We start from the raw sequence: 71,399 nt of genomic DNA, 5'->3' as shown, positions 1-71,399 counted from the left end.
TGTGTCAGCTCTCCGTGTGGGCGGTGCCATTCCTGGGCAGGCTGCACTTTCTTTCGCGCTGGGCGGCTTTCCTCACGGGCGCACTCCTTGCGCGTGGGGCTCCCCTATGCGGGGGACACCCCTGCGTGGCCCGGCACTCCTTGCACGCATCAGCACTGCGCATGGGCCAGCTCCACATGGGTCAGGGAGGCCCGGGGTTTGAACTGCGGACCTCCCATGTGGTAGATGGACGGCCTAACCACCGGGCCACGTCCGCCGCCTCACCCATCTTATAATAGTACTTTTTTTGGCTGAATAACATTCCATTTTATACATGTAACACCCTTAGTTATCCATTCATCATTTGGTGAACATTTGAGTGGTTTCCATTTTTTTACCCATTTTGAATAATGCTGCCGTGAACAGTCACAAGGATTTTGTGAATATATGTATATATATATGTGTATATATACACACACACACATTTATTTCTCTTGGCTACATGCCTTAGGAGTGGAATTATTGGGACATATGTTTAATTGTTTGAGGAACTCCCAGCCTGTTTTCCAAAGCAGCTGCACCATTTTATATTTCCATTTTACAGCAACGGTTTATGAGGGTTCCCATTTCTTCACATTCTTGCCAACACTTGCTACTATTTGTCTTTAAAGCTATCCCAACACATGAGAGGAAGTGTCTCATTGTGGTTTTGATTTTCATTGTCCCACTGCGTAAGGATGTTGAGCATCTTTCCATGTGCTTATTGGCCATTTGTACATCACCTTTGGAGAAATATCTATTTGTTCCTTTGTCCATTTTTATTTAGGTTGTTTGTTTTTTTGTTATTGAGCTGTTAGAGTTCTTTGTGTAGTCTAAAATCTCCTTTTAAATTTAATTTTATTGTTACTTTATTTTATATATAATGGATAAAGTATTTAAAGTGTCTATAATATAAATAAATGTAGTATTTTATTTTTTAAAAGATTCATGCTAAAAGTAGGTAGGTAGTAGTTGTTGTTTTTTTGAGGAGGTACTGGGGATTGAACCCAGGACGTCATACATGGGAAGCAGGCGCTCAATCACTGAGCTAAAGCCACACTCCAATGAACTGGTTTTTTTGTTTTGTTAGTTTTTAGAAGGTACCAGGATCTAACCTGGGACCTCATAGCAGGCACGCGACCACTTGATCTACATCCACTCCCTGGTAGGTAGTATTTTAAAATGTGGTAACTTAGGCTCAGAGAAGTTGTAGATTTATCAGAGGTAAGACAACTAGCTTTAAAGCTCCTTTTTAAAACTATCTATCCTCAGGGCCCAATATATGCTTTACTCTTTTTTGGACTATAGAGAAATTGTAAAAATGTTCTCCCCAAGAAGGAGAAATCAATTGCTGGCACCTTGCACTGGGGTGAGCTACATCCCACTCATGACTGTATGGCAGCCACATGTGGGTGGGAGACTCCCCATCACGGAGAGCGGGGGTGGCTCTCCTCAGTGCCACTATACTCTCCACCAGGCAAATCAAGGTGCAGTGCCAGTCTGGGAGGTGCCAACTTGGGCGAGGCCCACAAAGCCCTGATCCTGCAACTCAACCCCAGTGAGAACTGCACCTGGACTATAGACAGACCAGAAAACAAAAGCATCAGAATCATCTTTTCCCACTTCCAGTAAGTAGAGACTTTCATCCCGTAATGACGGTGGGTGAACTCTGGGGCTTCTTTGTGGACAGAATGCAGCTGTTCCTGCAGGGCACATCCACCATGGCGCTGATGATGCTCACGGCTGGTGTTTCCTGATTGATGTCTGCAGGCCAGGCACTGGTAGGATCAGCTCCCAGCTGGTCTATTTCCAGATTCCAGGCGAAAAACACTAAACTCGGGGCTCCGAATTTTGGGGTGCATTAGAATCATCAGGGATAAATTCCAAAACCACAGATTCCTGGGCTGTACCCCATACACTTAGCTCACAGTCATCTGAGGGGGACCCAGGCATCAGGATATTTTAGTGCCCAGGTGGTCCCAGTGTGAGAACTTGGCAAAGCACTATAAGGACTCTCTTACGCCTTCATGAGAACTGTCCCAGTTAATCCTCTCAATAACCCTCTGGGGAAGATACTATCTGACCCACAATCAGTAGATCCAGAAGCCCTTTCAGCTGTCCCAGGTCACATCCTGATAAAGTGGGAGAGGGATTGACTCAGGCAACCTGGTTCCATATGCCCTGGTGGTTCCCACACTTTAGGGGCACCAACAGCGCCTGGAAGACCCGTTAAAGCACAATCACTGGGCTCCACCCCCAGAGTCCTGGTTCTCTAAGTGCAGCCTGGGGCCAATGAACCTGCATTGGCAACATATTCCCAGGTGATGCTGCTGCTGGCCCAGCCTCCACACTGTATACTGCAGGTGTATACCATCAGAGCTGGACTTGACTTCCCTTTGTTACTCAAAGAAACGAGGAGGAAACTTTCCAATTTCCTGGAATGGTAGCGCTAGTAAGAAACATATACTCTATTTTGCTACATAGAAAGAGGAAGAGAGAACAGAGTGTGGGAAGTTTGGGAAAAATGACCATTCAGCGTATACTGGACTTCTCTGATATGCCAGGCCTGCGAGTGCTGCTTTATTTTCAGAATATTACAAATCTCACACAAGAGAAGGAATATGTTGTGATGCCCCATTTTATAGACCAGTAAACTGAGGTCAAGAAGGGAAAATCACTTGTCCCAAGTTACTCAGCAGCTGTAAATGACAAGCTGGAAGGAGAAGTCAGATTTGACTGTCCTTGTATATTTTCCTCTAAGCCATCTTGGAAATGTGTCCTCTGCAGGTACTTGGAAAGACCTTTCAAAATGGGTAGAAAAGTAAAATCCTGGACTGCCCTGTCTACTGCACAGCATGGGACTATCATTAAGAAGGAAACAGTGAAGATGTAGGGATGGGAGGGGCAGCCGGGGCGATGAAAGTTTGGCTTTAAGAGCTGTGCCATGGAAAAGAGTTCCTTGCACTTTAAACAACCTTGGACTTCAAATGTCAAAGGGGGTCACTTTTCATTTAGAAGGTCCTACAAAGGTCTACACCAAAGGGCCCCACGACATGGGGAAAGGAGAGAAGAACAGAGGTCCTAGGTCTGTCTTCCCCATTTCTTTTTCACATGAGGCTGGCAAAGCAGTTTGCTCCCCTGATGCAGCTACTGGCTGAGTTCTTTGACCTTGAGGGCAGTGGTGGTAGTGACAGTAGATCTTGGAGAGGTTCCAGTGAGGGCTCATGTCATCACTTTGTAAACTACGATGCCAATGAGTACAATGAGTAATGGAAGGCCCCGAGAAACCTCCTTTGCCAGGGTCTCCTCTCCAGCCACCGTGTTCTTTCTTACAGGCTCGATCCAGATGCAAGCTGTGAAACGGAGCACATTGCCGTTTTTGATGGAGCCTCCACCAGAGGGCCTCTGCTAGGGACAGTCTGCAGTAAAAATGACTACGTTCCGGTGTTTGAATCATCATCCAACACCCTGATGTTTCAAATCATCACTGACTCTGCAAGTGTTCAAAGGACTGTCTTTATCTTCTACTACTTCTCTCCTGAAATCCATAAGTCCTCGTTTATACATCGTTTACGTACAGCTCCTGTAAGCAGAGATTACAAGCGTGCCTGCCTGGGCTTTTCAAATCCTGAGTCTGAGGTTTTTCCTTCTGAGATTTCCCTATTTATTAGAGCAATGATTCCCTAACTTAAAGGTGTGTAAGTACCACCTGTAGAGCTGAAGTCCCAGATTCCTGGGATATAGGAGTTCTGGGGTGGAGTCCTTGAATTTGCCTTTCTAACATGCTACCAGGGGGGGCTGTTGAGATGACCCCATGCTGAGGTGCCCTGTGATAGGGCCCAAAGCAGACTCTCCAGTTTCAGCCTATCTAGTAAGAACTCTATGAGCTCTGAGATGCCCATTGAGAGATCACTCCTTTCTCTCATCTGATTCATTCGATCTGGGTTCAGGCTCTAGAACCTTCATGTTGAGCAGTTTCGCCAGGTGATTCTGACAGAGAAGATGGTCTGGGGAGCACCTCTTGAGAACTGCTGAGCTCACATCTGAAACCTGAGACTGTCAGGCAGCCAGAGGCTTCACTTACATGGCTCCACATTCTCAGCACCTAAATCCCATTACCGGCAAAGAAGAATTCATGAGGAAAGTGTCACTCTGGTTTTCTTGCCAAGATACCCACCTGCTCGTGTCCCTCTCCTGCTTAAACCTGAGATGGTTCTCCACTGATTCCTTGGTGCCAGAAAATCTGCAGAGTAGAGCAGTCCAGGTTTCCCCGGCCAGCCCAGGCCAGCTTTTCAAGGCTCATCCCTAGCCCCTATCTGACATGTATCCTGTGATGTAGCCAATCGAAGCTACTTTTCATCTCTCTGAAAAGAGCCCTCGGTATTGTTTCAGCATTTTTCCTATGTCAGGTGCTTCTGGCTCCAGCTGGGGAGAGGAGGGGCCAAGGAGGGCTTCGGGAAGGCTGCCTCTGAGCTGAGCTTTGAGCAGGAGTGTCTTGGATGGGGAGGACTAGAGTCAGCAGAGGAAGATTCACTGCTGCTGGATCTAACAGCCCGAGGAGATGCAGGGGTAGGAAGGACAGGCTGGGCCAGCAGGTCCCGTGGAAGCGGCTGATGCAATTGGAAAGTGAGGCTGCAGCTAAGAGGGGGTTTCCAATGCCAGTTCTGACAGTGTTTCTCAGAGCTTCAGTGGCTCAGCCTTGGTGACAGAGGGTCTCTACAGAAGGGGCAGCTGTCTTATCAGAGTCACATTTTAAGAGATGTGATGTGGGGGCATTTTCTGGACTTGGAGTTTTCCTGGGTGGTGCTGCGGGGACAGTTACTTGACACTGTATGTCCTCCCATGGCCCACTGGGTGGACTGTGGGAGAGTGTGGGCTATGGTGTGGACCATTGAGCATGAGGTGCAGCGGTGCTCAGAGATGTATTCACCAAGTGCAATGAATGTCTCATGATGATGGAGGAGGTGGTTGTTATGGGCGGAGGGATGGGGTGAGGGGAGTGGGGAGTATATGGGGACCTCAAATTTTTAAAATGTAACATTAAAAAAATAAAGAGAGTGAGAGAGAAAAATAAATGAGTCCCTCTCTGCCTGGCACTAGATGGGTATGAAATCAGCGATGAAGAGGGATCAAAACCTCACGCTCTCTCCCGTGTGAAAGTGGGAGCTGGAATAGCCCTTAAAGAGTCGGCAGGGTCATCTGGATGCGCAACACAGAAATGAAAATAAGTCTCTGTCTCGTTCTGCCTTGTTGTCCCCCTCCCGTCTGTCCCATTCAGGTATTCCGGACTGGGGGGGCTACCTGGGTGCTCTGCAAGGCTCCTTTACCAGCCCCAACTACCCAAAGGCGCACCCCACTTGGCCTACTGTGTGTGGCACATCCAAGTGGAGAAAGGTTACAAGATAAAATTAGACTTCAAAGAGATTTTGTAAGTACTGGGGCCCACCTGTCCTGTTTGAGCAAACTGGCAAGTGGGGTGGGGGGACAAGGGAAGAAAAAGAACCCATGCGCCCCCTAGAGAGGGGCACTTTTCAAAGACTCTGTATATAAAGGACATGCCAATATTACCACATTGAACTAAGTTGGTGATTTCTCTGACGATTCTAAAGCCTTGGCAGGGACTGGCAAAGCTCTGGGTTGAGCATCATAAAGCTAAGCTGTCACTGTAAGGAAAATTCCTTAGTCACTCAAACGTTGGGATTGTTGGGATTATAGAAAATACAGGTTAACTGGCCCTCATTCTGTAGCCTAGAAATAGACGATCACTGCCGATTTGACTTTGTTGCTGTTTATGATGGCCCCTCCACGCGTTCTGGCCTGCTGGGACAAGTCTGTGGCCGCGTGACGCCCACCTTCGAATCTTCCTCAGACTCTATGACTGTTGTGTTATCTACAGATTATGCCAACTCCTACCGGGGCTTTTCCGCTTCTTACACCTCAATATATGCAGAAAATGTCAACACTAGTAAGTTTTGGTTTATGTTCCTGAGCTCTTTTGAGCTCCCTGAAGATTGGTACCTAGGAACTGTGCCTTAATTCTTAGCCTGCCTGTGGCTAGTCGTATTTGCAAGCCTATCAAATACTTTGGAAACTATTTGCATACCGAAGCTTAAGAATCAGTTCTTTGCATTACTTCATCAAATAGGAAATTCATGATTTTATTACCTGCAAAAATATCTGCAAAAGTGATAACTATTTTCCTTAATCCCTTCTGCAAAGGTACAATTAAAAAGATTACATTTACGGAGTCTAGCCACAAACAAGGTCTCAATGAACAAGTCATCTTGTAAAATGTGGATCAGCAGCTCTGCTAGATCAGGCTTCTGATTATAGTTTAGAGCAGACTGGGTTTTGAGTTTTTATATATTTTCCTACATGCTTAGCTTTTCAACACCCGGACTTCCTAGCTGACATAAACATGATGATTTTTTTTTTTTTTGATAGCATCTTTAACTTGCTCTTCTGACAAGATGAGAGTTATCATAAGCAAATCCTACCTGGAATCATTTAAATATAATGAGAATAACCTACAACTAAATGATCCAACTTGCCGACCAATAGTATCAAATGTTGTGGAATTTTCTATTCCTCTAGATGGATGTGGTACAATCAAAAAGGTAAACTGAAACACTGTGGGTTTTGTCAAGCGCCAAATACATGTTGTATTAGTTGGGGTATGTTTGCTGCTGCTTTAACAAACAGCCCCAATCTCAGTGGCAAGGCATACATGGTAAGTATATGCAGATGCACATGTGCACTTGCTCATTCACACATAAATGCCAAATTACTACATTCATTTCTCAGGGATTATCTTTCTCTGAATTAAAAAATCCTGAAACCTTACTGGAGAGGGTTTGAACACCTGAGTACTATGGGTTTAATAGCGTACGAGTAACACTGGAGCAGAAAATGTTAGTCTCATATTTGGTAGAAATATAACTGTATTTTTATTAATCTTCTTCTTTTCCCCTGTAAAAGCAGAAGGTAAAAGCATTATCCCTATTTAATGTTTATTTATCCTTATTTTAAATGTGAAGAACATTACTTCAAGTTTGTTGTTTGTTCTATATTGTCTGTTCCTGATATTTGTAGATATCCAATTCAATCTCTCAAACACTTTTAGTCTGTGGGTCCCTTTAGGATGTGTACCCTAAACTTTTTCACTCAGAACTTTCTAAAACAATGGTATTGAAAAGAATGAAATCTGCTCCAGAGGAATCAGTAAGAATAGAAATAAATTATCAATTTTTCTTTTTTGCCAAAAAATGAATACACAGGCTTCATGAGGGAGGGCAATGTACATAGAGTCTATTGCAGTTAGCCACGCTAACTTGGTGCTATTTATGGGGGTAGAGTAATGCATTCTAGGGTTTAGAGTCTTTAAATGTTTGGAAAATTGCAATCGAAACAGATTTTTATCTAACAACAAAAAAAAAATCTGTTGAATTCTATCTTCAAGTCTTTCTAATCCAAGCAGACCCTCTCATTTTACTTTCAATTCTTTCTACCTCCCCTGAATTTTTCTTAAAGAAAACAAATTTAAGAGTATTCTGGCATGGAAGCTTTTAATGCATGATTTAAGAAAATTCTGTCCTTACCTGCAAATATTATTCACCTCTATGCTGTATGATATTAATGGACTCAAAATAGAAAATTTGAATCCTCTCTTGTTCTGCAGGCAGAAGGTCATTCAATTACCTACACCAATGTAATCACCCTGACTGCATCCCCAACTTCAGAGGTGATCACCCGTCAGAAACATCTCCAGATTATTGTGAAGTGTGAAATGGAACATAATTCCACTGTGGAGTTGATGTACATAACAGAAGATGACATAATACAAAATCAGAATGCATTGGGAAAATATAACACAAGCATGGCTCTTTTTGAATCCAATTTGTTTGAAAAGCCTATACATGAGGCACCATATTATGTGGATTTGAACCAAACTCTTTTTGTTCAAGTCAGTCTACACACCTCAGATCCAAATTTGGTGGTATTTCTCGAGACCTGTAGAGCTTCTGCCACATCAGACTTTGCATCTCCAATCTATGACCTAATCAGGAGTGGGTATGTATTGTGTATAGTATTCATTTTTGCAGGACAAATGATGATTTTAATGAAGTAATACTCATATATGTATTCATTTATCTTATTAAATTTATTTTAATCATTTAATAAAACACAGTTCCTTTGTACTAGTTACAGATAATTTAAGATAAAACCTTTCTTTAGCTACAGCCCATTCATTTATGCACTAATTGCTGCTGGAAACAAATTTTTGTTTTTGTCAAGAAAGCTCTGTATTTAGTGTTTATTTTTTCCATCCTTATGTCATTTTCAACAGAAACCCAGAACATTAATTCATTTGTGCCATCTTTTGAACATATACAAAATATCATTAAAATATATGTGGTGTTCTTATGAAAAAAGTATAAGCTTTTTTCCTAAAGCTGGTGGATTTTAACTACCTCAACCATACTGACACATAACAGCAAGCATGTAAAGAAAGTTGTTTGAGTCTAATTCATAGTTATAGATTTTCCAATTAATCTGTGAGGGCTAGAAATTATACAGCTTGAAGGGCACTTTCTATTTTTCATAGAGCTCAAATCAATTGTGTTAGCTTCTGTATTCTGAACTAAAACATATCTTTTAGAGAGATTTTTGGATTCACAATTCAGAGAGAACTTTGTATGATCTTCTTTCAATGTTGAAAATACTGATTGTTCATCCTCTAAACATGTTCATAAATTCTGTTTCAGATGTACCAAAGATGAGACGTGTAAGGTATATCCCTTAGCTGGACACTATGGAAGATTCCAATTTAATGCCTTTAAATTCTTGAGAAGTCTGGGCTCTGTTTATCTCCAGTGTAAGGTTTTGATATGTGATAGTAGTGACCATCAGTCTCGCTGCAATCAAGGCTGTGTCTCTAGAAGAAAACGAGACATTTCTTCATACAAATGGAAGGCTGATTCAGTCATTGGACCCATTCGTCTGAAAAGGGATCGGAGTGCAAGCGGAGAGTCAGGTAAGGAAAAAATGCTATTTCATGATTTCATGGCTCCAAAAATGCTGCTGAAATAACATTTCTAAGTAAATATATTTTAAATTTAGGGGCTTGTAATAGACGTTTGAGCAAAACCCTAAGTAAATTATCAATTTTAAGTGTGAGGATCAAGTTTTTCTTCATCAGTTGATAGAATGCAAAACCTGTACAGCTTGAACATTTTATTCACTAATAACTCATTGCCTTTATGGCTATTGATGGAATGGCCTCCTTTCTAAAGAGAAGGAAGTTTCCTTTAACTTCCTTGTACCTTATTATAGACACCATAGCAGATAACAGACTCAAAAAGTAGCATACTCTTAATGAATAAGTAATAAAATGAAATGGCATCTCACACAAGCACCTGTTGGAATAAAAAAATTATGATTATTATTTTTTGAGGTACCAGGGCTGGGAATTGACCCTGGGACCTTATATGTGGGAAGCCAGCACGCAACCACTGAGCTACATTGGCTCCCCTGAGTTGGTTTTTTCATTTGTTTGCTTGTTGTTTGTTTTTGTTTATTTGGGAGGCACTGGAGACCCAACCCACGACCTCCCATGTGGGAAGCAGGCTTGAGCAACATCTGCTTCCAAAAGTTATTTTTGACAAAGGAAAAATAGTATATTGACATAAGACAATCCTGCTTATTTGAAAAGGACAGGACCTGAGTTCTGCTACGTTGCATGGGGCAGAAGTGAGGCAAACTTCTCAGAGTGACTAGATGGCTAGTTTCTGAGTCATTTTCCCCATATGACCCAACTATCTGGTATTAAATGTATTGAGTTTAATATGATTTTTTAGGATAAACCACAATTGAATAAGAACTGTCTATAAGAATTTATCTTAGGAAAAAAATGATGCTGGCATAAAAAGAAATCCCATGACCCCTTCTTTATTTATTATTATTTGCATGGACTGTGAAGAATTATAATTTCTGGCTTGTTGCAAATTATTTCTATGGCAAACAAGACAAAACATAATTAAATTCAGTAACCTTATAAACACATTCATTAAGTCTTGCATGACAGCTCTTTAGATAGATATTAGCTTGAAATTATTTGCAAATTAGTGAATGAAAGACTATATATATTTCTTACATAATAGCAAAGTATCCTTTTCCTATTTCAAGGGAATAAACTAATGAATATATTTAATAAATATATTTTGTTAATAAATATATTTTGATAACTCTGGGAAATGACCATTAATACATGACCCTGCATTGCTGCTTGCTTGAATTTCACAACTTTTTCACCTCAGATCAGGGACCCAAACTAAGTCAATTGTCTGAAACAAATACATTGAAAGCCATTTTGTCTTTGCAATGAAACATAAAATGAGCCAATTCAAATACTTGATAATGGTTCTCAATGTTATGTGGGCATTGCTATACATACAATCATTCATGCATAAGATTCATAGGGTGTGCAGAGAAATGATAAATTTACCAACATTTTGTATTGGTAAGAAATATTTTCTTTTAAGGCCTTTTTGATCTTTTTCCCCAATTACAGGATTTCAGCATCAAGTACATCCAGAAGGAACTCAGCATCAGCCTTTCAACGGCCTGCATCTATTTTCATTCATGGTCCTTGCTCTGAATGTAGTGATTGTGGCTACAATTACAAGGAGGCATTTTGTAAATGCAAGAGCAGAGTACAGGTACCAGAAGCTGCAGGGCTATTAACCAAAGGCTTCAGCCTTAAGTGAGACACAGTTCTCAGAATGCCCAAGAAAATGGTACCTTATGGTTATTATGCTATGAATAAATTAGGAAGGGCTTGATAAAAGCCATATACAGGTGGTCATGTCATGGAGGACAGAGTGTGTTTCATAGAGTATAATACCTCTGCAGAAAGATGGACATGAACAGACACTATGTAAAGCAGCTCTCATTCTAATGAACTAAAGCCACTGAATAGAAAATGAATTTAAAACATCCCCTTTTATAAACATAAAACATTTTAAGCAGATATTAGGTGAAAAGGAAAAGGTTATTTTTCTTTCCACTTTTTTTCATTATTGAAGTATATCACTCATACATAAACATACATAAATAATAAGTGAATAGTAATGGTTGTAAACTTAAACATGGATAACCTCATACAGGGCTTTCATACTTCACGCTACCACCAATACCTTGCATTGTTGTGAAACATTTTTAACTAATGATTAAAGAACATCCTCAAAATATTACTACTAACCAAAGTATCTTACATTTGGTGTACTTTCCCCCCAACCCACCCTATTATTATTAGTATTAGTATATGTCATTTATACATGAACATACCTAAACAGTAAGTGTATGGTAAAAGTTGTGAACTTAACAAAGCAAACATGCATAACATCATACAGAGGTCCCATACTTCAATCCACCACCAACACCTCGCATTGTTGTGAGACATTTATTACAAATTATGAAAGAATATCCTCAAAATCTTACTACTAATGATAGTCCTTATCTTAACATTGGGTGTATTTTTCCCACAACCTACCCAATTATTATTTTTTACATATATTTTTATGACAGAAGTTGTAAACTTACAAAACAATCATGCACATCTGCAGAATTCATATACAGAACCCCTCTATCAGCACACCATACTATGGTGGAATACTCGTTACAGATTATGAGATAATATCATTAGACTATTACTAGGTCCATAGCGTACATTTGACACACTTTTTCCATGCTCCCCCATTATCAACACAGTACATCTTTCACATAGATGCATGAATATTCTATTATTACTGCTTTTTTAAAAAAGATTTTAAAATTTATTTCTGCCCCCCCTGCCCCGTTGTCTGTTCTCTATGTCCATTTGCTGTGAGTTCTTCTGTGTCCACTTGCATTCTTGCCAGTGGTACCGAGAATCTGTGTCTCTTTTTGTTGCGTCACCTTGCTGTGTCAGCTCTCCATGTGTGTGGCACCACTCCTGGGGCTGCTCTCCTTGTGGGGTACACTCCTTGCACGTGGGGCTTTCTGATGCAGGGGACACCTCTGCATGGCACAGCACTTCTTGTGTGCATCAGCACTCCGCATCGCCCAGCTCACTACATGGGCCAGGAGGCCCTGGATTTGCGCCCTGGAACTCCCATATGATAGGCAGATGCTCTATTAGTTGAGCCAAATCCACTTCCCTATTATTACTGTTAACCACAATCCATAGGTCACTGCAGTTATATTTTTCCCATGCTTCTCCATATTCTCACCACCCTGCAATAGTGAAATACATGTGCTCTAGCTCACAAAGGACACTCCTGCATCTATACCATCAAACACATTCTCATCAACAGCTGGGTTTACTGTGTTATTCAGTCCCTAAATTATTCTCTTTCTTTCAATTGACATGTACATCCCTAGACTACCTTTTTCAGTCACATTCCCATTTATAAACCAGCTGTTATTTATGATAATGTGTTAACTCTATACATTTATACACTTTTTCAGTAAAGTTAATTAAAACTTCTACATACATTAAACTTCAGTAGTCCATCTCAGTCCTCTTCTTATCTCCTTTAAGAACCCACCACCTACCACCAGGCCTTGAAGATAATTTCCTACATTTTCTTCTAGAAGCTTTATGGTTCTTGCTTTTATATTTAGGTTTTTGATTCATTTTGAGTTAAGTGTTTTTAATAACGTGTGAGATTGGGGTCCTCTTTCGGTTATGGATATCCAGTTCTCTCAGCACCATTTGTTGAATGGACTGTTCTGCCTGAGGTGGGTGGGTATGACAGGCTTGTCAAAAATCACTTGACCACAGATATAAGAGTCTGTTTTTGAAAAATCACTTTGGTTCCATGGTCTGTGTTTCTGTCTTTATGTCAGTACCTTGCTGGTTTTACCACTGTAGTTAGGTAATATGATTTAAAGTCCAGAAATAAGAGGCTTCCAACTTTGCTTTTCCTTTTCAAGATGTTTCTGGCTATTCAGGACCACTTACCTTTCCAAATAAGTTTGATAATCATGTTTTCCATTTGTTTAAAACATGCTGGTAGAATTTTTATCAGGATTGCTTTGAATCTGTGTATCAATTTGAGTAATATTGACATCTTAATGATATTTAATCTTCCAATCCATGAGTATTATTTAGGCCTTTTTTGATTTCTTTTAACAATGAGTTGTTTTCTGAATACAAGTGCTTTACATTGTTGGTTAAGGTTATAACAGAATATTTCAGTTTCGTCAGTCATATTTTATTTTCACCACTCTTTTGACACTTTTAGTTAATTTTATTGAAATAATCTTCATTTGTAGACTCTCTTTCAGGCCTTTCTCTCCTGTGTTTTCTTTTCAGGCTGTAGCACAGCCTTTAGTATTTCTTGCAAAGCCAGTCTCTTGATTTCAAACTTTCTCAGTTTCTGTTTATCTGTGAATATTCTAAACTTGCCCTCCTTTTTGAAAGACAACCTTGCTGGATATAAGATTCTTGGCTGGAAGTTTTTCTTTTGTAGTATCTTAAATATATCATGCCACTGTCTTCTTGTCTCCACAGTTTTTGATGAGAAATTGGCACTTAATCTTATTGGGTATCTTTATATGGTATGCTTGCTTTTCTGTTGCTGCTCTCAGAATTCTCTCTTTGTCTTTGGCGTTTGACATTCTCATTAGTAGGTGTCTTGGAGTTGGTCTATTCAGATTTATTCAGATCAGAGTGCTTTGTGCTTCTTGGACATGGATATCCATGTCCTTCAGTAGGGTTGGGAAATTTTCTACCATTATTTCTTCATATATTCCTTCTCCCCCTTTTCCTTTCTTTTCTCCTTCTGGACACCAATGGCATGGATGTTTGCACATCTCTTGCTGTTGTTTAGTTCCCTGAGACCTTGTTCAATTTTTTCCATTCTTTTCTCCATCTGTTCTTTTGTATGTTTGCTTTCAGAGGCCATTTCTTCAAGCTCACCAATCCTTTCTTCTGCTTCCTCAAATCTGCTACTGTATGGTTCCAAGGTATTTTAAATTTCATTTATTGCACCTTTCATTCCCATAAGATCTGCTATTTTTCTATGTATGGTTTCAAAGTCTTCTCTTATTCAGTTTCTTCTTAATATCCTTAATCTCTTTAGCCATCTCATTGAATTTATTAAGATTTGTTTGACCATCTATAATTAGTTGTCTCAACTCCTTTATGTCATCTGGAGGCTCACCTTTCTCCTTTAACTGGGCCATATCTTCCCGTTTCTTGGTGTGAATTGTAATTTTTTGTTGGTATCTTGGCATCTGACTTACTAGATGTATTTTTTCTGGGTGCAATTTTTCTCTTTAATTGAGGGCTTCCTGCCCTTTTCCCCTTGCTAGTTGTGTGCTAGAAACCAAGGATGTAGTTGCTGCTGTAAGCTGTGGAGGCTCAAGCTGTCCTCATTTTCCCAGGGACCAATGAAGCTTCTCCCAACTTTCTCCTTTGCCAGGAATAGAGACAGAGCCACAGCTGTGTGGAATTATCCAAGTCTTATAGGCCTAGACTGTAGCTGCCCAGAGAGACTGATGATGCTTCAACCCCTTTCTCCCCTGCCTGAGGCAGGGATGGAGCTGCAGGTGTGGCAGCAATCTATGCAGTGCGGGTCCAAGATGACTTCTTTTGTCCCAGTAGACTTCTTACTGTTCAGTCTGTGCTAGTTGCATGTACCTGCAGTTACCTGGAGAGGCTGGGGCAAGGCCTGACAGCTTCCTCCCTGCCAGAGGTGGGGCTGAAGCCTAGGCTAGGGCTGCATGCCGATCTGGGTGAAAGAAAGCCAGTTCTTTTTTTTTTTTTTAAGATTTATTTATTTATTTATTTCTCTCCCCTCCCCCCCCCCCCCCCCATTGTCTGTTCTCTGTGTCTATTTGTGTGTCTTCTTTGTCCACTTCTGTTGTTGTCAGCGGCACGGGAATCTGTGTTTCTTTTTCTTGCATCATCTTGTTGTGTCAGCTCTCCGTGTGTGTGGCACCATTCCTGGGCAGGCTGCACTGTCTTTCGTGCTGGGTGGCTTTCCTTACAGGGTGCACTCCTTGCGTGTGGGGCTCCCCTATGTGGGAGACACCCCTGCGTGGCACCTGCGTGGCATGGCACTCCTTGCGCGCATCAGCACTGCGCATGGGCCAGCTCCCCATGGGTCAAGGAGGCCCGGGGTTTGAACTGCAGACCTCCCATGTGGTAAACGAACACCCTAACCACTGGGCCAAGTCCGCCGGCCGAAAGCCAGTTCTTACCATCACTGTGATTTTTCAGTCAGCCTGGCTTCCCCTCATGCTGGGGGCAGAATCAATGGCAACTACTGGTCTCTTTCTGACTTGGACAGGTTCAAACTTCAGCTCTTCTTAGGGTTATACTTTAGCCAGCTGAATTTACTAATCAGTAGCTGAAATTGGTGGCCACCTGTCTCTTCCTCCCCTGTTTTTGGGAAATGGAGCTTCCAATTCCACCCAAAGACTAGCTCCTGAGGCAACTCACACCACCATATTAGGATGATCACGGTCCTCCATGGCATGACCTGTATTTTCCCAGAGAGGTTGGCACAGGTTCCCTTAGCTTCTTCCCTATCGGCAGTGGAGCTGGGGCTTGTGCTTGTGCTAGAGCTGCAATCTGATTTGGGTGCTAAGAAGCCAGTCCCTACTAGCACTATGATTTTCAGTCCATTCCACTTCCCCTTGTGCCAGAGGCAGAGTTAAAATGGTGGCTACCAGCCTCTTTCTGACTTGGACATGTTCAAACTTTAGTTGTTCTTAGGATTATACTTCAGCCTGCTGAATTTACTAGTCAGTAGCTGAAATTCGTGCCTTCCCTGTTTTTGAGAAGTGGAGCTTCCAATTTCAGCTGTGGAATAGCTCCCAAGGTGCCTTGTCCTTCCAGTGGAGGATGGCCTCTGGATTCTGGGGCATGGAGTGGTCTACTTATGATCTTCTCTGCAGATGGGTAGTCTTCTCCTTCCATTCTTTCAAGGATATAGCAGGATGCTCTTCTGGTCTCCTGGAGCCCACAAACAGGTGCTTTAGATAGCTCTGGGTGATTCCTAATTGCCCTGTAGCATGAGCTGATTCTAGGAGCTCATTACTCTGCTGTCATCTTGTTAGTTGTCCCAGAAAAGGTTATTTTTGATTAAAAAAAAGAAGTCTGCAGAATTAGATGAATTTATTTTCTCAGAGGCAAACATACTACCTTTTGAAACATATACAATAGTTGTAATTTCTTAAAGTTAGGTCTGAGAGATTTGTAATCTCCTTGATCCACCTACCATAATGCTGTAATGCAGATTCCCAGCATTTCACACTTAAGCATCTCAGAAAAGAAGAACCTGATTGTTAATAGACTTACAAATAGTTTTTAGATTAAAGAGCTAAAACACCATTTCTCCTCCATTTACTCCATCAAATACCAAAACCCAAAGTAATAGGTGCAACAAGGAGTGGCCAGTCCTCATTTACACTTTCCTATCTACCGTGGTTGAATCAAAATTTTTAAAGACCCCAATATGAACTAAATTTACGCAAGCCAAACTGCACATCTCCTTGTTTATCTTGGATGAACAACAGAACTCTGCTTCCTCTCCTAACCACACACAGTTTCATGTGATATGTACATCCACAACAGACAAGCACATCTCTGAATGCCCAAAGGCATTTTCATTTCCTTAGTTCTAGAAACATGTCATGAGCATGCAGGTTGCTGGAGGAAATACACAATGAATATGGTGAAATCTCTACCCCCACAGAAAGAGTATATCCTTAGGGGTCTGATTGATCTTCCAGATCTAAGTCAAAGCAGATCTTCCCCATCTTTTTTTTTTTTTAAGATTTATTTATTTATTTAATCCCCCCCCCTTCCCGGTTGTCTGTTCTCTGTGTCTATTTGCTGCGTCTTGTTTCTTTGTCTGCTTCTGTTGTTGTCAGCGCCACGGGAAGTGTGGGCGGCGCCATTCCAGGGCAGGCTGCACTTTCTTTGGCGCTGGGCGGCTCTCCTTACAGGGAGCACTCCTTGCGCGTGGGGCTCCCCTAAGCGGGGGACACCCCTGCGTGGCACGGCACTCCTTGTGCGCATTAGCACTGTGCATGGGCCAGCTCCACACCGGTCAAGGAGGCCCGGGGTTTGAACCGTGGACCTCCCATGTGGTAGACGGACGCCCTAACCACTGGGCCAAGTCCATTTCCCTTCCCCATCTTCTTTTGAATATCACCACATAGATCTTCTGAGGATCTCCCCAAGCAGCCGTGCTGCTGTGTCTCCTCTTTGTTCATCCATATACCATAAATTGAAGTACAGCAAAGTTCTTTTCTAACCTGTCCAATATGAAAGCTCTTGAGAATGTAAACAGGATGGGGCCAAATTAAGTATTTAAAAATAGCACAGGTGTCTGGTCACTGGTCCTTCACCACCACCCCCCCCCCATCACACCCCCTGGAACAGACTGAATGGCTGCGACTGGCTCACGTGGAGGGTTATAAGTGGCCCATCAGGCACAGTGGTGTAATTCTAAGAAAATGGTCAAATATTGTGACTCACTAGAAAGCATAAAATCACATTACCTTGAATTAAAAAAACCCTTGTAGTATTAGGAAACATTAAAATACATCAATGTGTTATTAGTTCGCATTCAACCATTTAAGCATTTTTCGTTAGAAAACACTAAGTGGTTAAAGGTCCTGGATCTGGAGTTGGGGGCCTGGGTGACAATTCTTCCACTTACATGGTATGTTACATCGGTGACGTCACCTTCAGCCTTGCCTCCACAGTTTAAAAGACAGGTAATAATAGGTGCCGGCGCCCTAGGGGGGTTGTGAGAATTGGGTGAGAGTGCGCTAGCAGACAGAGGCTACCCGTGTTTCGTTTGCCACCAAGGACGAGGCCTCGTGGCCAGCTCCCAGATCCCATTTCAGAATCTACTTCCTGGGACCACACCAGGTGCTGTCAGAAGCTGAGTGCCTAGGAAACAGACACATGGCATGCAGGTCTTTATATGCCTCTACTGGTCCATTATTGGGAAGGGCACTGAACCTGGTCAAGGCAGCAGGCTTGAATGGAGGGAAATTTCTGGAGAGAAATTCCCAGAGCATACTGGAGCGGAGAGCCCCAGCCACCAACTCGCCCGCATTGTGGAGGATGCACATCCACTATACTCACCTCTTAGAAGAGCAGGACCTTCAGCAAAATCCTAGTCTAGTAGTACTTGAGAGACAGACCTTTACACAGTGCTTTAGAAAGGCTGGAAATGAAGGGATGGACAACAGAAGAGCAGGCACATGCAAGCAAGATTTCTGGGTGGGGTAGAACCCAGGCTCCTTATCTGGTCTCCACCTGACATGGGGGCATAGGAATGGGGGGTGAGCGGAGATGATGGAAACTCCAGCTTCCTACTCTGCCTTCTCTGACACCGCCCTGGTGAGGGGAGGGGAAGAAGGTAGGGATGCCAGAGAGGGTGGGAGCCTGGGCTTCCTATTGGACCATTGCTGACGGCAGTGCGGATGGGGCCAAAGTTTTTCCCATGATGTTTGGCTGGAATAGGGAGGTTTCTCTCTTGCAAGAGTGCCCTTTCTTGGTCCTTTAGCTAGAAAATGGCAGGCTTTTCTTGGGGCTCATTCTGTCTGTGCCCATTGATGTTTCTGGGTTGCCAGCCTCTCCCTGTTAGGAGCATGGGTGTGACAGAGCTACAGGGCATGGGTATGGCAGAACCATGGGACACGGGTGTGGCAGTGCCATGGCTTTCAAGTTTCAGCAGTCCTAAGAACATCTGGGGTGCTTTGGGAAAGGGCCGCTTCCTGAACCCCATCCTTTGAACCACACCAAGGGAACAACTGAGTTGGAAGTTCCCTTGGCCCCTTATTTATTCATTCTTAAAATTTCAGTCCTTTCACTATCAACACTTTTTACTTTAGGGATTTGTTCAAACCCATAAAATGCTAGACTTTGGAAGCTGTCATCCTCCCACTTTCTCAACGCAATATGGATAGGTAGAGTTAATGCACAGACAAATTTGTAAAATTCTAGTAACCCAGAGTTATTTGGAAAACGCCTTCATTCATTTGAAGCACATGCACGAAATAGATGCCAAATGCCAAAATCATTTTTTTTTCTGTTGATGAAACTAGCCAGTGACAAAGAATTAACTTTTGATTTAAAGATGCTGTCTTCACCAAATTGACCAGCAATTACATTCCATCCACTTTTACTATTTATGTTAGAGAAAAATGACACTCACTGGGACACAGAGACTGATGATTGCAGGCAGAAAGTTTAATGGGAATCTCTCCCAATGGAGGGGGTCTGAAGAATAAACTTCAACCTCTCCCCACTGGCATGGTGGGAGTCTGAAGAGAGACTTCAGCCCACTTTCAGCAGAGGCAGTCGTGAATTTATACAGTACATCTATAGATGGCAAAATGCTTAGTCAGTGGGAGGGGGTTGGAGCTTGGGTAAGACCCAAGAGTCAATAAGGAACTGTAGAGGTGAACTTTTTTTCCTTGTCTGGTTAGAAGGTGGTGGGATAGGGGTAGTGAACTCTAGGGATGTGGATCCTTTGTCTATTCTTTTGAGGAAATGAGCTGTGTCTGAACATAAAGGCTCTGGATGGGGAGCTGCTCTATGTCACAGGAATGCAAGCCACTGTTAACCATTGTAAACCTCGTGATGAGTTAATCATTATAAAACTTGTAAGGGAGAAACCTCTAACATTCCTAACTCTTTGGTTTTATATATATATATATATATGGTAAGGACCCTAAGTAGGGGTTTAACGTGCTGGGCTGGACAGAAGGGTGAGGGGATTTGGGGCATTGACTCCATCTAGCTACTTCCTGCTGTCAAGGGGTGGTGAGGCCTTCCCTTCCGTTCTGCCTGGTGACTTTTGGCTTTTGGTCCTGCAGGGGTTGGTACTGCTGTTCCCAGGAAGACATTGTTTATGTATTTCTGAGTTGTTGACTGTACAGTTTGGTGTATGAACCAGTCAAGAAGCTGTAAGAGACAAGGACCAAACAGAACCAGCAGTAATATTATCAGTAGTGGTGTTATGAGGGGTAAAAGGATTGATTTTAGGGGTGAGGAAAAGTAGAAAAGAAATGAGGATAGCCATGATTGAGTGGGTTTTAGGCCTTGTTGGGCACTCATGGAAAGGGGATACTGAGGAATGTTTGTGAAAGAGGAGGGTTTCTTTAAGGTTATTCTGACAGGGGGTTGTGTGTTGCGACTGAAGAGGAACTAGTGTTTCGGACATAGGGACATACTTCTGTCTGTAATACAAGAGGGATATCAGAAGGAAGTGGGAAGGTATGTGTGTGGTGGACAAAAGGAGAAGGAAGTTGGTTTGTGAGGACGGGAGAGTTAAGGAGATGGAGGAGTAGAGTTTAGACAATATGTTACAGTTAAGAAGAGGTGAAGGGCAAGTAGATTTTAAGGAACTGATGGGTGGCGGACTTGGCCCAGTGGTTAGGCAGTCCGTCTACCACATGGGAGGTCCGTGGTTCAAACCCCAGGCCTCCTTGACCCATGTGGAGCTGGCCCATGCGAAGTACTGATGCGCACAAGGAGTGCTGTGCCACGCAGGGGTGTCCCCTGCGTAGGGGAGCCCCACGCGCAAGGAGTGCACCCATAAGGAGAGCCGCCCAGCGCGAAAGAAAGTGCAGCCTGCCCAGGAATTGCACCACACACGCGGAGAGCTGACACAAGATGATGCAACTAGAAGAAACACAGATTCCCATGCCACAGACAAAGAAGACGCAGCAAATAGACACAGAGAACAGACAACTGGGGTGGGGTGGTATTTATTTAAATAAATAAATCTTAAAAAAAAAAAAAGGAACTGAAGAAAAAATGTGAAATTTTTTTAATGAGGAAAAAATGTGAAATTCTCTAGTGAGCATCTACCTGATTTGGTGATTAAAGGAGAAGAGGGATGCCGTTAACTCCCACAATAGAGATCGAGGAAGTAGATAACGATTCCGAATATTCTAGGAGGACTGAATATGTGACCCCATGTCAGTTAAAAAGGAGATCGACTTACCTCTAACCTTGATGCTAATCCTCAGTTTGGACTTACTGATGGAGATGTGGGTGCATTCTGAACCTGGGAGCTGTTAGTCATTTCCTGTCAGTCTGAGGAGGTCTGGAAAGGAGGATCCCAGCTCCAGGTTGGCAGGGTGTGCTGGAGGAACTTTCCTGGAAACAGGTTTTCAGGACAGTCCAACTTCCTATGACCTTTACGATGACATACCAGGCAAGGCTCCGGTGGAGACCTGGGACTGGGGCATGAGCATGCCCAGTGCTCATGCACTTAAAAGAGGGTCCTGGAGGTGGCCGAAGAGAAGAAGGGGGATTCCGAGAATTGGATCTGAGGGCAGCGGCCAGGAGGGAGGCTTTAGCCTGATCTCGTTTGTGTTTTTCTAATTTGGCTTCCTCTTCTCTATTGTTAAAGATTTTAAAAGCTGCTTTAATCAGGTTTTTCTGAGGGGTTAGAGGGTCACCTTTTAATCTCTGTAACTATTTCTAATGAAAAGTGGGCCATTTGGGGGAAGGTTAGCGGACCCTGGCTGGTAGTCCCAGCGTGGATTAGTGGTCGGACTGTGGTGGGGCTTGCTGGGTGTTCATTGCAGTTTTGAGCATGCATGGAATCTGCAAAAGTGGTAGCAGCTGTTCAAATGAGGTTCTCCCCTTCAGGTGAGATTGAAGAGGTAAGGATAATGTATGTGTTCTGACAGGTGAGATGATAAGAGTGGGTGTTGGAATCCTTTGATGAATGTGGCAGGATTTTCAGAGAAGGAGCCTAACCAATTTTCTATCTGACTTAAATCTGAGTGTCAGAAGGGAGTGTGTATTTTAATGATTTCTTTAGCTTCTGTTATTTCTCTTGAGAGGCAAGAGGGGTGTTGATGTTGTGTAGAATTAAGAGGTGGAGAGGGGTTAGCTTTTGTGTTTATGGAGGTGGAGGAGGATGGTGAGGAGGGGGAGGATGTAGTTCTTGGGAATGAGTATGAGGCCAGAGAAAGGAGACGGCGCCGTGGTGGAGGGCTGAGGGGTGGAAGGTGTTGGCGAGGGTGAGGGCGGCGAGGCATCTAGGGAGGGGTGCAGGAGGAGCTGGGTTTGCTGGAGCAAAGTTGAGCTTTTCGGGAGACTTGGGAGGTAGGATGAAAAGGAGATGAGATGAAATGAAAGATGATGAGGAGATGAAAGTTTTTGAGGAGGTTTCTGGGGGAAAAGAAGAATTTGGTAAGAAGAACAGGATTGGCAGAGGGAGGGGCGGTTGGCTCACTGGGATTGCAGGCAGAGATGAAAGAAAAAGAAAGCCTGAACGTAGCGAAATTCAGGCTACCACCGCTGTGTTGGATGTAGTTTTTTAAGTTTTGGAGAATTTGGAAATGAAAATGCTGTTTTCTGGCCATTGACTTTCATTGTTCAGCCATACAGAGGTTGACTATAAAATGAGTTTTTTAAGTCCGAGATCTCCTTCCGGGTGCAGAGTTTTATGGCTATGAAGAAGACAGCCCAGAGGCATGGTTTTTGGGGGGTTGAAATTGAATCCCCCATTTTCAGTGAGTTGGAGAGACTAAGGATCTCTAGAAAGGAAAGAAGAGGGGAGGTTCCAAGTGAGACAGACGTCCCCGTATCAGTCAAATCTCCAAGGAAACAGGAAACTGCACTGGAGCCAGATGTCTCCAGAGCCAAGGGGTTTCTTCCCATGAAGACACAGGCCTTTCGCCTGCTGTGGCCCTCAGGGACAGTGAGTACCACTGACCTAGTGCTAGTTTTTTTCGGTAGGTTGTCCTGGACAACGGAAAAAGGGAGAAAGAGAGAGCAGGATCCTCTGGTGGAGAAATCCTCAATTCACCCAGCCGAGATTTAGTTCTCAGTGTTGGATAGGTTCTCGGCAGTGGCAGGGCAGAGATTCCTCACCAATCAATCAGTCTCAATACGACCCCAGTCCCCAGTTTTGGCACCAGATGTTAGAGAAAAGCAGTGCTCATGGGACACTGAGACTGACAATTGCTGGCAGAAAGTTTATTGGGACACTCTTCCAATGGAAGGCTTCTGAAGAATAGACTTCAGCCCACCGCTGGCAGAGGTGGTCATGAATTTATACAGTACCTCTATAGGCGGGAAAATGCTTAGTCAGTGGGACGAGGTTGGGGCTGGGGTAAGACCCGAGGGCTAATAGGAAACCGTGGAGGTGAATTTTTTCCTTTGTATGGCTAGGGGGATGGTGGGCTAGGGGTAGTGACGTTTAGGGATGCAGGAGGTGTTGGTGGTGCCATGTGGCTTCTTTGTCTATTCTTGTGAGGAAATGAGCTGTATCTGAGCACGAAGGCTCTGGATGGGGGCCTGCTCTATGTCACAGGACTGCAAGTCACTGTGAACCACTATAAACCTTGTGATCAGTTCATCATTATAAACCTTGTACGGGAGAGACCTGTGACAATGTATAAGCAGAGAACTTTATTAAAATGAGCTTCATTATCATCTTTATTGCCAAGACTGCTACTGGTGAAGGGCATGTCTGTGATGCAACCAAAACATTCCCCTTTAAAGGAGATGCCCCTCCTTGGCTGTTTGTCAGACTCTCTCCTCTTAGCACCTCAGGGTTGGCTCTCAGGCTCCACCCAACATTGCCTTCCTTCTTGGGAACTAGACACCATGGTCTCATTTTGTATGTGCTATTTATTGTCAGAGGCCAAAACAATTTCTTGGAGATAGGGACTTATATTTTAAAAATTGCTTCTGAATTTTTCTTGACAAGCCAAGGAAAAAGCTACATTCCAGTTTGTTTCTTTCAAGACAGCTTAGAAGATGGTGAGTCTAGCATAGGCCAAGTTCTGTTAAGGTAGAATGAGCTATTAGAGAAAATAGCTGCTGCTCTCTTCTTCTGGGAAGATGTGGGAATATGCTAATCTTTCCCTGTGTACTTCTCAGGCTTTCCATGCACTTTCTAGGTTTCCTATAAACCTAAAGTTCCATGCAAGTGGCAGCTCAGAGAGCAGACAGGCGTGGTTCTTACAATTGTGCTTGAGACCCTCTCATTTGCCAGCCGAAACCCAAATGCAACAAAGTCAGGGTCCAACTTGATCCTTTTGAAACAGAATTAAAGCATTGTTTTGAAAGATAAATGACTTGTTTGATTCAACTGACCAGAGTTTAAAAAAATGAGCAGTGGTTTCCTGACAAACACTTAAGTTTATTTTTCATAGACTGTTGGCAAGACCTGAAAATAAATTCTCACACCACTAGAAGGACAGAAACAAAGAGATCCACTTACTAACATCTGAATATTAAGGTGCTGAATTAAAAAAATAATTTCTAAAATAGTAATGTGGTATAGAGAGATAAGTCTACTCTTTACAAGATATTGTACACTTCGAGATGATCAAATTCTTGATAGGGAAGAATTAGAAAATGCTGCACTTCTTGCCTGCACAGAGTGATTGCCTTAGAAGTTTAGTAATCAGACAAGAAGAATCATTAAATAAATCTCAGAGAAGCAAACCCTCTATTTCTTTTACCTGTCTCTAATAAGATTTGTCAAACTTATTACTTTACTAGAGAGAAATAGATGTTAACTACCTAATTTCAAACAGATTTATATGAAGATTGTAGAAATCACACAGACTTGCTCTGACCAGTTCCTCTATGGATCTTCAGTGGCCCCACCATTGGGGCCAAATGCTCAGTCTGCTCTTCCTTGGCCTCCATGGAGCCTGTGCCTCTCTTACTCCGCCCTATACAACCCTGGGAGCAGTGGGAGGAGTAGTCGCCTACTCTGCACACGACGATCTTACACTGCAGATAGACCACATCATAGTTGTCGAAAAAGTTGAAGGCGTTGAACTTGAACTGGGCCTTGTTCTTCTGGTGGGAGTGGAGGGTAACGTAGGTATTGTCTTTGATGCACCTGATAGGAAGATAAACCCCAGGCCAAAATGATTAAATGAAAGAGAATCAGGGTAGACTCCAGATCTCTAAATTCCAAATAGAGTTCTCCCCACTACTTACTCTATATTTAAAAAGAAAATTTAGAACACTTCCATGAGTGGAAATACTGTTTCTGGCCAGAAATAGATAGGAACCATAAAATAAACACAACAAAAACAAAACAAAGTAATTAAATTCTAGTTAGAGTTTTTGTCTTTAGGAGGCCTATTTTACATTGTCAAAAAATGGCTATCAAGAGCGTTGTTTCTATTATTTAAAGGTGGACTTGGAGTATTTGAAAGTATATATTGTAAACCCTATGGTACCCATTGAAAGTTAAGGAAAGTAGTATAAAAGATACATGAAGGAGGGGGATAAAATGGAGTCATAAAATGCTCAGATAAAGCAGAAGAGGCAGTAAAATGAGGAGAGAGAAAAACAAAAAAACAAAATAACAAAAAGAAAACAATTACTAAGATGGTAGATTTTAATACAGCTATATCAATAATCACTTTAAATGTAAATGGTCTAAACACACCAGTTAAAAGACAGAGATTGTCAGAGTGGATAAAAAACCAATACACAACTAGAAGTTGTCTATAGTATTAAATGTATAAATTCACTTTTAATTATAGTGACTCTGGTTAAAAGTAAAGGGATGGAGAAAGATATACCATATTGAGACTAATCCAAAGAAAGGTGGAGTAGCTATATTAATTTCAGACAATGCAGACTTTAGAACAAAGAAGATTATTAAGAACAAAGACATAACAATCCTAGTTGCAAATGCAGCTAACAACAGAGTGCCAAAATACATAGGGCAAAAAAACTGATAGAACTGCAAGGAGAAATAGATTAATCCATATTAATTATAGTTGGAGACTTCAACACTCTTCTCTCAGTAATTGATAGATAAAGTGGGCAGAAAATCACTAAAGATATAAATGTCCTGAGTAATGCTATCAATCAAGTAGACCTAATTGATATTATAGAACATTCCATTCAACAACAGCAGAAAATACATTCTCTGCAAGCTCACATGGAGAGATGAGCCATAAAACAAACCTCAAATTAAAAAACATAGAAATCACACAAAATATATTCTCAGACTACAGTGGAATTAAACTAGAAATGAATAACAAATATAGCTGGAAAACTCCAAGATATATGGAAATTTAAGAACAGACTTCTAAATAATCCATTAGTCAAACAAATCTCAAGAGAAATTTTAAAATATTTGAATGAAATGAAACGAAAATACAATTTAGCAAAATTTGTGGGATGCAGCTAAAGCAGTGTTCAGAGGGAAATTTATAGTATTAAATGCATATATTAGAGAAGAAGAAAGCTTTAAAATCAATAATTTAAGCTTCCAATGAGGAAACTAGAGAAAGAAGAACAAGTTAAACCCAAATCAAGTGGAAGGAAAAAGTGTTGGTTGTTCAATTCTGGCACCAAACCGAACTTCTCCCCTTGATATATCTGCAAGCAGGATTGAAGGGAAAGCACTATTTCTCTCTCTGACTCAGTGTGGTTTAGTGCACCAAAGGATTTGTTTGGAGCACCTCCCCAACCGTGGTTCATGCCAGCACTGGAAAGTGCTGCATCCTGCCCCTGGCTTTGAGAAACAGGCACTACATCACGGAGACTTGCACAGGCTTTAGGGTGCTGGGGCTGCCACCAATGTAAGCTGTCATTAAATAAGTGGTAGGTTTTTGTTTTTACACGGTTGCCAATTACCACCCACACGCAGTTAACTCCTATTAGAGGGCAAGGGAGCTCTAAAGGCAAACAACCTGTCAAAGCTCTAACTTGCCAAATCCTTTGGTTGACCAGCGGAAGCAGAATGAACGTTGCCACTATACTAAGAGTTGGCCTGGGCTCACCCACCAGCCCACCATGGAGGCCCAAAGTCCTGAGGGCATGAACTCTCTATGGGAGGTCCCATGAAGCCAAACAACCAGAAGCGAAGGGAGATGTGGGTGGGAAAGCGAGGGACAGGACAGCAGTGTTAGCACAAGGGCTTGGCCCAGGACTCTCAGGATTTGAGGGAGGTTGTCCAGGCTGCTGTAACTATTTGTCCCCAACTGGGATCACAGGGGTGGTGAGGGCCCCAGCTCTGTCCCTGGGGCATGGTGAGGATCTTATACACAATGTAATGATTCTGGAGTACCTGTTGAGAAGTCACGGGTTCCCTAAAGGAATGCCAGGTGAACACAACAGCCAACCCAAGAGCCCCTTCCATTTTCCTTACCCCTGCTGGATCAAATCGTGCTTGATGGTTGTAAAGTCATGGGGATCTGGAGAAATTACACAGGTGTCCACGAAGGGCATCAGGTTGGGGTCCTGGGTGTGCAGCATGGCTTGGAGGAAGACCTCCTGGCTCTGGCTGGTGTAGTATGGTGCCAGGCTCCCCTCATGCCGGGATGCGGGCGACTCCAGGAACGATATGGACACGTCGTAGTTGGCCCCCTTGCGTGGGCTGTCAGCCCCGTGAGCAGCGTCGGCTGTTGGCGGGCCGTCCACCCTGCAGGTGAACTTCAGCTGGGGCACCTTGTGCCGCACGATGACGGGGCTGGGATGGCCCCGGATTCTGCCTCTGATGGAGTTGGAGTAGCTGAGGGAGCCGAGGTGTTCCTGTGAGGGTGAGAGGAGGCTTGGTGGCCAGGGTGCTTGGCTTCCGCCAGCACCTTCCTCTCTGAGAAGAGGGATCTCCTCACCCCCTTGCTTGGTGCCAACTTGCTGTGTGGCCTGACCTCTGTGGTACAAATGCCTGAACGTCCTCACTCCTTCCAAGGGCTCTGGGTGCAAGTGGGGAGCCCCTGGACAGATAAGCCTGTGAAGGCCCATGCAGGCTGTGGGTCTCACTGGCTCCGAGCTCCCTCTTGGCTGAATTCCTCCGCACAGTCCCTTCCCTCAGACTTGTGCTCTGTTCCAGGCAACCACAGAGCATCACCTCATGGGACATCTCCCAGCTTCCCCAGTCCTTGTTTCCTGAGCTGCGGTCCTGACACTGCTGACCTCTGCTCTCAGCCTTGTTCCTTCCAATCCACCAAGTTCCTTCCAATCCACCAGGACTTGTTGCCTCCTTCCCGGAGCCCCATGTGGACGCCGAGAGGCTCAGCCTGCCCAGGGACATTTGTGGAAATCGGGTCCTGAGATATTCTGCCTCAGAACCCTTAAGGACTGCCCTGTCAGCTTACACCTGGGTTTCTCAACATTTTTTCTATTCTTGACAGCCCAGCGGACACTTGAGACCTCTTCTTTCCTACTTGTCCCCAACCCCTCCTCTAGCCATGAAATTTTAATACAACAAATATACTGCATAAACTGTGCAAATGTACTGTATACTGTGCTTTATACATAAAAGGACTAAGATATTTTTTTTATGCTAAGAATCAATATGCTCCCCTCCCCCCCAGGGGATGATTTGTCCTTGTTAAGAATGCACAACTTAGAATAAGAGCCAGAATCCAAAGCCCCAAGCCCCTCCCTCCCCACCTCTCCAACCTAACCTCAGGCTTCCCTGGGCTCACACAGGCCCCACATCTCTTCCTCCACCCTTCAATCGAGCTGCTGCCTCAGGGCCTTTGCACTCGCTTATTCCTCTGCAGGAAGCCTCCTCCTGCTTCTCTTTACCTGCCTGCTTCGTTGTGTCTTGAAGTCCTCAGCATCTCGACCACCTTATTCAAAGTGGCTTCCCTTCCACCCCAAATCACTCTTCTGTCCCCTCCCTTGGTTCGTGTCTCTTCCTCCTCTTCCCTGTAAAAAGGCTCTCATTTCTGTGTTTGCTCGGTGTCTGCTTCCCCGTGCTGGCATGTCCACGTGGATGAGTGGGGACAGTGCCAGTCTTGTTGGCCATCTGTCCTTAGCACCTGAACATGGCTTGGTCACTGACTGAATTCAGGCACCGACCTGATGTGGTGGTGGCCTGGCACTGGCCGTTACCCCAGGCCATTCCTGTCCCCATGATGTCCTCTGACCCCAGCACACATGGCTTGCTCAGGGCGCTGGGCCAGCCAGTGCCAGAGAGGACATTTTGCAGGGGCCTCCCTGAGGGCCCAGAAGCTTCCGGAGCTGCCCTCTTCCCATTCACAGGGAGGCTTCCAGCTTAGCTCCTGGGGCAGAAACCTCTGAGTTAGAAATAGGAATTTTCAGAGCAAAAAGAATAAGAATGATTATGGTCTGTACAACCGAATAGACGAAATGTGAAGTATGCAGTGCAAACTGTAACTTGGCACCATGTAGACTGAGTAAATTCAACTTCAAAAATATTGAGTGTTGTTTTAAGTGGGGATGGCAGGGAAGTGGACTTGGCCCAGTGGTTAGGGCGTCCGTCTACCACATGGGAGGTCCGCGGTTCAAACCCTGGGCCCCCTTGACCCGTGTGGAGCTGGCCCATGCGCAGTGCTGATGTGCACAAGGAGTGCCCTGCCATGCATGGGTGTCCCCCGTGTAAGGGAGCCCCGCGCGCAAGGAGTGTGCCCCATAAGGAGAGCTGCCCAACGCGAAAGAAAGTGCAGCCTGCCCAGGAGTGGCACCGCACACATGGAGAGTTGACCCAGCAAGATGACGCAACAAAAAGAGACACAGATTCTTGTGCCGCTGACAACAACAGAAGCAGACAAAGAAGAACACGCAGCAAATAGACACAGAGAACAGACAACTGGGGGGGGGGGGAAGGGGAGAGATAAATAAAAATAAATCTTTAAAAATTAAATAAATAAATAAATGGGGATGGCAAAGAACAAGAATGGCAAATGATCTTGCTTTTAAACATGTTACCTTGTTAAATATACCAAGAAAAATGATTTCATGGTCATACATTCTTCCTATATCTTTGGGATATGTGTTTTCTTAACTTTAATGCCATTGTTTATTGAAACAAACATGTGGGTAATATAAAGTGAATAAACATATATTTCATTGTGGGCAAATGTCCTAGATATTTGCATTCTCGAATGTAAAATATAGCTAGCTAGCTGGGTTGAAACACAGCAGTCAGTCAGACAGACAGACAGACAACCTGTCTTCTCCCATGCCCACTGCCATAGTTTACACATGGTGGGGATGCACTCATGTTGATAAAGACACATGTCGTGGAAAACGCTTTGGGGGCTAGGAAGAGATGATCAATCAATACACCCAACTCACGCATCCGTCCATTAACACTTGATGTGGCAAAGGCCTCAGTGTGTATCCCAAGTTTCCCAAAGGCAGGGAAGTTTCAGGCCAACGAGCAAGCTGCTCCAGGTCTCCCCGATCTCAGAAATGAAGTCACGGCTCATGTCTCTCCTCTGTCCCCGTCCGGGTCTTTAACAGGTGCCTGGACTTTCCAAGCTCCTCTCCTGGGCCTCCACCCACAGAAGGGACCACTCCCTGGTCAGTTTCTTACCTGCTGGACAGTGCCGCAGTGGCCATAGGGAATGCTGAAGATCAGGTAGCGCCCCGTGACTCGGGGACGACACCGCGCATCATTTAAGTGGACGTCCCAGGAGGAGTAGCCCAGCCTCCGGAGATAGGCCCGGTCGATCACGGCTTGGAATTGGTGAGGCAGGCAGGAGAGCTGGGCTGCAGTGGAGGAGAGCGGGGAGGTTCTCACAGTGGGCACCTGGTGCCCGATGCAAAGGCGGGGGTGGCGGTTTGCTTTATAAAAGGACGTGGGGAAGGGCCCTGGGCTGGGGCGGGCTCAGCTCTCCTCACCCCCTCACTTGGCTCCACGTTGGTGGACTTTATTTCTAGTCCCCTTTCCCGTCAAGGCTTTAGAGGCACGCCAAGTGTGGGGGATGCTTAGCCTCACAGTAGGATTTGAAGGACAGCTCATTTCACATGCTGAGAACACCTGAGCCTGAACACACATCCACTGGCTCTTTGCATGAGAAAAGAGTGGAAGCAAAGGGGGTGGGAGCTCCTTTCCCAACCTCCTAAAGCCCAGAAAGTGGAAGGAAATATGAGATCCCAATGGAAACACAGAAGCTGCCACCGCCCCCCCACCCACCCGAGAAGCTGGTTCCCCAAACAGCCGCAGACCCTAGCAGGGGACCAGACTTTACCGTTGCCCTTTGGAACAAGAGAGTCAGCTGGACCTGCTGAGGGGAGAAAAATGAAAAGCAAATGTCAGTTATGCTGAATGAAACACTGGAAGAGGACGACGCAACCACCAGTAGGTATGAAACGCAGCTAAGTGCGCTCATGTGATTTCACTGCTAAAACCGGAGTTCAGGGATACCCAGGGAGGGGCCGTGGCAGGTGCCACGTGGTGTTGAGAATATGGGTGCCACCAGCTCCATGTTTGCCAGTGCAAGAGAAGAGGAAACAAAGGGCTCTGCGGGTTACAGACGCGGCCACGTCTGAACCGTGACCACTGTCCCGTCCCACACAGGTGGCGTGCTTGGGACTCAGGCTGGGAAGATGCTGTCTGGTTACCAAAGGTTTCCCCAGACACAGAGCAAGTCGGGGAACCCCGAGCCGAGGCGCAGCCCAGGAAGAACGGCCGTCAGATTCGCTCAACGTGCCCTTGGGACAAGGGGACCTATCAAAAAGGACCCCTCCCCATGGTGTAGAATCCAAGAATGGACACTAGATTACCAGGTGGAGCAGGGCCCCACAGCTCCAGCAGCGGCTGGAACTGTGTACAGACATGACGAGGGGAAGGCTTGGAGGCGAGGACCCCGGGAGGCCCAGCGCCGTCACACGGCTGGGCCTCTGTCCTTCGCAATGCCACCCCGATAGCTTTTCTATTTAAGCCCCACTTCTACGCGAAACGGGAGTTCTCCGACATGGAGGTAAAAGCAAGGATAATTCCTCTGATTTAACTGAAAAACGACGAAAGGAACAGACAAAGTGAGAGCAGATCTGTTCGCCAAGCCTCCGAATCCTCTAACTCCTTGAGGCTTCCATGGGCAAACTTAGGACAGACGTGAGGACACAGAGGCGGACGGCCCTGGGAACTCAGACTGCCAAGACAGAGACAGGGGACAAGAAAGAATACTCGGACAAGTGGAGGCCACGTCCTGGCTGAAAAGCTCACAAGGAAACTCAGGATATTTTAGGGTGTCTTTCTGAAACTTGTGAGGGTCAAGGTGAAGAGTGTGATGCCCTTGACGGAGCCTGAAAAACGGGCAGGAAGACCTGCCGTGTAACTGATAGCAGCGACCTTCATGTCCTTAAACACTGCAGTGCACGGGCACTCCACGCGCCGACCTCATAACCTTGTAGCTCTATTTCTGAACAAAAAGACTGAAATTGTGCTAACGTGGCATTAGACAAAGCTGACGAATCAAATCCCAGGTATTTAGGACTAAAGCATTTATCACCCAGCTTCCACCACACCCGCGCCCTATAGCATTTGTCTTGTCTTCCCTGGGTCTGGAGCCCTGGTCCCAGCTGCCGTTCCCTGGGGGGTGTGGATTTTGACCTTGGGAGGCCTGGGAGGAGGAGGAGGCCTTACTCCGGGGGCGGGGGCGGGCCCCGGGAGGGGCGTGGCGGCCGCGGCGGAAGGTACCTGCGCAGACCACGCCCGCGTCCTCGCGGTGGCGGCAGTCGTGGCGCGCCCAGCCCGCGTGGGCGCAGCGCTCCAGCGCCGCCTCGTGGCCCGCGCAGCGCACGTCGTCCAGCAGGATGGGCCCCGTGCCCGCGCCGAAGCGGCCGTGCCCCGGCGCGGCCAGCGCGCGCCCGCAGCCCAGGCGGCGGCACACGACGCGGGCGTTCCTGATGTTCCAGTGGTCGTCGCACACCGTGCCCCACGCGCCCTGGTGCCGCACCTCCACCCGCCCCGCGCACCGGCTCGGCCCGCCGGCCAGGCGCAGGGGCCGCTCTGCGGGAGGCAAGAGGAGAGACCGCCGGTTACGCTCCCGCCGCTGGACGGCACTGCCGGGTGTCGCTTGTCGTGGGCAGTAGAGAACACCGACACCGCCGGGGTTCCAGTCCTGATCGTATTGCTCGCTGGCCCTCTCTCCAGCTCTCCATGGAAAGTAAAGCCTTAGTAACCTGAAGCCCTCGAGGGACGACCGTTTTGGCGAGGCTAGTTTCTCAGATACCTAAGGACCTACGCTTTAAAGGAAAATACTAAAAACGAAAACACAACAGAAGAAACCAAGAGGGCAAAGCAAAAGCAGCAACAAACTTGTGGAAGACAATCGTCCTAAAATGAGGCATTGCAAAAACATTTAATTTTACTCTTGATGAGTCAGAGCCAGTAATTTTACTAAAAAAAACTATGTTAGGTGACCTAGGGATTTTGCCCCTGGGTATTTACTCAAGATAAATGACAATACGTGGCCACAGAAAGATTTGTACGTGATGCTCACAGCAGCTTTCACCACAGTGGCCAAGGACATCTACAGGAGAATGGGTAAATAAAATGTGGTATGTCCACACAATGTAATATCAATAAACAAGAAAAAAAAAGGAACAGAGTATCTATACATGGAACCACATGGGTGAATTTCAAAAATAATTAGTTGAGCTAAAGAAGCCAGACACAAAAGAGCACATAATACGTGATTTCAATTCTGTGAGATTCGGGAAAAGCAAACCTCACCTACAGGGGAAGGAAGCACATCAGTGGTTGCCTGGGGAGGAGGTAGGAGGGACTGCTGCAAAGGAGCATGGGGGAGCTTTCTCGGGCGATGAAATTGTCCTTCACCTTCGGGGTGGGTGGTGGTTACACAGCTGTGTACATTAGACACAATCATAGATGTGTGTGTTTTATTGTATATATGTTATGCTTTCAAAATTGATTTAAAAAGCAAATATACTAAAAACTACATTTTATTGGAGGTGCCCCCGCCATAGACCTGTAGGAAATGATTTGTCTTCCCATAAACTGGTCTTCAGTAATTGTGGTTTTCCATGTCCTGCTCTGTTTGGCAGAGAGCAGATGCTCTGATGTGTAAGGTCTAGGCTGGTTGCTCTCTCCTTGGCTGATTTGTTGCTGTAAGGTTGGGAGCAAGAATAACCCGTGCTTGTTAAGAACTATGAATAAAGACCGTTATCTTTGGAGTAACTTCTCAGGAGGTTCATTGTGGGTTTAATGACAGCTTTCAAAAGTTTTTAATGCTGATATCTTAATTCCTGGCCATGTTTCAAGGTAAAATTTACCACAAAGCTAATGTGTTACCATACTTTATTACTCTTCTAAATGCTGTTTTGCAATAGTCATTAATTTGTTCACATGTTAGTCTTGTCTCCTTAATTATGTTACAAGCTATAAAGGGGTATGATTAATCTTGTTTCTACCCCAGTTATTATGTGTGACCCTAGGCAAATTGCTCACTTTTTAAGTACCTGTTTCTTCCCATGTAAAAAAGGGCCCACCCATCATATTTCCATTCCAGAGCATGAGATTGAATGAGAATAGGTAAGGTAGCCACACTGAGCAAATGCTATACAAACGTGAGCTATTATCTCATCACAACCATAACCACAGCCATTATCACCACCACCATCTTCAAAATCATCATCATCTCTCAGACAGTTGCTATCAAGCAGAATAAACTGTAGAGAAAAAGAGGCTCAAGACATAAAAGTTGCTTGGCTTTCAGGTCTAATAGCAAGTTGAAAAATAACTAAAATTTGGTTTATGTGAGGTACTAACTGGCATTTTATTTCCAAAGTGAGCTTCTCTAACATTCTTTGATGGTTTTCAGACCAGGAGTTGTCTACATGGGCTATCTGCCAAGTGTGCTCTGAGGAGGACATGAGAGAGGAAATGGGGTGCTAAAACCACTCCTCACTGTCAGTCCACAGCAAGCTGGACACCTGGGCACACCATGGGCCATTAGGGGTTGGGGTGTGTGAGAGTGAGTTTCCAGGTCTGGGGACCGGGGCGTGGGAGCAGGATGAGCAGGATGCAGCATCTCAGCCTGTCCCTGGCACACCAAGCCAGGGTCCTCCACAGGAGGGCCGTTCAGCCAATGGATGGAGAACACACTTGAGACCTATGGGAGGTCCGAGCACACGATGAGCCCCTGGTGCCAAACCGTGGCTCCTCAGGGGGCTTTGCACCCCCTGATGGCTGTGTCTGGAAGGTTCTTCCCCTAGGTGTTTGCAAGGCTCATTCCCTCACCTCCTTTATGTCTTTGCTCAACTGCACATTAAATTGCACCCCCAGTCTACCTTTTCTGCTCTACTTTTCATTTTTTCCATAGTATTAATCACTTTTCAAATGCCATATTGCTATGGAATTATATTATGTTTTGTGATGTATTATATATACTACATGTATGCTACATAAGCATTATCCTACTATAAAAGTAAATAAAATTTATTTAGTGTTAATGCATATTATTTTTTGCCTGTGTCCTCCTCTAGAACATCAAATCCCATTAGGGCAGAGATTTTTGGCTCAGAGTAGGGGCTCAAATATTTGTTGAGTGAATACAGTTTTTACGAAAAGTAGAATAAATGGAAGATCAAGTGGTTCCGTCATTCCTTCCCTCCGTGCTCCACCTGGAGGAAAGGGAGTCCAGCGTTGTGTGTGAGGAGCCCTGGGATCATGATATCTCCCCTGCCAGATATGGGGGCATTTTGGGGACTTTGAGTTGTCCTAAATGATATTGCAGGGACAGATGCTGAAAAACATTATATATCCTGCCATAACTCCCTGCATGTGCTGGGGTACTATAATCCATGCAGTGCAGCAGTGCTCCAAAACGTACTCACCACATGGAATGAATGTGCCTCGATGATGAAAGAGGTTGTTGATGTGGGAGGAGTGGGGGTGGGGGGTGGGTATGTGGGAACCTCATATATTTTTTAATGTAACATTTTTTTGTGATCTATGTATCTTTAAAAAAATACAATTAAAAAATAAATTAATTTTTAAAAAAGAAAATAAAACAGCCCTGTGAAGGGGATGTGCTGGGTCTATGGCCAGGAGGGAGGGGGTGCCTTCCCTGAAGGAAAGGCCTCGAGTTGGAGAAGTGGGGACAACGCAGGGGAAGGCAAGGTAGGGGGAGAGGGGCTGCATCCTAGTGCAGCGTCCTGCAGCTCCCAGCCCGTGGCAGAGCTGGGAGCACCCAAACTGAGTCTGGAGCCCAGAAAACTGCTGGCTCGCGACATGGCTGCAACTGTGTCCCTAGAAACTCAAAATGACCCACGGAGAAGACCATTAGTATATGGACTATATATACTCTTCCAGGGGTTTGAAACATTTCTGAATGTGATAAACAGACTCAGAAGGGCGTGTGCTCACACATGTGCCTGCACATATACACCTACGGGCTCACAACATGTCTCAGTAAAGAATGGGAAACTTGATTGAAAAAGTAATACCATCCTAACAGTGTTAATAGGGATACAGTAATTTTAGGGCTTAGAAAGAAATTAAATGTTACCAGGTGAAGGGACCATGTCTGCATCAACCGAAAGTGTCACTGTAAAAAAGGAAAAAAAAAAAAGCTTTGAAAAGTGCACACCCTCAAAGTCAGTTTTAACAATAATAACATATTTAGAGAATATTTATAGCTGAAAAAGAATCAAGTGTTTTCTCAAATTTCAGACAACAGATTATTTTGTTAAGTTTCTACTTTGGCCTAGATATAGAAATACAGTCCATGAAGTTTTATGTTCTCGGCATCAAAATGTGACAAGTAGCATTGTATCCTGCTTATTCTAGTAAGGATGAATAAAAAAGCATTACATTTTGTGGGAACCAGATTTACAGGGGCTGAAAATGAAGAGAAATAATTCAAGGCAGATCCTTTAGAAATATTTTTGAATGAGAGAAAGATCATCTTTGAGAGGCCTGATTTCATTTTAAAATTACGTAGAGGGAAGAAAGCAGGAAAAGGGACTTTATGATAGACTACGGAGAATAAATTATTATGAAAATTAGAAAAATAAAAATGAATTTAAAAAATTATTGTGAAAATAAATGTTAATCTAGCAATAGGCAGATGATTGTTACCAGGTAATGCCAGTGCTTTGGTTGAGATTGGATCCATGGCTTCTAAAAAAAAAATTGTAAGCATTAAAATTTGGCTTCATTGAAATTTTACACTGCAGACTATGGAAAGAAACCTGTGCCATATTAGTATGCAATAAAATCCATCCTGATCATTTTTCTTGTATATTTACATATTTGGGTTAAGTGGTGTATGAGAGACTGGTATTTTGCAAGGCAGATCAGTAAAAATTCCCATGTACAGTATAAAATATAAATAAAATAGAAGAAAGCAGCAGAGCCTTGTTACTGCAGGGTCAGTGTCACAAGGATTTGGAGAAGTGACACAGGTGGACTCATCAGCAAAGCTGAGAGCAGGAAGGAACTGGCATGGGAATTAGGAGACCAGCTTTGCTGGCTCCACTTCTGTGATCTTGGACAAGCCTCTTCCTTCTCTGGGCCTCACTTTCCTCCAGAATGAGGGTGGTGTGCAGAGCCTGACTTGTTAAGTGGGGCCCATAACCTTTGAGAACCTGTTAGAAATGCAGAATTCAGGCCCCACTGGGGGCCACAGAACCAGAATCTGCATTTTAACAAGTTCTCCAAGTGGTTGCCAGGCATGTCAGCATTTGAGACTCTCTAAGCTCTCCTCCAGGGTTGACATTTGACGCTATTTTATCTCATTCATCGTGTCCCCAGCATCTGCCTTCCCTGTGTTTCAGAATCATAACCAGCGTTGGGGGAGCAGCCTGCAGTCTGCTCTGGGAGGGCCTGGGGTAGGACGAGCAGGCTTCCCCTGACTTCTCCTAGGGAATGCAGAAGTCTTGCTCTTGGCACACAAACTCTCACTGGGCTGGGGTTTCTGGGAGAGTCCCTCACCAGGGCTACTTCAAGAGTCAGAGAGCATACCTGGTGGAGAAGATGCTTCATCTGAAGAGGGAGTGGTATCTGCAAATGGAGAAGAACCAAGCTCAAATATCAGTGGAAAGAAAATGCCAGGTTTTGGTCTGACCAACAGTGTGCACAAGGGTGTTATTAAAAAATTAGTTATGGCTTAAAATATATAGAGTTTCTATTTGGGATATTGGGAAAGTTTTGGTAATGGATGGTGGTGATGGTAGCACAACACTGTGAATGTAATTAACAGCACTGAAATACATATTAGAATGTGGTTAAAAGGGGGAAATTTTAGGTTTATATATGATGCTAGAATAAGATTAAAAAAAAATCCATGGAACTGCACAACACAAATAGTGAACTCTAAGTTAAACTGTGGACTACAGTTAGTAGTACAATTATAAAAATGTGCTTTTGTCAATGATAACAAATGTACCACACCAATGCAAGTTGTTAATAATAGGGTGGTATATGGGAATCTTGTATTTTATGCATACTTTTTATGAAAACCACAACTTCTCTAAAAAAAAATTAGTGGCTGAAATCAGAAGGGTAAATGGGTAGCACCAACACTGTTACAACCTGGTCCTCTTGTGTGTGTTTGGGTTTACTGGGTAGGTCAAAGAAAGCATCACTCAAAATGTCATGCACGGCAGAGCAGGTGAGGTGGGAACCCCAGCCCAGCATCCTTGGGCACATTTGAGCAAGACCAGGGCCGCGAGGAGAAGGGCTTTCCTGGTGGAGGGGCCACTCCTGTGTCTGTGGAGGATCAAGGAGAATGAGAAGTTTAATTTCTAATGAAAAGGACGCTCAGGTTTCTGTTTACATTGGGACTTACGCCACAAATAAAATGTTCAGTATGTATGTTCACTTTCCATTTACAAAGAGAAAAAGTCGATCCTATTTAACTTAAGGAATTTGATAGGCAGAAAATATTACCAAAGGGAGTGTCCACTTCTGCTGAGGATGGAGGTGCATCTGTGTATAAACAAAGAGAATAAGATGTTTATGGTGGGAAGGGCCATAAAATAAGCTCATTCTCTAAATAGAGCATGACAAATGAGAAGTCGATCGTGTTAATTTAAACAACACAATGAGAGAGACTTTACCAGATGGAGTGGTCATGTCTGCCAAGTCTGAAGAGGTATCTACAGACAAGAGAAGAAACCTAAGTAGTGGACAGGATGTGTGTTTCTTTTTTTACTGAGGCTTATGTTGGGGACAAAATGCTCAAGAAACAGCCTAGTTTGGTAAATAGAACTTGAAGAAGGAACACTCAGTGGGACAGTAGATGGTGTTTACCTGGGGTGTAGTTCACAGCTGTTGAGGCTGAAGCTGCAGATGAACAAAAATAAAAGCTAACAAGTCAGACACATTAAGCACAGATGTTTCTAAAAGACGCAGAGGATGTAAAGGTGGCCACGTCCACAGACCAGGGTGACTGGCCCGGCTTGTCTTCCTACTGTCCAGACAAGCGCTATGGCAGGGCATTTCAGGGTCTTCCCTAACCTCCAAGCCCTGCCTCCACTCCTGGGTTCTCCATTCCTCTTGCTTGCCCACCCCTTACTGCTTCCCTTGGAGGGAGAACAGATCCCCTGTCTGGAGGGCAGTGGTCAATGGTTCAATTTCTTGAGCGTGTGGGGCTAATCTAACCAAGTGTCTGTGAATGGAAGACTTGCTTTCCTTCCCCCCAAAACTGTGGGAGGCAGTGACCCAGGAATGGTCAGATCTGCAGACTGGAGCTTTCCCAGGTGGGCTGTCCCAATGCCTAGACTGAGGGTGAGAAGGGGTTTTCACCTTCCCACCCAGTGATAGAGGCCACAGTTTGGCATTCCATCCAATTCTCAATCGGCAGCACCAGGAGTAGGGAAGCACCTCCTCTTTATTGTACCCCTGCTCAAAAGTCCTACTCTGGGGGGTGGGAGGGTAGGGGAGTGTTTGTAAAAAAATAATTACAAAAGGGAAGGAAATATAGGCACATAAAATTGACTGTGATACATAAATACATGTAACAGTAAGGTAAGCACAAGCTAAGGAGGAGAACAAAGGCCGATCAACCCAGTTTGGGGATCCAGGAGGCTTTTCAAAGAAGTAATAAAATATGAAAAACTAATACCTGGGAATTGAAAAATTGAAAATAATTGAGAAGAAAATGAGAGAGGGAAGTCACTAGAGGGAGACTCAAACTCAGAGAAAAATTTCTGAAAAACAGACAAGCAAACAAACTCCAATACACAATTTGTAAAGTTCTTGAACCCAGAGTTACATCACAAACTCCTCAGAAAATTCTAACCAGCATTCCCTCGAAATCTCTTTCACAGCTCTGTATCCCCAGTGCTTTGGCACAGACCCCAGCCCACAGCCCAGCTGGTCCCCTCTGACTGCTGGTGAATCTCTAAGAAGGGCCAGGGAAAACCGTGGCTTGACTCTTTGCCATTCTGTCCACACCCAGTTTGTGGCTGGTCTCCAGGAGAAACTCCTTCCATGGGTGATTACGTTAGGCAATTAAGTTAGACAGTGGGGCAAATGAATAATACTTCATTGTTTTAATGGACTTGATTAGCTGTTTGTTTGAATTGGATGAAATAATTTTTCCCTTGGTTTATGCATCTGGTATTAAGTCACTGTTGAGAAATCCAGGGATGGCCTTTATGAATTGGGCCAGTATAAACATATTTTAAAACTCAACATAGAAGATTACAACAGAATCAAAGAATTTGACCAGAACATAAATATTTGTTTGATGAACTTATTGGAAAGACAAACAGCATAATTGATAGCAAGCAAGATGGAACTCAAAATAACATTAAAATTACCTGTTGAAGTGGTTACAGCAGTAGTCAAAGATGCTGGAAATAAGCAAAGGTAATTGGTTAAAACCCACCAAATAGCAAACAAGAATGGTTTGATAATTAACTTGTTTTCTTCCCTCTGTCCCTGTAGCCCTGCAACCATGGCCTTCATTTATGCTGGTGCTGGGTGAAATGGTCAAGAAAAGTAGATATGGTTTTTGCCCTTAAAGAGCAGATAGTCATATGGGAAGACAGGTGTGATGAAACGATCACACAAGGAAATGCAAACTTGCAATGGTAACAAGAATGGTGAAGGAGAGTTCCATCATGCTGGGAAAACCTAAGACAGGGTGACCCAACATAGCCAAGGAGGTCCCCTCTCCACCGTCCCCCACCCCCCACCATCACGTGCCTGGCCTTCTACTCAAACACAATGATAACCTGATATCCACTGCCCAAAAGGCTGTACTGGCCTTGGCCCCGATGGCATGACAAAGGCTACCCTGCTCTCCCATTTGCCCCCATTTGCAATGCAGTGGAAAAAGGGCATTACCAGGTGAGAGAGTGACTTCTGCCACACTGGAAGTTGTGTCTGAATCTGAATAGGAGACACAAAAAAGAATGATAGCCCATTGATCATAAAATTTTCATATGTTTTCTGGTTACACACCAATCTCTCATTACTGTAGTTTCTTTTCCCAGGCTTTGTTGTTGGAAAATTTTAAGTATAAGCACTAGTTCTTTCTACCCTCCTCCCAAGAATAGTTTAAGTACCCAAATTAAAAACACATGAACCATTGTAAAAGAAAATTTCCCTGAAATGAAACAGGTTTCTCTGTTCTTTTAAGCAAAAGGGATTGAACACATTTAACCTGCACACTTCAGGCTCTTATGAAGAATAGCATTGTTCTCAGGGCTATAAAACAGAACTGTCTCGAAGGACGGGGAGGTAAGTGGGCATTTTTGCCCTACTTTCCACATTTAGAAAGTCTTGTGACAGTTTATGGTTTTCTGAATGCTTTCGTGGCTATCAGGCTACCTGCTAGCATTTTCTGGCCTTGAAACCTGGCCCCTCCATAATGTTCTGCCCCCCCTCCAGCCCCCACATCTCATCTCCAACAACCAGTAGGGAGGTCAGACAGCCAATTTTTACATGAATGTGTAGACAGTAAGAAAAACGGGCTCTGAGCCAAGAGGCTCTGTAGCCACACGGAGGTTCCATCAAGTGAAAGAACTTTATTTGAGCTTGGATGTTGGGGCCTCGATTGGCTGCATAGAGACCGTCTTTGTTTTCCAAGGGGTTAATTCTGCCAACAAGTGACTCCTGGGTTAGTGGGGTATAATTGTACTATCTTGGTAGAATTCTACACAGGAATATTCCTTAGGTGTTAATAGTAAGAGGACAAATCAGCACAAAACTCATTACCAGTTGTAAGGACCGTATCTGTAGTTGAAACTGAGGTGGGATCTGTCAAAACAAACAAAAGTTAGAGAAATTATAATTAAATGTCATCTTTTTCTGGGAGAGAAATTATTGGTAAAGATCTTTAAAAAAATCACCCCATCTACAAATTATACCCCAGCTGTGTTTATATTTGATTATTCTCTATTCCTAATTGATTTTCCTATTCTGTTTCATTAAGTTAAGGGAAATCAATAATGGACAATGTGGTACTTGGAGCTGGAGCCCAAAAGACTGGGTTGTAGTCTCTGCTGTTTGTATAGCTGAGCGTGTGACCTTGGACAAGTTCCTTTGCCTTCCTGAGCTTCTCCTTGTTAGAAATGCAGACCCTTAGGACCCACCCAGGACCTGCGGAATCAGAAGCTGCATTTTGACAAGGTCTCCAGGTGATTTCTGTGCCTATTAACATTTGAGAAGCCCCAAGCGTCACAAATGAGATGCTTACAGGCCCAGAAATGAGTGGTGTAGGAACTGGGGAGCACATGCCACATATAAAGGGGGTAGCCCCCCGCTGCTCAGTCCCAGCTAGTTGGTGCCCTGCTGGAATTCATGTTAGTGGTGTTCATCCACTGATTTCTCAACTGAAACTGGAAATCTGGAATTTTTAATGAAATCTCTGCAGGGAACCATATAAAACAGTGAACCCGTGGTGAATGATGGATTGTGGTCAACAGTACAAATATGAGAACATTCTCTCATGAATTCTAACAAACATAACATGGTGTCAGTAATAGGATGGTTTGTGGGAAAATACACCAAATATAAGCAATGGGCTAAAGACAGCAGTAATATTGTGATGATGTTCTTTCAACATTGGTAACAAATGTGTCACAACAATCTAAGGAGTTGGTGGTGGGATGATGTATGGGAATCCTGTATGGTCTGCATGATTGTTCTTTAAAATTTTGAAATTAAGAAGAAATTAAAAAATTGAACATTGCATAGGCCAAAATTGTGTTGTCTGAATCAAAACCGAGCAGAGGGGCAAAATTGGCTCTTGGGTCACTTGCTTTTAACTTCCGAACAATCTCTAAGGTTTTTTTCAACTCTTGGAAAACTGCTATGCTGTGATGGTGTCACGTCTACCTCGTCCTCACATGAAAGACCTGGAGGCCAGTTCCCACAGATCCAACCACAAAGAGAAATCTGTTCCATCTTCAGATTTTCCTGAGAGCTCAGGTTCTAGCAGTTTGGCAGAGGGCTCTGAAATTTTGGAAATATGGACGAAAGGCTACTTTCATGACTTTGTATTTCAGAGGAAACTGTGTTGCGTTGAGAAGGTATTTCTCCAACTTATTTAGTCATGCAATGATTTTAAGACTGCCCTAGGATGATCCCCAAAACGTCTAGAAGAAAGAAGTTTGAGGACACGTGAATTTGAACCTATAGTTAGCATATATTTGTTTAATGTATGTCCCAGAGTCTTAAGTCTTTGGTCTGCTCATGTGCTGGTTGAGATATGAATCCCAGCAGAGTTGCCACACCTACTCTCCAGTTCACTGGACTTACCTAGAACAACTAACAAGGAGATGATAATGGACAACGATCACCCCGGGAAGTGGAGAGTATATACAACTGCAAGCAAGATAGTTCCATCCACCTACCCCATGGGATCTAAGCCCCCTTTCAATTAGGAAGAGAGTGGGCATCACCATGCCCAAATCCTCAAGACTGGGGAATGAACAATGGACTACAGTAGACTTATTATTATTCTATTATGGACTTATTAGTATTCTAGCAATGGAGGAACTTTTATCACTGATATAAAGGCAGTGAGTGGCCACTGGAGATTCTGAAAGGAGGGAGAGGGTAGAATAGGTGTAACATGGGGGCATTTTTAGGGCATTGGAATTGTCCTGCTTGACATTGCAATGATGGATATAGGCCATTATACATTTTGTCATAATCTGTGAAATTGTGTGGGACAGAGTATAAACTATGATGTAGGCTATAGTTCATGGTTAGCAATGCTTTAAAATGTGTTCATCAATTGCAAAAAATGTACCACACTAATGAAAGATGTTGTTGATGTGGAAAAGTGTGTGTGTGGGGTGGGGCATATGGGAATCTCCTATATTTTTGGTGTAACATTTATGTCATCTAAAGTTTCTTTAAATATAAAAATAAGTTAAAAAAAAAAAAAAAAAAAGACAAGTGGGATTTTTACATTAGCGAGCCTGGCCAAGCCAGCAGGGGACACTGTGTACCCAGAGCTCATCCCTCAGGAATGTGACTGTACAGCTCCCATCACTGTGTGCTTACACTTGGGCCGGGCACTCAGTCCCCTGGACAAGCTTCTGATGTGGCTGTCTTCATCCTCCTGCACTACAGATGAAGAACAGAAGCTCTGAGAAGCAAAGGGACTTGCCCATGTAATTCCAGCACAGCCAGAATACAGTCCCAGGTTTTCTGACTCCAAACCCACTGAGGCTGCATTTGTACTACAAAGACTTTAGTGGTCATTGAGAAACATTGGATTAAACCAAGTTTTAAAAAATCCTTTACTGCAGGACTTTTCAGAGACTTTAATGAGCTAAGAGGCTATGAATCTTCAAGACAAGGAGAAGGTATTTCCCAACTTATTTAGCTATGCAATTCTTTTTAAAATTTACGTATTGTTGGACTACTGTACTCTCCTGTGAAACATGGTTATGGGATATGGTACTTTTATTACTTTGTGGAAATGCAGATTAGAGAAGGAACTTTGCTTGAGATGTCTGAAGTCCTGTGACTTAAAAAAAATTTTTTTAAATAATTCACTGAACACCCAAATCTATGGACACTGATGAGAATGCTGGTGAAACCATGCTACTATCACTTGATTTCAGAGAACTGCTATTGAACCAAGAAGGGAGAGAGCAAACTCTATGTCCAGTGTCCTATACATGGAAGTTGCACAATCAATATTTGCTCAATTTACTACTACACTCAATGAACATGTGAGAGCTTTGCATTGGGTTGATATGAGTTTGATATTTAGTCTTACGTGAGGTATAAACTCCATCCCTAACCCTATGCAAAGTAACCCAGAGCACACCTGATTTACAAAAAAAAAAAAAAAAAAGAAAGAAAAGAAAATTACCAGGTGAGATGGTCGTTTCTATGGCTGATCCTGAAATTATAAAACCAAAACAAAACTAAAATAAGATAAAATCCAAACAAAAATCCCACCCCCAAACAGGAAATTTAGAAGACACTTTTTAATTTAAAAATTTATGCCTCAAATATATAAAACTTAGCTACAAAATGACTTGTGAAATGCGAAATTAGAAGTAAGAAAGGTTTTCAGACAACCAGCGAGAGGGTAGCAGAGTAAGGAGCTCCTAGTGTTAGCTTCTGCTACAGGACAATTAGTAATCACCCAGAACTGTCTAAAACACCTGTTTGGGGGCTCCAGGAGACCAGAAAAGCATCCTGCAACATCCTTGAAAGAATGGAAGGAGGAGACTGCCCATCTGCAGAGAAGATTTGCAAGTAGAGTGCCCCATGCCATGGAGGCTCGTGACCATCCTCCACTGGAGGCACGAGCTGCCCCAGGAGCTATTCTGGGGCTGGTATTGGAAGCTCCACTTCCCAAAAACAGGGGAGGAAGAGATGGTTGGCCACCAATTTCAGCTATGGATTAGTAAATTCAGCTGGCTAAAGTAGAACTCCAAGAACAGCTCAAGTTTGAGCCTATACATGTCAGAAAGAGACCAGTAGCTGCCATTTTGACTCAGCCCCCAACCTGAGGGGAAGCTGGGCTGACTGAAAATCACAGTGATGGTAGAGACTGTTTTTTTTCACCCAGTTTGGCCTGCAGCCCTAGCCTAGGCTTCAGCCCCACCTCTAGCAGGGAGGAAGCTGTTGGGCCCTGCCCCAGCCTCTCCAGGTAAGTGCAGGTACATTTGGCTGGCACAAACTGAATAATTGGGAGTCTACCAGGGCAACTGTGGACATCGTGGACCTGTATGGCATAGATTGCTGCTCACACCTGCAGCTTCATCCCTGCTCCAGGCAGGGGAGAAAGGGGTGGGAAACTTCATAAGTCTCTCTAGGCAACTACAGTCTAGGCCTTCATGACTTGGGATTATTCCACACAGCTGTGACCCTGTCCCTACCCCTGGCAAAGGAGAAAGTTGGGAGAAGCTTCCTTGGTCCCTGGGACAATGAGGGCAGCTTAAGCCTCCACAGCTAATAGTACCAACTACATCCTTGACTCCTACTATACAACCAGCAAGGGAGAAAGAGCAGGAAGCCATAAATTGAAGAGTAAACTGCACCCAGAATAAGTACTCTAGTAAGCCAGATGCCAAGACAATAACAAAAAATTACAATGCACACCAAGAGACAGGAAGATAAGATCCAGTTAAAGGAACAAGATAAGCTTCCAGATGACATAAAGGAGTTGAGACAACTAATCATAGATGTTCAAAAAGTCTCCTTAATACATAAATTCAATAAGATGGCTAAAGAGAGTAAGGATATTAAGAATTTGGATGGACACAAAGAAGAATTTGAAAACATACATAGAAAAATAGCAGACCTTATGGGAATAAAAGGTGCAATAAATGGAATTTAAAATACACTGGAATCATATAATAGCAGATTTGAGGAGGCAAAAAGAAAGGATTGCTGAACTTGAAGAAATGGCCTCTGAAAGTGAACATACAAAAGAACAGATGAAGAAAAGAATGGAAAAAAATTGAACTAGGTCCCAGGGAACTAAACAACAGCAAGAGACATGCAAACATATGTGTCATGGGTGTCTCAGAAGGAGAAGAGAAAGGAAAAGTGGCAGAGGAATATTTGAAGAAATAATGGTCAAAAATTTCCCAACCCTATTGAAGGACATAGAGCTCCATATCCAAGAAGCACAATGTACTCCCATCTGAAAAAATCTGAATGGACCAACTCTGAGACACACACTAATCAGAACGTCAAATACAAAAGAAAAAGAGAGAATTATGATAGCAGCAATAGAAAAGCAATGCATACATATAAGGTATACCCAATAAGATTAAGTGCTGATTTCTCACCAGAAACCATGGAGGAGAGAAGACAGTGGTATGATACATTTAAGAAATTGTAATAGAAAAACTTCCAGTCAAGAATCTTATATCCGGCAAGACTGTCTTCTAAAAATGAGGGTAAGTTTAGCATATGCACAGATAAACAGAATCTGAGAGAGTATGTAACCAAGAGACCAGATTTGCAGGAAATACTAAAAGGTGTGCTACAGCCTGAAAAGAAAAGAAGGAGGGAAACGGACTTTGGCCCAGTGGTTAGGGCGTCCGTCTACCATATGGGAGGTCCGCGGTTCAAACCCCGGGCCTCCTTGACCCGTGTGGAGCTGGCCATGCGCAGCGCTGATGCGCGCAAGGAGTGCCGTGCCATGCAAGGGTGTCCCCCGCGTGGGGGAGCCCCACGCGCAAGGAGTGTGCCCATGAGGAAAGCCGCCCAGCGTGAAAAGAAAGTGCAGCCTGCCCAGGAATGGCGCCGCCCACACTTCCCGTGCCGCTGACGACAACAGAAGCGGACAAAGAAACAAGACGCAACAAATAGACACCAAGAACAGACAACCAGGGGAGGGGGGGGGGAATTAAATAAATAAATAAATCTTTAAAAAAAAAAAAAAAGGAAAAGAAGGAGAGAGAGGCTTGGAAGAAAGCCTAGAAATGAAGATTATATCACTAAAAGTAACAAAGTCTCAAAAGAGTGTTGAAAATAAAATATGACAGATAAAACCCAAATATTCAGGAACAAACTTAACCAATGATATAAAGCACATATTCAGAAAACTACAGCTCATTATTAAAAGCAATAAAAATAGACCCTAATAATTGGAAGAATTTATTCCATGCTCATGGATTAAAAAACTAAATATCATTAAGATGTCAATTTATTAAAATTGACATACAGAGTCAAAGCAATCCTGATAAAAATTCCATCAGCATTTTAAAAATAAATGGAAAACATGATTATTAAATTTATTTGGAAAGGTAAGGGGTCCTGAATAGCCAGAAACATCTCAAAAAGGAAAAGTGAGGTTAGAGGACTCTCATTTCCTGACTTTAAATCATAATTACCTAGCTACAGTGGTAAAAACAGCATGGTACTGGCATAAAGACAGATACATAGATGAATGGAACTGAATTGATGGTTCAGAAACAGACCCTCATATGTATGGTCAAGTAATTTTTGACCAGCCTGTCAAACCTACCCAGCTTGGGCAGAACAGTCCAACAAATGGTGCTGAGAGAACTGGATATCCATAGCCAAAGGAAGGAAAGAGGACCCCTATCTCACACCTTATCCAAACATTAGCTCAAAATTAATATAAAACCTAAATATAAAAGCAAGAAACATAAAGCTTCTAGAAGAAAATGTAGGAAAATATCTTAAGGACCTAGTGGTAGGTGGTGGATTCTTAAAAGAGATAAGAGGAGGACTGAAATGGACTATGGATATTTAATGTATGTAGAAGTTTTAATTATCTTTACTGTAAAAGTGTGGAAATGTACCGAGTTGATGGTAACACATTATAGTGTGGTTTATAAATGGGGAATGTGGCTGAAAATGGTTTTCTAGGGATATATATATTTTTTTATTGATTTTGTATAAATATTACATTAAAAAAACCATATGAGGTCCCATTCAACTCCACCACCCCCACTCCACCACCCCCACCCCACCACTCCCCGCCCAGCAATACTCACTCCCATCATCATGATACATCCATTGCATTTGGTAAGTACATCTCTGGGCATCTCTGCACCTCATGGTCAATGGTCCACATCATGGCCCATACTCTCCCACATTCCATCCAGTGGGCACTGGGACGATTTACAATGTCTGGTGATTGCCCCTGCAGCACCATCCAGGGCAACTCTAAGTCCCAAAGGCACCTCCACATCTCATCTCTCCTGCCATTCCCCATACCCATATCAGCCACCATGTTTTCTAGGGATATTAATGCCAACTGACAGAATGCTAGAGAATAATCTAGGGACTGAATAGCACAGTAAACCCAGAGGTGGATGAGAATTAGTTGATGGTACAGATGTAAGAGTGTCCTTCATTAGCTAGAACAAATGTATATCACTATTGCAGGGTGGTGGGAATGTGGAGAAGCATGGGAAAAATGCAACTGGAGTGACCTATGGACTATGGTGAGCTGTAATGATGTAATATTCTTGCATCTATGGCGAAGATGTACTGTGTTGACAATGGGCGAGTATGGAAAATGTGTGCAAAATATATACTGTGGACCTGGTAACAACTGAATAATATTATCTCATATCTGTTACAAATGTTGCACCATGGTGCGTTGTGTTGATAGAGGGGTGTTGCTTTGGTATTCTGCACATGTGCATGATTGTTTTGTATATTTAAAAAATAGTAATTGGATGGGTTGGGGGAAAATACACCAAATGTAAGATCAGGACTATAATTAGTAGTACGATTTTGACACTATTCTTTCATAACTTTGTAACACGTCTCACAACAATGCAAGGTATTGGTAGAGGGTTGATGTATGGGACCCCTGTATGACATTATGCATGTTTATTTTATAAGTTCATAATTTTTACTATATACTTATTGTTTATGTATGTTCATGTCTAAATGATATAAAAAAATAATAATAGGGTGGGTTGGAGGAAAATACTTTGGTTAGTAGTAACATGAGGATGCTCTTGATTAGATAAAAATGTTTAACAACAATGCAAGGTATTGGTGATAGGGTGAAGGGTGAGAGCACTGTATGATGTTATATACGCTTGTTTTGTAAGTTCACAACCATTACTATATACTTATTGTTTATGTATGTTCATGTATGAATGATATACTTCAATAAATTTTCAAAAAAGAAAAAAATAAGAAAGATTTTCTTGGATGACAACCTTGGATACATGAAGACAGGATGTGAGAAATATCAATTTATTGGGAGAACAATATAATCTTCCAGGGATTGATTAGAAGGGCCATTTCACTGAAGCAATGTAGAGAAATATTTTACAGAGGGGCATAATACTAGACCCTTCCTAATTCGGAAAGACAAGGTTTCTAGGATTGATTTCTTATTTTCACCAAACTAGTTTTATAATGCAATCCCAAACTGTCTGAAGTCTACATCTCTAGAAAGTGGCTCCTTCACACAATAGTTCACACTCTTGACACCTGATTCAATATTATTTACCTTTGCCATAGTTGAAATTCACCAAAGATTCTGAATCCTCCCACTGGAAGGTAAGCTTAGTGATTGTAGAATTCTGCCTGCTTTCTTTACTTCTACATTTTCAGAACCTAGAAAGGTGCTCAATAAATATCTCTTAAATGAGTGAATGAATGCATGAAATCCCATTATTCTAGTCTCTGCTCCATAAAACTGAAGATAATTTGAGCAGTGCACATTTTGATTTCACCTAATTTCCTTTTCTATTCTACTTTTTTGGCAAGAGAAAGAAGAAAAATGTACATTATCTATTAGGAAAAGGAAATAATCTGAGACCACAAAGCCAAAAACAAGTAGTGTTGAAGTTTGTGCTTTCACAAAGATAGCAGGAACTGGGTTTTGTTTGTAGAACGCTCAAGAGCAACACTATAAAGTCAGCTTTGCAGCTCAAAATAGATAATTTCAGCACAAAGGCTGGGAAATGCAATTACTGGGAAGTGCAAGTAAGTGGTTAACAGAGCAAATCTGGTAATTCCTTGAAGATGTCAGAGATGGAGGGTTCTAAAGCAAACTCAACGTTGATGGCCCAACCAGGAGCTAGATTGGCAAATTAAAGGAGGCTGAGAATGCCCCAGAAGCTTCCTATCTGCCTGCAATGAAGGCCAGGCTCCTTTCTCATGGGGCATTCCCTGAGCCAAGGCCGGGGCAGGGCTGGGGCCTGGCACCGGCTGACCCAGGGTTGTTATAGGTCCCCTGCCCCAGCGAGTCTCTGCACATCTGAGCACTGACCTAGGGCTTGTGTTTGGAGGAATCCAAGAGAACCCAAACTTCCTCTCGTGAAATCCCAAGTCTCCAAACAAAGACTCGGGAGTCTTGCAGATACTGCAAGGGTGAGTACCTGAGCAGACGACCCCGGCGTCTTCGTGGTGGCCGCAGTTGTGGACGGACAAGCTCCGGTGCTGGCACTGACCCAGGGAGTCCTCATCGCCCCAGCACTGCACATCGTCCAGGAGGATGCTCCCCACGCCTTCCCCGAAGTGGCCTCTCCCCAGGGCGCCAACGCCCTCCCCACAGTCCAGCTGCCGGCATACAACGGGGGCGGCGCCGATGTCCCAGGCGTTGTCACACACGGTCCCCCAGGTCCCGTTGTGGTACACTTCAACGCGTCCCTCGCACTGGGTCTTCCCATCCACCAATCTGACGAGGAGCATATCTAGGGAAGACCCAGAGGTTGCTCCTGGAATACGATCCCTCTTCTGGAAGGCAATTTCCTTAGGACTTTTCTCTAGTTCCTAATAAAATACACCCTGAGTTCCAGTAAACTTGAAACTCTTGCTTCTCATTTCTAGGTTCCATAGCATAAGTCAAACTAGTGTTCCTAAACGCAGGAATTGACTTTTCCAGGTTATTTCTGGTTTCCGTTTTTAAGGTAGCATTAATTTATTTCTGAATAAAAACTTTCTTATTTTAATTTTTATCTTGACACAATTTTTTTTTTGTCATTCAATAAACTTCATTTTTAAAGAAATTTTAGATTACAGAAGAGTTGCATCAAAGTATAGGGGATTCCCATATACCCCATGCCTTCTTCCTCTCACATTTTTCCCTATTAATAACATCTTACATTAGTGTGGTACATTTGTTACAATTGAACAAATATGGAAGCATTGCTACTAACCAAGGTCTATAGTTTATTTTATAGTTTATACTTTACGCAGTAGTTTCATAGGTTTTAACAAAATGTATAATGGCCTATATCCGTCATTGCAGTACCATGCAGAACAATTCCAATGCCCTATGTTCTACCAGATTGCAAATATTTTGTTGCATTATTCTCACCTTTGGATTGAAAACATGGTAACTGCAATAATAGTTAAATATCTATTTTGGGGCCAAGTCTGATAGTCAACAGCATCGGAATACGTCTAACTCAACTTTTCGTTATTTCCTTTAGGCCAAACATGTCCACTGGCCCAGGTTCAAAATGAGAAACACCCTTCAAGAACCAACGGACTAGAGAAGCAGCTGGCTTTGCTGGTACCTCCTCCCTCCCTATCAGCCCTGCACTTTCTCAGCCCCAGGGGAGGCAGGACTCTAGGTGAACCCTGACATCACTGGCTGTAACCTCAGGGAATCTGCTAGAAAGAGTCAATAACCAGGAAGCTGCCAAAGAAACAAAAGGCTTACCAACGGGAGGAGCAGTTTCTGCTGCTTCTGGGACAACTTCCACAGCTAGAAGAGAAATGCACATTCCTGTTAGTTGGAAAACAAGCAGAGCAGCTGGCACATGCACCCACTCCTCCGCAGGGCTCGGCCAGTGCAGGCCGACCCGAATGTCGGGCACAAACCAGGTGGCACTTCTCAGTCACCTTTCTCTCAGTGCCAGTCAGAGGCTCTGGAACACACCTGCACAAGAGCCTGGCTTTTTGACACCACTTGGAAGCTTCCCCTGAACATTACCAGGGAGGAGCTGTCAACAGCCACATAGGAGAGTTGAGACTATAAAGTAGGACAAATGAGCCAGGATTTGGTACCATGTTTCAGTAAGTTTCAGCCTGAAACATCATACTTATTCAAAACACCAGACACTATAGCTTTGGATTTAGGAAAAAAGACCAAGCCACGTGCAGTAGAGACATTGCCACCCCGTCTTCTTCACCCCGTCCCTTCTGGGAGCCTCGTTTCCATCTGCTCTCGGAGGAGGGTGGGGGACTCTGGGTGGTACTGAGGCTCGCACTGGGGGGCGGCCAGAGTGGTTGCTGCTGACACTATTTAGTAACAAAAAGTTACAAATCAGTGTTTTTCTGGGGGCGAGGGGTTAAAAAGCATTCTTTAGAGGTTTGCTGAAGGCATTATAGGAAAAAGTATTTCCTCTCCAGGTCTTGGGATGAAGGTTAAGTTCATGTCTTAGATCTGTAATTCTACTCTTCCCAGGCAAGATGTAAGTCTTGGAAACAGTTCTGGTAATAAGACCAATGTACTGTGATAAGGCTATGTGCAAAGCTCCTACTTTTCAGCAAGAAACATGCTACCAGCATTTAAACAGAAAGACTTTGTTTTAGCTTTCTGTTTTGTAGCCATTTTCAGACATGTTAAAAGACACGATTCTTTTAACAGAAATAGCATTTAACAATAACAAGAGTGTGAGCATTTCTTTTTCCTCCAGGGACACCTGTTCATATACATGGGAAGACTTTTACTCCAGTACTCCTTTCTAGGTCTAGGCCAGAGAATTGCTTTATAAGAAATACACCTGTCCTTAGCTCCCTCCATAAAAAGGCCAATTTCTATCTCATGAAGAATTTCCACTCTATGGAATTCCGTAAACCGGGTCTAACATGTTTCCTTTCATTCAAGCCCACAAATGTCCTGAAAATCCATCATAACATCATTCATATACAAATGTATCCTTCAGGTCTCCTGTAAAGCACAAATAGCACCTAGAGCTACCTACATATTTTAAAAACTTAATAACAATAACCAAGGCTCTCTTGTCAAAGTCCACCGGAAACATTTGAAGATTGTGAAATGCCAGCCAGAGAGGCTTTTCTGTGTCTACTTCCCTTGCCTTTGTAGGGCACTCTTTTTCCACCGTGGTACATGGTGATAAAAAGATTTAGGCTCTGTGTCCCTTTTACTGAATCTTCATTTTTTGATTTGAAATAGGAAAATCATGTGAGCTATAGTAATCAAGTAACAGTTCAAACAAAAAGACAACCAATGGGGAAACGGACTTTGGCCCAGTGGTTAGGGCGTCCGTCTACCATATGGGAGGTCCGCGGTTCAAACCCCGGGCCTCCTTGACCCGTGTGGAGCTGGCCATGCGCAGCGCTGATGCGCGCAAGGAGTGCCGTGCCACGCAAGGGTGTCCCCCGCGTGGGGGAGCCCCACGCGCAAGGAGTGCACCCGTGAGGAAAGCCGCCCAGCGTGAAAAGAAAGAGCAGCCTGCCCAGGAATGGCGCCGCCCACACTTCCCGTACCGCTGACGACAACAGAAGCGGACAAAGAAACAAGACTCAGCAAATAGACACCAAGAACAGACAACCAGGGGAGGGGGGGGAATTAAATAAATAAATAAATCTTAAAAAAAAAAAAAAAAAGACAACCAATGATTTGAAATATGATCAAAATACAAAGTATTGCTTCTCATAAACAAAGATGTACCTAAAATTCAAACTATAATAAATTTAGAATTGTGAAGAGCTTTTTAAAAGCATGCAAAATTTTACTTCAAAACATTACAAAGAATAAGACTGGCCTTCTAAAATGATGCCATGTTAAATGTATCATGTTGTGGTCAACACATTAACAAGTGTATCTCCGTGGTTACGTATCTTTTCAGATGTTGTTGAAAATCTTTATGAAAATTCCTTTGGAAATGAGTAATGTGGAACTTTTAAATGCATTTCCTTCTGATTTTCTTTCAATTCCCATCTTATACTTACCATAATGAACTTTTTTTCAGAATATCACACTATTTATATAAGCTGATATGGAGGAAATGCTATATTTTTCAAGCAGATGACTTTTCAGTGCACCTAACAATGGATCTCAAAGCAGCCCCAATACAGCTCACAGCAGATCTCTAACAAAACAGGGTTTTAACATTTTCATTCCAGTTTTTTTTTTTGAATAGTTGCATAAAGTTGTCCCTAGTGGCCAGAGAGCCCCAAGTTAGGAAATCAGCAAATCAGAAAAGTATTCATACAAAGCTCACTCTGAGAAATATCTTCATGGGAAATCGATGAAATAGACTTAGAAAAACCACATCCTCAGGGGACAGGCATAAATTCTAGATTCCCAGGGATGTTTTTGCATGAGGGATCTTTTCTCTTCCTGGGGCTAGGGGACCAGTCAGTGATGGTCAGCTTGGGCAGGGGACACTCCTCTCCTGAGACTAGGGTAACCAGTGTCCTGAGTCACCACCTGAGAGGGAAGGGGTTCCTGGGCCATGGGACTTCTAGTCTTAAAACTGGGAAAATTCCAGGCAAACCGGAGCAAGTCACTTACCCTACCTATGCCCCCAAGCCACTCTGGGTTGGCCTGCCTTGCAGACATGCTTTGTACTGTTGGGGTGGAAATCGGTCTAGGGAGCCCTCAGCTACCTGAGCAGATGGCCCCGGCATCCTCGTGGTGGCCACAGTTATGGATGGACAGGCCGAGGTCATGGGACTGCCTGAGGCTGACCTCATTGCCGGTGCACCTCACATCATCCAGGAAGACTGGGCCTGAGCCATCTCCAAACAGACTATCCCTCGGGGCCGCCAGGGCCACCCCACAGCCCCACCACCTGGGTGGCAGGCAGGTCCCAGAGGTCATCATGCACGGTGACCCAGGTGTCATTGTGGTAGACCTTCATGTGACCCTCACACCTGTCCCGGACATTGGCCAGCCTCACCGTGGGCAGATCGGTGGGGCAAAGAGCCAGTCTGCCAGAGAAAGCCCCCTTCCACTCACCAGGGTGCCATTTCCAGTTGGAGAAGTCTACCCATGTCTGCAGGTTGCTGTTTGGGTAGCATATAGCTACAGGAGCGTTGTGTATGCAGAAGAAAATGTTCTGGTTCAGATACTGGTTTTTGTATCTGAAATTTAGCACTAACTGTATAATGGTTTTCTTCCCCAGACAGTTTCAATATGGGAAAACAGACCACATGTTGGCTTTTCAAAATAAAGCACACATCTATGTAAAAGACACATATACTTGAAAATCACTTTCTTAAGCAAACCAAGCTGTCTAAGAGAGCTAGAGACTAGATGATAGGCTTAAAGGAAGTTGGAGGGGAGAGGAAGATTGTGAGCTGACACCTACATGGGCAGACTCTATGAGAAGCTGGAGGTAAGTATTTATATAGGAAAGGGATAAGATGGGGGCATAGGGATACCTTTGGGTGGGGCTTTGCGGGCTTGAGGGGTGCTAGGGTTCGGAGGATGGGTCGGATGGCCCAAGGAATTGGGGGGAGGGCTGGGGGGAACAGTTAGTTGAACATGGGAGATTGTCAAGTATGTGGATGAAACTATAATGTTGAGAAAACTGTTTAGAAAATATAATAAGGAAGGATTACTTGTTTAAGGTACTTAAGGGGTGGCATCTGGTACAGGGGCAGGCTTCTAGGGAGTCTGTGAGTGTTCATTTTGTCAGAGTGGGTTATATCATTGGGTGGAGACCCATATAATGAGTGTGAAGGTGTACCCTCATCCTGGGGAGGCCTGATGTACTCAAACAGAGGGAATTGTTCTCTGGAGAGAATTGGTGACTCCCAATGGGTGAGGGCAGCCTAATATGTCAAGCCCTCAGCATTGTTGCAAGTATCTGTGAATCTGGTCCTTCAAATAATGAAGATTGATGTCACTGTGGGCCCTGAGGGAGGGAAAGAGAGGTATAGAATAGATGGAAGCAGGGTAACTGGGGGGCAATGAAAGTGTTCCGCAAGATGGATATAGGACATGTTAAATTACACCAAAAATGCATAAAAGTTTATAGGCTAAAATGTAAACCACAATGTAAAACATAAGGTAACTAAAAATTAAGAAAATTGTACAGTCTAAAATATAAACCATAATGTAAACCAAATGGATTCATGTTTGATACTATGTTTCCATATCTGTACATCACCTGCAGCAAATATAACATGAACATGTTAAAAGATCATTGCAGGGGAAGGGGGAAAAGGGTTTGATGTTGGATATATGGGAGTCCCCTATATTGTATATATAAATTACTGTGACTTAAAACTTTTTTGAAGATAAAATTAAAAATTAGAAAACAAAAAGAAAGGCTGTAGATACTGAGGAAGAAATGAAAGAAATTGCCTTGTCACTGTACATATAGGGCAAAACCTATTACAGTGATGAAAGGCAAAATGTCAAAAACAAAGCTTTATAATATTTTTCAATTTTTAATACCCAATTTATTTTTTACTTTATTTTAGTTTTTCTAAATTAGTATGTATTCTATTTCTAATCTTTAAACCCATCACTATATTTCATTTTCCTATTAACTGAATTTGGCAATATATTAAGCTTCATTTTTGAAGAAGTTTTGGACCACAGAGAGGTTCATATCCTGCCATAACCCAATGAATGGACTAGGGGAGAGTGTAAACTACAATGTAAACTATTATCCATCTGGTGCAGCAGTTCTCCCAAATGTATTCACCAAATGCAATGAATGTGCCACAATGAAAGAAGTTGTTGATGTGGGACACTCTTTGGAGTGTCATGTCTCATATTGTTTCCCTAAATCTTCAAAACAATTCAGCTGACTGTTTGGGGTTCAGACTTCACATTTCTAAGCCAGGTCCCTCAAAGAACATTAGGAAAGTCTCAAAACCAAATTAGTTTCACTTTACTTGAATTCAAAAACAATTGTAAAGTATTTAATGAGGGATGTTGTAGGTAGCTGGGGGTAGAAAACCAAGCAGAGGACAACAGGGCTTCTTGAGGCAGGAAGGTAAAGGCTGGGCCAAAAGCAGAAGTCCTTTCTAGATTCTGAGCCCTAAGACATTGGGGCTGGGTCCCCCAGTCCCCTTTGAAAATGGGCCATCCCACAAGCCTACTGATGGTGCTACGGAGGGTGGGGGCTGTGCTCAGAACTTATTTAGGGGCATCTCGGCATGGAAATGCCGTTTTCTTTTAGCAGAGTTGACTCTCCCTTGAGAAGATCCTGAAACGAGGAGAAGCCACCATATCACTAGGCTGCCTTTAATGAGCACAGCTTTTGTTCCACAGGGCACTGTTTGATTGACCACCCAAGGGCCATGAAAATAATGTTTGCTACGTTTCCCTTGGCCACAAATGGTGGGACTCCATTCTCATTAAAACAGTTATGAAAGGTGAGAATGGAAAAAGAACCTATTGGATGGAAAACATGTGGCTGTTCCCCAAGAGCTGAAGAAACTATACGTGTAAAATAGAAAAAGAGTCACCATAAGCACATTCCAAACAAACACAATGAAATCTCATATTCTTCTCAAATGTCATCTAAATCACATAAACGAGTATTAACCAAAGAGCTACCACTGAAAATGTGAATGTAGCACATAAACGTGTACCCATTATTCTGATTAAAAATAAGAAAATTAAATGAATGAAATTCACATGGAGATTGTGAAGATATGGCTGCACTGGGCGCTGGATGCCTTATCAGAGCCAAGGAGCTCAGTGGTCACATCCTGGGGCCCAGGCAGGGCTGTGGGTGCAGGAGGCTGTCCCACCCCATCGCCCCCACTCCCTGCCACTGACTCTGATGTGTGAGTCACCGCTTTGGGCCAAGAGCTGTTGACTCAAGCTCCTGTAAGAGAGGGCTGCCACCTGCCAACGCCCAGAATCATCCATCCTCTGCATGGAGCAGGGGCCCAAGGAAGTAGGAAACAGTCCCAGGCCCTTGCCTTCCAGAAGGGTCAGGCACTCTGGCCGTTATCAAGGAAAGAGAAGGCTGCGAAGGGGGCCCCAGTAGGGGCCTCTGCGCTAGTTACCACTCAGATATGAAATGGACTTGAACTCACAGAAGTCAGGAGGTGTAGCCACTGCGGAGTCTGCAGAGAAAAAGGAAATTGAGAGGTTAGTTCAGTAACAAAAACTGAGATGGCAGAGTGGTTTAGAGAGGCTGACTCCATTTAAACGCAACACAAGAGGTAGGGTGGAAACAATTACTCTTAGCATCTAAACTGACCCCTCTGGATTTATACAGCCAGATGGAGTAGCATCACCCAGCTAAAATCTCTGGGACAGTGATTCTGGGAGACATTGCTTTAGTAACTAAAATAGCAAACAGTAATAAAATCATTAATATTTTGGGGCATGTATCGTGTCAGATGTTTGATTAAGTGCTCAATGTGGAATGTCTCATTAAATCTTTCCAACAACATTATGAGATGGGTACCATTATTTTCCTTATTTTATAACTCCATCGACTCTCAAGCCAAATGGCATCCCCCCTTATATTAAATAGCTGGTACATATTTTTCCAGAGGTAGATCAGAAATCTGTTGTCCAAAGCATAGGAGAAGGTTTAGGACATGGAGGCGTTTCCAGACTGTATCAGGCAACTCCAGGCTTGGCCAGGGCAGCTCTGTGCTCACCTGAGCAGACGACGCCAGCATCTTCATGGTGCCCGCAGTTGTGTGTGAACCAGCCTCTGTGAGCACACTGGTCCAGGAAAGATTCTCTTCCTGTGCAGTTGACGTCGTCAAGGAGGATGCTTCCAGACCCGGGGCCGAAGCTGGCCTCTGGGAGGGCAGACACAGCCAGGCCGCAGTCAAGCTGCCTGCAGACCACATGGGCGTCCTCTATGGACCAGTCGTCATCACACACGGTGCCCCAGGTATCGGCGTGGGAGACCTCCACGCGGCCCTCACACCTGCCTATCCCATTCACCAGTCGCAGGCTCAGACCTTGGTGGACAAAGAACAAACTTCATCAAGACCTGTCTGGAAAAGCCACCAGAGGAGCCAGCTATTCCTGGAAATTAAACTCTGACAAGGGATAATAACAAACCTATCCCCCTGCATTTCATTTCATTCATTTATTTTTACTTTTCAATGATATGGTTGGTTAAGAAATGTGTGAAGATGCTCCAGGGGTGTAAAGGGCAGTCAGTGAGGGTCGACCCCCATGTGTCAAGGGCAGTGTCACAAAAGGGAGTGGAAGCTGGATACACCTGGAACATGGGCCGGTTGAGGTCTTGGATGGATGCTGGGAGGACATCTAGGGCCAGCAGCTACCCCCAGCCTTCCTATGGGCAGGTCTCCACGTCCAGCCCCCATAAGCCATTCTTGCATCTCACAGCTGCTTCTTTTCTCTCACTGTCAATCACAGATTTTCTAGATGAGCCCAAACATTATCTGGCAGCAGCTATGTGCACAGCCAGCCTGAGCCTTCTGGAAGTCCATGGAAATGGACGGGGTTTCCAGCAGGACGCCTGTCCCCAGAGTAATGCCGGATCATTTCTGAGCTAAAAATTGACAAAGGGAAAACATGAGAAGGTAGACAAAGGATTACCTGTTGATGTGGGTGCCTCTGTTGGATTTGAAAAAGATGTTAAGGAGAGATAGAAAGGGAAAGAAAAAAATTAGATAGCAGCTTGAATTAAGGCCCAATGTATTTAACTCTCAGCAACTACCAGCAGGCCCTGCAGTGATCCATAGACAGTTTCTGATTCTTAATACGATTCCTTTCCCGTGTCCTTTCCTTTGGGGGTGGGTGTGGGGTGGGTACTCCTTCCATCACCCAACTGGTGTGGCCCAGGGAATACAAGCCAGTACAAGCTCAGGAAAACCAAGGTGTGGTTGTTGAAAGACTTTTAAAAAACAGATATATTGTATTTTAAAGTCAAGAATGCATCCTTTGGTGTTCCCCGGCTGATGCTTCCTTGATGGTTTGGGGCAATTTCCCCTTCCCCCAACTCTTCTCTGTAGATTGTAGTTCACTGATAAGAACCTTGCCATGGGAAAGCCATTGGCCTAGTTTGATATGTGACAACTATTGGACCAATCACAGAGTAAAGACTAAAATTGGGTTCTTTTAGCACCTTCGTTCTTTACGATTGTGTCAAGTATAAAACAGCACACACAGACAAATCCCTGCACTACACTGGCCTGGGAAGAGCTGGGGGTCAGCCGGCAATGTTGGCATTGAAACAGTGTGCGTCACATGGCAAGGACACTCTCTATAGAGAAATCCAGCAAATCTCAACAGCCTTAGGAGACAAATACCATTATCCCTCTCATCTTCATCCAGAGGATGTCATCCGGCATGACATGGCTCAGTGATGTGCTTGAGGTCTCCCAGTGAGTAAGTGATGAAGCTAGAATGACAAACCCAGGACGTTTGGCCTCTCAGCCACTACTTTGTCACCCAATGTGATTTTGCCAAGTTAAGTCATAGTTAATCAGTTAAGAACAACTGAAGATTACCTGGATTCGTGGAACTCACAGCAGCTGATGGCATTGGGTAAGGCAGAGAAGCTATGAAAGACATGAATAAAAAGATGTGGGTAGGTCATCTCTAATCTTCTTAAGCCTGAGAGGTCTACTTGCTCATGGGAATCAGAAAGGTACGTCACCTCAGAGTCTTCTCCTGGGAGAAAGCATGCCCCGGCTGGGTATCTGATTAGGAATGGCACCATGGTTACAGCCACAGGTGCCCTGGACTGCTGGGTTCCTTTCTATCTGCTATTCAACATGGAACTTTTCAATTTAATTTAATTTAATTTAGTTTGATTTAATTTAATTTAATTTTTAAAGTTTTTGCAAACTGTGGCCACAGGGATGGCTACCTTGCTTTCAGCACCTGTCTTGCAAGTCAGTTTGGCTTGGTAATTCTCCTGAGTGAGTGTCTTCCCTCTGAGAGTAAAGGGCAGTTCTCAAAGGGCACATGCCCTTGTTCATCTCAAGGACGGACCCTGGCATCCTCAGCCACACGGAGGCAGCCAAAGGGCCCTGAGTGGGCTATGGAGCTGAGTCAGGAGTTCCAGGGCCAGGATGCCAAGGGAACTTGGAGCTCCTGCTTGGTGACCCTTTCATTGACCTCTGGCCCACCCCTCCCAGCCCTCCTTCCCCCAGCTCTGCCCTGGGTCCTGGTTCCAAACATCTCCTGTGTTTAAGCCCCCAGCCTGTCCTCTGACGTCACACACGGCCTGTGACTTTAGCTCCTGCCTTACTAAGAACAGGGATTCTGTCCTTGACCACTGTTCTCTCCCCTTAGAACGTTCCAGCATGTCTTCCCCCAACCCCCATCCTTGTCCTTTTCTTCCTATCTCAGAGGGTTGCTGCCACATCTAGCTCATAACCCAGTTTGCCACTTCCTAGTCAAACCCAGAGGATGCCAAGAAAGTCAAGGCTTTTCATTCCAACGACTGAATTTATTTGCAGAAACTCAGCTGGAGTAAAACTGAGGAAGAAGAGCCCAACAGGATATGGGCTCCCAGCTTGGTGACCGGGAGAGAGCTTTGTTTCCTGTAAAAGGAGGGCGTTCAACTAAAGGATGCTTCCCAAAGGAGTCCCTCCTATCACTGGTGGAATGTGAAAGGATCGAGGCAATGCATCTTCTATTTTAAGAGTTGTGCATTTATCCTATTAAAATTCAAAAATGTATATTTAGTTCCGTTCTGATTAAGGATATTTTGAGATGTACTCAGGCATGAATTGATTAGATCAGATTAAGTAGCTCCTTGTTTATTTGAATTTTAAAATGATTGAGCATGGTTTTATTGCCACCGTGTTTGTCTTTAGGCATGGCCTATTGGCATTAAGAGACAATTATGGTCTGGGCAGTATGTAGATACGGCAGGGATGTGCAGGGGCATCTGACTGAGGTTTGGACAACAGGCCCCCACCCCACCTTCCCTTCTGCTCTAAGTTCAGTGGGGTGGAAGACCCCCAGAGCCTGCAGGGCCAGCGCCCACCTGAGCAGATGACGCTAGCGTCCTCGTGGTGGCCACAGTTATGGGAGAACCAGCCGCCGTGCAGGCATTGCCACAGTCGGGTTTCATTTCCCGTGCACTCCACGTCATCCAACGCGATGGGGCCAACGCCGCGGTCAAAACGGGCCTGGCCGAGGGCAGACATGGCCTGGCCGCAGTCCAGCTGCCTGCACACCACCTGGGCGTCACGCAGGTCCCAGCCGTCGTCGCACACCGTCCCCCAGCTGCCGTTGAAGTGCAGCTCTACGCGGCCCTCGCACCGGTGGCTGCCGTTGGCCAGCCTGAGGGCCACATCTGGGAAACCACACACGCTCTGGTCACTGCCCTGCGTCCCCTTCGTCGCTGTGCCGGAGGGCGGCCTGGGCAGCCCCCTGAGTTGGCTGGCTTTGGGGGTTCCATCCTTTAGACTTGGGGGGAGACGCACTGTGAGGTAAAGCCGGCTACGAAGGTCCTCAGGGATTGGGCTCTCACGTCAATGCCAGTTAACAGAACGTAAAGGTCTTTCCCCAGGTGGGTCAATCGTCTATTTCACAGAGATCAAAGGAGGCCCCGGCAAGGCCTGGGCTAAGCGCGAAGCCCCGCGCACGCCCAGGCTGGCTGCTCCCGCCCTGAGAGTGGAATAGGGCTCTTTAAGCCAGGTGAGAGGAGACACGTGTGCGTTTTGCATGACACAGGCTTAAAGACGGCGGAAGTCATGCATCTTTTCCCGGAACAGGTGTGATGTGCCTCTGACATCGGGTGACACTGTGCACACCTCGTTTCCGTGACAGTGTTAGATGCTCGACCACTTTCACCAGGTCTCATCTTGGGAGTAAACGACAGAACCCGGGACACCACACCTGCCCTTTCAAAGCCCGGGTGTCCAGCCGGCCGCGCCTGCCCTCTGCCTTTCACCCTCAACACCCAGCATGGACCAGGGGCTAAAATGACCAATGGACCTACCAGTATCGTTTCCATCTGGCACAAGAGACTCATAGGACGCCAGGAAGCCGATGTTGGTGGTAACGGCGTCGCTGTGGAACGCCACGGTCATGCGGTTGGAGGAGGAGATGAAGACTGGGGTTGCTTCAGAGCAGAACCTCCCCAGGGAGAAGGATTCGCTTTGCCGCCCGTCAAAGACTTCAATGAAGTCGTACGGACACCCATAGAAGTTTTCCATTCAGCGAAGAGCAAGGATAACACTCAGACACGAGGCACTGGCGGCTTTTCTCCCGCTAGGTATTGCCCAGAGTGGTGCAGGAAGGCGGCTAGAAAAGCTGTCTAAAACCTACATCTTTTCCCACAGGAAAGAGGAAATGATGACCCCATTTACATGGGCAGTACGTATCCTCTTGTCTCTAAAAATCTTTCAATTTTTAAAGTTTTAATTCAATTTTATTTTCTGAATATGTATTTTGAGTCCATGGGCTAGAATTTAAGCATTGGTTACACAGTGAAAAGTAAATCTCCCCTTCACAGAAATAGCTACACTGAACAGTTTCTTTTCATTTCCTCTCTGAGGCGGTCTAAGCACAAATGGCAGCATCCTGTACCCCTTGAGCATGATTTTCTTGCCGATCATTCCATACCAACACACCTTGTGAGCGCCAGCAATACATGGATGCACCCAAATCTCTTTTACTGCTCCCCTACTGGGGGGCAATTAGGCTGTTTCCAATCGCTCGCTACATACGAGGCTGCCATGATCATCCTCTGTGACAGGAGGCTCTCTCTGTAGCCAGATTCCCGGAACTGGAATTGCTGGGTTAAAAGTTCTGTGCCTTTAAAATTCTGACTAATGTTACTGCAAAGTACTCCAAAGACTTATCTCACTTTTGAGAGTTAAATGTGGAAGAGCATTCTTTCAGGGTACAGATGGGGTGTAAAACTGGTGTGCATTACTAAGGAAACATGATAGGAAAAGGAGGAAATATTTACTCACTTCACCACGTCAAATGTAAGTTTGACATGAGCCCCGATATCCACTTGTATGTCCCAGGCACACACCACATTCAACGGATAATATTTAGGATACCAAGGGCTGGAGAATGAGCCCGATTTACTTGTGAGCAAACCACCGCAATGGAAATTTTCATCTGTGAGAAACAGTGAAGAAACCCTGTGAGAAGATAATGTTGACCTCGGCCAGTGTTTTCAGAGGGGTCAGTAGGGGATGAAGCAAAGGCAGGAGGGAAAACCTGTTCTAGGACTGCTTTTGCCGATAACTGAAGAATGTGCTCTGAGACGCCCCTGTCCTTTGGCAGATGAAGAGCATTTCATGTGCCCTGTCAAAGTTGTGGGATTTTTGGAAAAATTTTTGTTGTGGCAAAATGTATAAAACATAAAATTTTCCATTTCAGCCATTTTAAGTGTGCAATTCAGTGGCATTTATTCCATTCACAAGGCTGTGCAACCATCACCACTATCTATAATATTTCCAGAATATTTCATCACTCAAAACAGAAACTCTGTACCCGTTCAGCAATAACTCTCCAACCCTCCTGCCCTCCTGGCTCCTGCTAGCCACTAATCTACGTTCTGTTTCTATGAATTTGCCTATTTTAGATAATTCACCCAAGTGGAATCATACAACATTTGTCTTTTTTTGTTTGCCTCGTTACTCTTAGCATGATGTCTTCAAGGTTCATCCATGTGGCAGCATATATCAGAGATTCATTCCTTTTCATGGCTGAATAATATTCCATTGCATGGGTATGCCACATTTTGTTTATCCAGTCATCTGTTGGTGGCCACCTGGGGTGCTTCCACCTTTTAACTATTGCGAATAATGCTGCTATGAACCTTGTATGAGTATCTGTTCAAGTCCCTGCTTTCCATTCTTTGTGCTACATACCTAGGGGTGGAATTGCTGGGTCACATGGTAATAAATACACAGGGTTTTTGTGAGGAGAAAAGGATAGTGACATATTACAAACAGTTGAAAGGGCTCAACGAACTCATTTACACAGAGGGGTCTAAACATGCACTTTAGTAAAAGTGGTGCAAAGACAAACTAGCCAAAGTATCCTTTCCCAGTATGGCGTGTTATAAAATAGCTTGTATAGAAGAGCCCCAGTTGCGTTACATATAATTCCTAACTGAGATCAAGACCAAGATTGCTTTACGCAGTCATTTTATGGGTGAAATATTGGATCTGTTGGAGAATTTGTCAAAGTACCCTCTTTGGAGCAGCTTCTCATAAATAAAAGGGAGAAAGAACACTCATCTAGTCACAAGAAGTGCTAAAACTGAAAGCAAAAAATATAAAGCCATGGAAAGAGTTTACGTAAAACATAAGTACCTGGGGAGTTGTCGCCACTCGAGTCTATGGAGATACCTAGAGCAAACATGATGCTGTGAGTAAGAATTTTATCCAGATCCATCCTCTAACATACTAAAAAACGTCGATGCTTGAAAGCTAGGAGATGATTTCTCTGTGCCCCCATGGGCAGAGATGACTCTGTCTCCCCAAGAAGTTGGACAATTGCACACCAAGTGTGAAGATGGTGCAGCACGCCTGCTAGTTAGGGCCGTCCCTGGGATTTCCGTTTCCTTACACCTCACTGTGTGCGCAGCAGTGCAGGTAGTTGGCGCTCTCTTCCTTGTAGGTGCTGACGCCAGGGATCCCAGTGGTCAGTTCTGGTGAACCTTAACTACCTGTCCTACCTCTCTCCCTGCCCTCTGCTGCACCCCCAACCCCACCATGCTGTCAACCCAGCGGACTGCATTGCTTCTGTTCATTAGCAACAGAGTATTTAATGGACCGTGCTCCAACCCCGGGATTAAACAATAGGCAGGAATCACACACACCAGGGACCTGGTGACTGGTTGAATTGTAAGGAAAAGCAATACCTGTTGGGCCTACTTTGGGATTGCCATCAGCACCTGTTCAAAGACAGTAACGGACTGAGTAAGACATCGCATAATCCATAGAAACAAAAAGTCAGGCACTTTTTCCATGATCAAAAATGTTCGGTCCTGGGCAGCTGGGGAAGTGGGATCCACAGCCCTGGACGCTGGGTAAAAGAGTGGCAGCCCCCGCCAGTGCCCCTGGGTGAGGGGGCACACTTCGCCTTTCAGCCACGTGACAGCTCAAACGAAACGTGCCGCTCATTTGCTTCGGGTCAGTGTGGGGATGTCCTTGTCTTTAGGAACAGAAGTGGAATAGTCAGAGTGGAGCACAGCTGCTAACTAAGTCCCTGGGGGGATAATGCGTGTAGAGTACGGGCCTGGGTGCCACCTTGGATGTGCCTTTGCTACCTTAGCCGTCAAGAGAGGATTCCAATAGCATCTGAGGCTGGGAGAGTAAATGAGATTACGACTGCACCGGGTGTGGCCCGGCGCCTGGCATGGGTGCAGCACTCCTTGGACACCAGCTACTGGATCTATTCAGAGGGGATTGTCAGAAGCATGGCGGCAAGCATCACAGGAAGGGAATGTCTGGTGGTATCAACCCTCTATGTAATGACTATCGATTTTCAGATGAAGCCTACGACTATTTTGCCGACACAGCAAATTTAAGCAAATTTCCTTATAGATGACTTGAAGCCGAGGGCTGGTCTCCGAGCAATTGCCTGCTGGTGTTGACAACTCCCTCCCAAAGGCTGCTTGCTGGCAGCTGAGACTCTGTCCCTGCAGAGGCCTGTTGTGGGCTGCTGGGCACCCACCTGAGCAGATGACGCTGGCGTCCTCGTGGTGCCCGCAGTTGTGGGTGAGCCACCCGTTATGTTTGCACTGCCACACCTTGGCTTCGCTCCCCACGCACTGCACATCGTCCAGCATGATGTGGCCTGTGCCCCCGCCAAAGTAGCTCTGAGCCGGGGCCGACAGGGCCTCGCCACAGCCCAGCTGCTGGCACACCACCTGGGCGTCCATCAGGTCCCAGCTGTCATCGCACACGGTGCCCCAGGTACCGCTGTAGGAGACTTCCACCCGGCCTTCACACCTGTGGCGGCCGTTCACCAGCTGCAGGGACACACCTGGGGACAGGAAGACAGGAGCTCCTGAGCTGGGGAGCTGCCCCACACTCCAGGAGCATCTGCGGCTGGAAAACTCCTTCCAGCGAGTGGGCACATTGTCCTGTAGCACTCTAGGCAGGACACTCAGGACTCTAAGTCCTGATTTTCCTGGGACAGTCCTGGTTGACGGCTGCTGCAGATCGATTAGTAGTGGCTCATTATTTTAGAGTGCCTTCTAACTCCCAGCAGTATCCTGGCTGGAGGGTAATTGAATGCGCACTCTAATCATAAGCCACGGACAGCTCAGGAATGCTCCCCACATCCTGCTGCAGAGCCTACAAGGATTTTGGATGATTTCTGATTTGAATTTGCTGGCAGCAAGTGGGCTGGTGCTAGCTGTTTGGAGATACCTTTGTTCGAGAAGGACTTTTTCTTCGCTGTTTTCCTTCTGACTTACCTGATTGCATTTTCTCTTCTGTTAGAGGAGGAGGAGTCCCTCAGCCCTCATTAGGGTCCTGCATCTATAAATACAGCCACTGCATGAGCTGAGGCATCAGCCACCTGCTCCTTCAGCCAGGATGTTTTGGTGGAGGAAAGTGACAGCGGCAGCACAGGGATGAAGGGTGGGGGCTGGGGGGCTTTTAGTGTCCTAGTGGATGTCATGATGAAGGGGAACCCTGCATTTCCCCTTCTAAAGGGGAAGAACCCAAATTAGATTCACCTCTCTCCACAGTACGGGTTAGGATACCCACCACTTTCTCTTTCATCTTGCTGAATGGCGCTGTACAGCGCATAAAACCCCGTGTTGGTGATCATGGCGTCGCTTCTGAATACCGCGGTCATGATGTTGGCAGAGGAGAGGAACGTGAGCTCTGCCCCAGTACAAAATCTGCCCATGGACAGTGAGGCAACTTGCAGTCCATCAAACACTTCAATAAAGTCGTAAGGGCACCCAGAGATGTCCTCCAATCTGCGGAGGTGAGGGCAAAGTTAATCTTTCCAAAGGAACCCATGGGAAGGTTTTACATTAAATTCATCATTCTGACATAGCATCCAGAGACCGCAATCACCCCTGCCCCCTCCTTCCAACCCTGCCACCTGCTTCCAACCCTGCCACCTCCTTCCAACCACACATTCCCATCACCCTCCAGTCACCAGGTCCAGTCGATTTTACCACTTCCAGCTCCCTTGAGGCACCTCCTCTCCTTTCAGCATCCTCACCTGGTCCATTTCAGTGGCCTCTTGGCTTTTGGTCTCTCCCGCTTAAAACCTTCTCTCCCTTTACCTTGAGGGTCAACTTTCTACATGGCAAATCTGATCATGTGGCTGACTGGCTTAAAACCCTTCAAACTCTCCCTACAGTGTAAAGCCCAAACTTCTTAGCTTTGACATTTTCATCAGGCCAGTCCTACCTCTAGCCTCATCTCCTTGCAGACACATTGGTCAACACACCTGGTTCCCTATGGTTCCCTGCTACATGGTGTTCACCCACTCATTCTTTAAGGTCCTATTCCAATGTCACCACTTTGTGTCACTGTCCCCAACTCAACTCCTTCCTTTCTTCATATCCCAGGCAGAGGTAGTCCCTCCCTTCTTTATGTTAAGAGATGGGGCTATATTCATAGCCAAGCTGAAACAAAATGGCATGTGCAGAGTGCTTAGTTACCTGCCATGTAGCCGGGGCTCGGTGATGCAGCACACAGAGTACTGCACTACAATGATCAGTTTATGGGCCTGAGAAAAGGGTAAGATGGATGGATGACTGATATGAGAATGGTAGCACTTAAAAAATTATTTTAATGGCTGACCCAAAATTTCCTTAGGGGGGAAAGTCTCTTGGTTAAGAGAAGTACACTGATAGATTATTTTAGGAATGAAAGAGGAGGCTTTTTAGGTGTTGCCTTAAAGGAATCAAGGAAACAAAGGGATAGCAAGTTTGTTCTGCTTAAAAAGGGGAGAGAAAATTGGAGATGGAACTGAATCGGAGAGAGGAAAAGGGAAAGAATAAGGTTGGGGGCAGGGGGAAGATGAGAAATTTGGAGAAGGCTTGAGTCTGTAGAGAAATGTAGCTAGTAGGAAATTCTGAACAGGGATGGTTGGCAAAAGAGCTTGGCTACATGGTGTCTAATATTCAATTTTAAGTTCTTTGCTTGCAATGTATAACCCCCTCTTCTGTAACTCCAAATCTTAAGTGACTGCTGCCCCACACTGAATGCCTTGCAGAAGTGGTGTTTTGTGTGGGGTGGAAGATGGGAATAAGGAAAAGGGGTCATGTTTCACATAAGGTCAGTGCAGGGCAGAGAGGAGAGGGGAACAGTGGAAGGAGACTCTAGCTAGTTTCCATGGGAAGAGGAAATCAAAATAAGAAATGATCATGAGAATGGAAATCCCTGGGGATTGAAGAATCTTAGGGAGAACTTTGGACTTAGCACTGGATGGGGGATGGGGTGGTGGCAGAGGCTTAAGCACAATTTGTGTACATCTTGAAGCACAAGTGATCTCAACTGACATTAGTTTGCAGATGGTTAAGGGAAAAGTAGGCGGCGGACTTGGCCCAGTGGTTAGGGCATTTGTCTACCACATGGGAGGTCCACGGTTCAAACCCTGGGCCTCCTTGACCCGTGTGGAGCTGGCCCACGTGCAGTGCTGATGCGCACGAGGAATGCCCTGCCACGCAGGGGTGTCCCCCACGTAGGGGAGCCCCACACACAAGGAGTGCACCCGTAAGGAGAGCCACCCAGCGTGAAAGAAAAGTGCAGCCTGCCCAGGAATGGTGCTGCCCACATGGAGACACAGAGAGCTGATGCAACAAAAAGAAACACAGATTCCCATGCCGCTGACAACAACAGAAAGCGGACAAAGAAGATGCAGTAAATAGACACAGAGTGGACAACCGGGGTGGGTGGGTGGAAAGGGGAGAGAAATAAATAAATAAATAAATCTTAAAAAAAAAAAAAAGGGAAAAGTAGCCCGCTGTCCTAGACACCTCTTGGGTGTCTATTCTTCTGAATGCTCCTCCCACTGAGTAAAACTCAGAAAGGTCTTGAGCAGTGGGAAATGGGGACAGCATGCAAGCTCTGAGGGCCTGTTGGGCAGGACTCTTTCTGCCAATGCCACACAATAGTCTGGTTCAAACTGAGGGTTTTTATGATGTGTTTCATCCAACTCAGTGATCAGCCAAGTCGCCCCTGCGCATCCTACTAACGGACTTCTCCCCTTCACTCTCTGTCCTCCTTCCACGTATATGTGTGTGTAGGAGTTGTCTTCATAGCACTTACCTACTTATCCCTACCTGATGCTGTCCTCTTTATTTATTGGTTTCTTGAGTACTACTTGTCTCCATATCTAGAAGGTAAAGTCCATGAGGGTTGGGATCCTGTCTATCTGTCTTGTTTGGCACGGTAAGTCCAGCCCTCGACTAGGGCCCAGACAGAGTAGGTGCTCAGTAAATGCACATTTAAAGAACATCAACATTTTCTTAACTTGATAAAGTTGTGAGATATGAACACTTGCATTTAAATAAGAGTGAGTAGCCTTTGACGCACATGTCATGTGCTTTAGAAATATATACATGCACAGTGAATATAATTAGTACACAAACTGAGTACTGGACTAGAAAAGCTGCTCAGGGCAAAACATATCTGTTCCAATGAAATAAAAACCCAGGACCTTGAACTAGCCCTTAAAGTTTTTAAGAAAAAGCAACTGCTAACATTTGTGTGTAAGCGGATAGTGGTGTGGCAGTAACAGGTGACATGCAAACTCAGAAATCATTTCATCAGAAAACTGGACACATGCCACTTGCAAGAATGAAACAGCACACTTTACATACATATGTAATTTTTACAAATGGAGGGTGAAACAAAGCTCTTGTGATATCAAATAACAGAGCCTGCTTCAGGGTAAAC

General features: G+C 44.5%; 3 protein-coding genes and 1 long non-coding RNA gene across 4 annotated transcripts in view; 1 reads left to right on the top strand and 3 right to left on the bottom strand.

Annotated features, from left to right (window-relative positions):
* The window catches only part of LOC101428879 (CUB and zona pellucida-like domain-containing protein 1), a 16,226-nt gene extending 1,360 nt beyond the window's left edge, over window positions 1–14,866 (top strand). Inside the window, 9 exon segments of the mRNA XM_058299476.2 lie at window positions 1,496–1,646; window positions 3,354–3,586; window positions 5,297–5,371; window positions 5,374–5,446; window positions 5,766–5,983; window positions 6,463–6,635; window positions 7,697–8,088; window positions 8,784–9,052; window positions 10,589–14,866. Coding sequence (XP_058155459.2) covers window positions 1,496–1,646; window positions 3,354–3,586; window positions 5,297–5,371; window positions 5,374–5,446; window positions 5,766–5,983; window positions 6,463–6,635; window positions 7,697–8,088; window positions 8,784–9,052; window positions 10,589–10,761 — 1,757 coding nt within the window. The 3' untranslated portion in view covers window positions 10,762–14,866.
* A 9,319-nt stretch (window positions 14,867–24,185) lies between these two features.
* Window positions 24,186–55,601, bottom strand: LOC131278870 (scavenger receptor cysteine-rich domain-containing protein DMBT1-like). Its single transcript, XM_071215541.1, has 14 exons — window positions 55,591–55,601; window positions 55,239–55,423; window positions 51,032–51,346; window positions 39,027–39,059; window positions 38,834–38,872; window positions 38,664–38,702; window positions 37,737–37,775; window positions 36,852–36,893; window positions 36,280–36,318; window positions 32,445–32,756; window positions 30,994–31,029; window positions 30,336–30,511; window positions 27,195–27,577; window positions 24,186–24,920 (listed from the first exon to the last, which is right to left on the bottom strand). Exons 1-14 carry the CDS (start codon window positions 55,599–55,601, stop codon window positions 24,629–24,631), a joined length of 1,941 nt encoding a protein of 646 aa, XP_071071642.1. The 3' UTR covers window positions 24,186–24,628.
* Window positions 55,602–65,838: 10,237 nt separating this feature from the next.
* LOC139439212 (uncharacterized) lies at window positions 65,839–67,339 on the bottom strand. The gene is made up of 3 exons (XR_011648984.1): window positions 67,201–67,339; window positions 66,386–66,418; window positions 65,839–65,870 (listed from the first exon to the last, which is right to left on the bottom strand). It is a non-coding gene; the product is annotated as an uncharacterized lncRNA (long non-coding RNA).
* Window positions 67,340–68,208: 869 nt separating this feature from the next.
* The window catches only part of LOC139439078 (putative DMBT1-like protein), a 20,938-nt gene continuing 17,747 nt past the window's right edge, over window positions 68,209–71,399 (bottom strand). The window contains exon 11 of the mRNA XM_071215540.1: window positions 68,209–68,461. Coding sequence (XP_071071641.1) covers window positions 68,209–68,461 — 253 coding nt within the window. The remainder of the gene's footprint in view (window positions 68,462–71,399) is intronic.

Source organism: Dasypus novemcinctus, chromosome 6, assembly GCF_030445035.2.
Source record: "Dasypus novemcinctus isolate mDasNov1 chromosome 6, mDasNov1.1.hap2, whole genome shotgun sequence".
Lineage (NCBI taxonomy): Eukaryota > Metazoa > Chordata > Mammalia > Cingulata > Dasypodidae > Dasypus > Dasypus novemcinctus.
Note: the sequence above shows the minus strand (reverse complement) of the source record. Positions and strands in the feature narration are given on the sequence as shown.

What these genes read in the sequence shown, in the direction of transcription:
- LOC131278870 (XM_071215541.1), bottom strand. An exon ending in CAAAGCACTGGCATTACCTG is followed by an intron (nt 36,319 to 36,851) that starts GTAACAATCATC and finishes CCTTTTTTACAG; the next exon opens with TGACACTTTCGGTTGATGCA. An exon ending in ACTGCGGCACTGTCCAGCAG is followed by an intron (nt 27,578 to 30,335) that starts GTAAGAAACTGA and finishes TCACCCTCACAG; the next exon opens with GAACACCTCGGCTCCCTCAG.